This window comes from Populus nigra, chromosome 7 (genome assembly GCF_951802175.1).
Source record: "Populus nigra chromosome 7, ddPopNigr1.1, whole genome shotgun sequence".
Taxonomy (NCBI): domain Eukaryota; kingdom Viridiplantae; phylum Streptophyta; class Magnoliopsida; order Malpighiales; family Salicaceae; genus Populus; species Populus nigra.
The window spans coordinates 12,090,025-12,151,694 of NC_084858.1; the positions used below are offsets into that span (position 1 = coordinate 12,090,025).

Genomic DNA, 61,670 nt, shown 5'->3' on the forward strand with positions numbered 1-61,670 from the left:
ATTGAATTTTTTTGTAGTACATGTATTTTGTTTGAGTGTTTACTTATTTTATAGCCTTTTCTCATAGAAATTTGTTATATGAATATATGATTTGTATATAATAGGATTTGTTTGAGATTTCATAAAATTTTATTTGTTTGTAAATTGATGAAATTAAATTTGAATTTTTTAACTTAGGTGTTTTGTGATAAAATAAATAATAACTTATTTAATGGGTCCGTTTTATATTTTATCAATTTTATTATTGAGTTGAAAGTTGAATAGAAATTTGAATTTATATAAATAATTGATAATGAATTAGTTGAACTATTAAAATAGTTTGAATATGTTTAAGTTAAACCCATGTTTTGTTATTTATTTAGTTTACATAATTAATTAATACATGTTGTCATCAATATTCTATATAAGTTTGATATAAATAATGAATGATCGTTTATAAATATATTGATATCCACTCGAAAGGTTGCCTAGGATTGATTAAGTAATGTATGAGGTTCAAGATTTTATTAATTATACACTATCTAATCCGAGAAATATTAGTGTACGCGATATTAGATATCCATGTAAGAGGTGTAAAAATAAAAAAAGTTTCTCGATCTAGATGTTGGATTATAGAGAGATACTTGTGTTGGTTTGCATACGACAAACTATATGTTCCTCACGAGACCATGATAGAAATGATGGTTGGGTCAAATTTTAACTCTAACAATATGTATGAAGTTGTAGATGACAATAGTAATCTTTATAGGAATATGGTTATGGATGCAATAAGAATGAATTAGGGTTATGCTGATCAATGTCCAATAATAAATACAAAACCTAATATAGACACGTCAAGGTTTTTTGATCTTTTAAAAGATTCTAACGAGTCGTTATAGGATGAGTGCACAAGTCATAGTAAATTATCGATCGTTGCACAGGTGTTGACTATTAAGTCAGATCATAGGTTGAGTGAGGTCGGTTATGATAAAATTATCGAATGGGCAAAAAACATTTTACTTTAAGGGAATAGGTTGAAAAAGAACTTTTATGTTGTTAAATCCATGATGAAACCCCTCGACCTATGATACTAGAAAATTAACATGTGTCCAAACTTCTGCATATTGTACTACCTTGAAAATGCATAGTTAATTGAGTGCAGAACATGTGAGTATGCTCGTTAAAAACTCAAAACTGGTAAAGGAAGGACTCTTATCGTACATAGAAAACTTAGATACTTTTCAATTACACCTAGACTGCAAATGTTATTTATGTCACCAAAGATTACTAAGCATATGACATGACATGACATCATTCACATGATGCAGTAGATGAAGTGATGGTGCACCCTTCTAATGGTAAAGCCTTGAAACATTTTAATAAGGTATATTCTTAATTTTTATTGGAATCAAGGAACGTGTGTCTTGGGTTATGTACAGACAGATTCAATCCATTCGGATCATTTACTACTCCTTATTCTTGTTGGCCGGAGATACTCACGGTGTACAACTTGCCACTAAAGATATGTATTAGATTGGAGTTCATATTTTTATCTATGGTCATACTCGGTCCTAATAGTTCGAGTTGGAATATAAATGATTGTCTTCATCCATTGATTGATAAGTTGAAGCAGTTGTAGTCATCCCAGGGCTTTGACATATGATGTATCAAGGAAACATAATTTTCAGATGAAGGTAGCTTTGATGGATAATCAGTGATTTTATTGCGTATGAAATGATTTCTAGTTGGAACACGTATGGAAAATTAGCATGTCCATGCTAACAAGGCTTTCACGTTAACAAATGACGGTAAATAGTCTTTTTTAGATTTCTACAGAGTGTTTTTACTAACAGATCATAAGTACAGAAAGAATAGAAAGGATTTCTTTATTGACAGAGTTGAAAGAGATGTTGCACTACAACTACCATTGGATGAAGAATTGTATGATATGATGTTAGAGTACGGTGATATTGTGTTTGGTTTTCAATCTAGAAAATAGAAGTTTCTTGGTTTTGGTTGGACCTAGAATTGGGTAAACGAAGTATTTTCTAGGAGCTTCCTTATTAGAAAACCAATATCCCCCCGCCACAACCTTGATGTTATAAATATATAAAAAAAACATGTTTGAAAATATTTTCCATACGGTTATAGACATGAAAGGGAAGACAAATAAAAACATTAAGGCTAGAATAAATATATCTTTGTTTTGTCACTATAAAAAAAATAAAGTTGGTTTATGATAGGTCATGGGTCGTAAAACCCAAAGCTAGTTTTAACTTAGATAAGAATACACAACTACTTGTCTACCAATGGCTTAAGAGTCTGTGTTTTCCTAATGGACATGCTTTGAACATATCAAGGTTGGTGAATTTGGAGGATTGTAGATTGTATGGAATGAAGAGTCATGGCTGCCACGTGTTTATACAAACACTCATTCCACTAACTTACAGAGATTTAATGTCAAAAGAGATATGAGATGCACTCATGGAGATCAATCACTTCTTTAGAGATATATGCTCTAAGAAGTTGCAAAAACAACACATGGAGCATCTACCCATACATCTACTGTTTGAGGCAAAATTTTAAGGCCCAGTCCAATATAGATAGATGTATCCATTCGAGATGTTAAGGATTATTACACATGTATTATAATTAAAACTCTATTGTCTTTTTTTTTAATTCAAAGCATTTATTTAATTTCATGCAGGTACTTGTTCAAACTTAAGAGAAAAGTAAAAAAACAAGGCACATGTTGAGGCTTTGATATACAAGGCCTATATTGTTGAAGAGATCTCAACATTTATCTCGTACTATTTCAATCCTCACTTGAGAACAAGAATCAAACGCGTTATTCTAAGGCATGATGATGGTGGGGAAGTGTCTTCGAGTGAGAACTTATCAATATTTTTCCATCCTAGACGACTCATACAAAAAAAAAAAATACTGTGAGGAGAAGATATTTGATAAAAATAGAATTCAGATAAACACATAGTTATGTGCTATTTAACTGCGATGAACTGAGATCTTTTATTTAATAAGTATAATACTCCACATGTTATTTTTTAACAATTTATCTCTCATACTATTATAAACTGAAAGATTGATGAATTCCTCGTAGGCAACATCATCAATTTTTATTATCCAAAAACTCACTGCCGATTGAATCCCAAATCTTTCGATTACATGATGAACAATTTTTCACGTGGTTCAGAATACATGTAAGGACTATTTAATTATTCTTATTGTTGGAAATTATAGTGTTTTGATGTAAATAGGAAAGCTATATTTTGAGATAAGTAGGAAAGATACGTAAGAATATTTTGTATCAATCTGCATTACATTAGCTGTCATTCCTTATCAGTCTCTGATGTATAAGGGAACCCTAATGTATCTTGTATATATATTAAACTTAATCAATACAGAAAAGCATTCCACTTGAATAGTTTTTTACTTATATGGTATCAGAGCAGGCTACGACCTAAACCTATTTTTTCTTCTTCTTCAACGCATCTGTTTATTGCGTCTCTGCCTTGCCTCTGTTTTCTTCTTTTTTAAAATCATGGCTGCTAATGATATTGACTTTTTGAGTTCTGGCGATTCATCCTCTGCTCCCAGCATCCTTGGTTCTCCATTATTCCTCCACCACTCAAATCACCCTGGTTTGCTTCTTGTTTCAAAACGATTGAATGGTGACAACTATAATTCTTGGCACCGTGCTATGAAAATTTCTCTAAGTGCCAAGAATAAGACAGGTTTTATTACTGACAAAATCAAAGAACCCCATGAGGCTTCAAATCCTGAAGAACATGCCCTTTGGCAGCGCTGCAACGACATGGTGCTTTCATGGATCCTAAATTCTCTTGAGCCAGAGTTAGCCGATTCTGTTCTTTCATGCAATACTCCTCATGCCATCTGGGAAGATCTTCGTGAAAGATTTTCTTTAGGGAACGCTCCCCGCATTTTTCAGGTTCAGCGAGACATCTATAGGATTGAGCAAGGTCAGATGTCAGTTGCAGCATATTACACAAAATTGAAGGGTTTATGGGACGAACTTGTATCCTTTAATTCAGAAACATGTACTTGTGGTGTGCAGAATGATCGAACCAAACTTATACAGTTTCTCATGGGACTCAACGAGTCATATTCAGGTGCAAGAGGTCAGATTTTACTGATGAACCCTTTACCATCAATTCGTCAAGCTTATGCCTCTGTTGTGCAGGAAGAAAAACAACGAGAGTTGGGGGCTGCTGTCACCATACCATCAAATACAGCAGCCATGGCTGTGCGTGGCAATTACAACATGTCTAAGGGTCGGCAAAATAATAAAGTTCATGGGAATCAATCAAACAATTCACGTAATAAAAAGCCTTTTCAGTGCACTTACTATGGTGATATGTATCACAGGAAAGCAACTTGTTACAAATTAATTGGCTACCCTCCTGGTCATCCAAAAAGTAAAGAAAAGGCATCATACCAGCGCCAAGACTATGACAGGCATAACTCACACTCTGCATCTGGTAACCCCTCTGCAAATTAAGTGGATTTTAATCCCACTTTTCAGGAACTCCAGGTCTCTCTGCCCAACTTAACTGAGGATCAATATGTTCAGATACTCAGTGCCTTAACCACCAAGCCTGTCACTCCACAGGCTAATGTTGTTGCTGACTCAACCTTCAAACATACATCAGGTTTATTACCGGTTGCTCACAATCACTGGATACTTGACAGTGGTGCAACCCATCATATTACTTCTTCTCCTACATTATTAAAGCATGTCGACAAGAATCAATCTTTGGCACCTGTTTCCTTACCTAGTGGAGACGTGGCTAAAATTACTGTGACTGGCTCAATTCAACTTAACAATTCTCTTCAATTGAATAATGTCCTCTGTGTGCCAAGCTTTAAAGTTGATCTTATGTTTGTTGGCAAGACAACCGATGACTTACATTGCTCAGTGACTTTTTTTCCATCTTGGTGTATTTTACAGGACTTGGCTACGAGGACAATGATTGGTGTGGGTAAGCGACGTGATGACTTGTATTACCTTGTGGTGTTGGCTTCAACTCCTCCTTCTACCCGTTTTGCTTGCAATTTGATTATCTCATCTAATCTTTGGCATCGTCGATTGGGACACCTTTCTTCTAACCGTTTACAATTTTTAGCTGATAATTCGCTTAAATTTAATTTTGATTCCAGTCATAAATGTGACGTTTGTCCATTGGCAAAACAAACTCGTCAACCTTTTCCTTCTAGTTCAATTTCAACTTCGAAGTGTTTTTCTCTTATTCATTGTGATATTTGGGGTCGTTATAAAACCCCTTCTATTTCTGGTGCCTTTTATTTCTTGACTATTGTGGATGATTTTTCTCGTTTTACATGGGTTTTTTTAATGCGTAACAAGAGTGAGACACAAACTCTACTTCGTCAGTTTTTTCATTACGTTCACACTCAATTCAATACAAAGGTTCAAAAACTCCGTTATGATAATGGGGCTGAATTTCTTTCATTAAAATTTTTTTTTCTTGAGGAAGGCGTTCTTTTCCAACACTCTTGTGTATATACACCTCAGCAAAATGGTGTCGTTGAGCGCAAACATAGACACATCCTTGAAACTGCTCGCGCTCTACGTTTTCAATCTCATTTACCCATTACTTTCTGGGGAGAATGTATTCTTACTGCCGTTCATATTATTAATCGTCTTCCTACTCTGTTGCTTCACAAAAAAACACCATTTGAGATTCTTTACAACAAACTTCCTGATTATTCTCGCATGCGAGTTTTCGGATGTGTTGCTTTTGCCACCATAGCCAATCCATCCTCAAAATTTTCTCCCCGTGCCACAAAATGCATTTTTCTTGGTTACCCTATGGGACAAAAGGCTTACAAACTTTATGATATTGCAACTCAGAAAATTTTCACCAATCGGGATGTGGTATTTCTTGAGGACACCTTTTATCATCCACCACAAGTCAATTCTCCAGCACACAATCCACCAGCCTTGCCTATTCCTTTTCCTATTATGTCTGACTCTTATTCCCATCTTCCTCCCTCATCAGTCATCATCGACCCCTTTGATCCCCCCATCTCCTCTTCACCTGCACCAACCGACTCCACACCTTCTCTTCCTGAGCCACCTTCCTCTACTCCATTAACTCCACCAGCTGCACAACAAACCCCTGTTCAGCCAGATGATCCTGTCCTTCCTGAACCTACTCTAGTTATTCCTGATCAGCCAATTCATCGTTCTCAACGCCCTCGAGAAGCCAACGTCCGCCTCAAGGATTATGTTTGCTCGTAGGTGATTCTGCCTCCACACCAATTGTTCTCAGCCTTGTCTGCATCTATACCAGGTACGAAGTATCCTCTCTGTCATTTTATTTCTTATCATCGGTATTCTCCATCACATCTCTGTTATATTGCTAATGTTAGTCGTGATGAGGAACCTCCTTCATATGAACTTGCTATGACTGATCCTAAGTGGCAGGAAGCTATGAATTCTGAGCTTCAAGCTCTCATTGACAATCAGACATGGAGCCTTGTTCCTTTGCCCCCTGGCAAACGCCCGATCAGTTGTAAATGGGTGTATCGCATCAAACGCAAGGCTGACGGGTCTGTTGAGCGCTATAAAGCTCGCCTTGTCGCTCGGGGTTTCACACAAACTGCTGGAATTGATTATCATGATACTTTTTCCCCCACTGCAAAAATGGTCACTGTCCGCTGCCTCCTTGCTATTGCTGCCATTCTGAACTGGCCTTTACATCAGCTAGACGTCAACAATGCTTTCTTAAATGGTGATTTATTGGAAGAAATATATATGTCTCCTCCTCCTGGTCTTCGGCGACAGGGGGAGAACATTGTGTGTTGCCTCCACAAATCACTATACGGCCTTAAGCAAGCGTCTCGACAGTGGTTCTCTAAGTTCACAGAAGCTGTTCTTGCTGCTGGTTTTTTTCAGTCAAAAGCCGACTATTCCTTGTTATCAAAAGAGACGGCACATGTCTTACTATCCTATTGATCTATATGGATGACATTTTGATAACCGGGAACAACATTGAATCCATCAAAGGTTTAAAGCAGTTCCTTCATACTCGTTTCCGCATCAAAGACCTTGGTGATTTGAAATTCTTCTTAGGCATTGAAATAGCCCGTTCCAAGAAAGGCATTTATATTTCCCAGCGCAAATATGCTTTGGAAATTATCAAAGACAGTGGATACTTGGGTGACAAACCAGTTGAGTTTCCTATGGAAGAATGCAGACTTTCAAATACAGGAGAATTGCTCAAAGATCCTTGTATATACCAACGTCTGGTTGGTCGATTAATTTACTTAACCATCACTAGACCTGATATCACATATTCAGTTCATATTCTCAGCCGATTCATGCATGAACCACGTCAACCTCACATGGCAGCTGCTCTTCGAGTTGTTCGTTATTTAAAATCAGCTCCCGGTCAAGGTTTGCTTCTTCATTCAAATAACTCATTACACTTAACGGCATTTTGTGACTCTGATTGGGTGGGTTGTCCTATCACTCGTCGCTCCACCACTGGGTATTGTGTATTCCTTGGAAAATCTTTAATTTCATGGAGAACAAAAAGGCAAAAGACAGTTTCTTTATCAAGTGCGGAAGCTGAATATAGAGCGATGGCAGGTACATGTTATGAGCTTACTTGGTTAAGACATTTATTAACAGATTTAGATATGCCAGTTTCAGATCCTGTCACTCTTCGTTGTGATAATCAAGCTGCTTTACACATTGCAAAAAATCTTGTGTTTCATGAGAGAACTCGGCATATTGAAATGGATTGCCACTTTATTCGGGACAAAATTTTATGAGGTGAAATTGCTACTCAATACGTGATTTCTTCACAACAATTAGCAGATGTGTTTACAAAAGCTTTGGGAGAGAAGTTCAAACAGCTCATGTGCAAGTTGGGAGTTATTGATATTCACTCTCCAACTTGAGGGGGAGTGTTGGAAATTATAGTGTTTTGATGTAAATAGGAAAGCTATATTTTGAGATAAGTAGGAAAGATACGTAAGAATATTTTGTATCAATCTGCATTACATTAGCTGTCATTCCTTATCAGTCTCTGATGTATAAGGGAACCCTAATGTATCTTGTATATATATTAAACTTAATCAATACAGAAAAGCATTCCGCTTGAATAGTTTTTTACTTATACTTATATCCCAGGATACTTAATTTCATCAAGGCGCATGTTGAGGCTTTGATATATGAGGCCTATATTGTTGAAGAGATCTCAACATTTATCTTGTACTATTTCAAGCCTCACTTGAGAACAAGAATCAAACTAGTTATTCTAAGGCATGATGATGGTGGGGAAGTGTCTTCGAGTGAGAACTTATCAATATTTTTCCATCCTGGACGACTCATACAAAAAAAAAAAAATACTGTGAGGAGAAGATATTTGATAAAAATAGAATTCAGATAAACACATAGTTATGTGCTATTTAACTGCGATGAACTGATATCTTTTATTTAATAAATATAATACTCCACATGTTGTTATTTTTTAACAATTTATCTCTTATACTATTATAAACTGATAGATTGATGAATTCCTAGTAGGCAACATCATCAATTTTTATTATCCAAAAATTCACTGCCGATTGAATCCCAAATCTTTCGATTACATGATGAACAATTTTTCACGTGGTTCAGAATACATGTAAGGACTATTTAATTATTCTTATATCCCAAGATACTTAAGTTCATTACACATTTCTTGTTAACTATGATAGAGATGTAATTCATGTACAGGTTATAAATTGGAAAGGAATACTATTGTTACTTTGAATTTACTAAGTTTGGGTCCTAAAAGATAGGAAGTGCTATAACAAGTATTTCATCAATGAACATATATTTCATACTAAAGAGTATGATGATGGTACAAAGATATATAACAATGAGGTTTATGTTAATAGATCAACTTCTAATTAATTTGAAGCTGACTACTATAGAAAATTAGAAGAAATTATTGAATTGCAATATTATAATAAAAAAATATAGTTTTTTTATTTAAATATTAATATTAGTATGATATCACTAATAGAAGAATCATAATAAATTCCCATCATGTATGATGTTGTGTAAAGTAGCAAAGTAAAAATGTTTTTTTGAAAAATAACGTAGTTGAAAACTTATATTAAAAATAGCACATTTTAAATAGTTGTAGTTGACACCTACAACAATAAAGAAAACTTAATTCAACCCTTTTATTTTATATCCTTTTAAGTAAAAAAATATCAATAAATGTAAAATAAAAAAAAAAGTATGAAGTTGATTACCTTATCACACAACATTTTTTTTTACTGTGATATTAAGATATTATGACTCTTGAAATTGTACAATTTTCTCTAATAAATTTTGGATTGTGATATTTTCAAAAAATAAAATAAAATTGGTATTATACTATTTTGGAAACAAACTCTCAAATGAGTTGAAGGCTAGTTCTTCAGATATTATATATATATATATATCTTTCATTGAACATCTTGCCAATTAAGTGTTTTTAAATAAACCAATTATGCTCGCTTGTTTTTCAAAATGATATCATGAAGGAAAAATAATAATAAAATAAAAATCACCCCATCTTAGTCAGCAGTAGTGGGTAAGAGTTACTGCTTCTGGTTGACGAAGGCAGTACTGGAGGCAAAGTCGAGTTCACGCGTGCTTGACTGGTTGCCGGTCTATATATATATATATATATATATATATATATATATATATATATATATATATATATATATAAATGTTTCATGTGCAGTGTAGACTAGAAAAGCTTTATTATTTTACCTTGTTCATTCGTATAAAGTGCATCAGCATCAGCTAATTTATTGGAAGCTTTTACCAGATTTTGCTAGAAATATTCAACTAATTGTCAAACTTGAATCCCTGTATTCAATCAAAGACAAACTGGGCAATGAGAAAAGACCATCAAGATGGATGGAGCGCCTCCTAATTGTGGGGTTTCAAGTTCAAAATCTTATTTCATGTCGACAAGGCATGCAGATTGTTTGCAACTAACATATATAAAAACCAGTAAGGTTTCACTTAGCTAACTAAAAATAATAATGGGTCGAGTATCTCTCGTGTAATGGATAATGCCAGTATATATATATATATATATATATATATATATATATATATATATACACACCTTGCCGGTCCATACCTAAACTCAAATTAAATGAAGATAGACAAAAGTCAAAACACAAAAAAGTCGAAGCCCACTGCCTCTATAGTTCCCCACAAACCAATATAAAGCTTATAGCGTAACAAATCTCACAAACCTCTAAACTAGAGCACGTCAGAAAAGCCTTATCTGGAAGAAAACAGCCTCAGCAGCTTCCACGAATTAACCAAAAAGAATGCTTCTTAGCCTGAATTAATCAAAGCTTCGAGCTACAACTATTGCATGCAACACTAGAAAACAAACCTAAGAGGGAGTTAACTAGATTAAGTCCAATAGATGTAGGACTCCATGGGAAGATGTTAATGCTAATTTGGAGAGACCCAATTGACTAGAGATATTAGGTTACAGTTTTGAGTACAATTCCATCCATTTATTCTTCGTAATTGTGTCTTCCTCTTATCCATGTGTGCTTGAATGGACAAGACTGTATGTGTGTGATGTGGTCTTGTGTAGTAAATATTGTTGAAATACTTTAGATCATCCATTTCAAAATCGACCCTCCGTTTCCTGTAAGAAGTCACACATTTAGGCAGTCTTGAACACATCAAGTTAGCTGGTAATCTATAAAAAATGTTGTATCCATTAGCTTGTCGACGTCTTCAAAAAGCAAACATATATTACAATCAAATCCAACATTCATTGAGATCTCTTCCAATTTGAGGTTACAATCGTGCAATTTATGGAATCTTGTCTAATCTTTAGTTGTAACTAATGACTCAAGTGATCCCATTTCTGAAAGAAATGAACAGTTTCTTTTAATAACCTTTATAAACTTGGCTCATGTTTTCAAAGATATGCATTGTGTGTGTTCGAAATTTGACCGAAATATTAAATTTAAAAAGAAAATTCAAATCATAATATAAATTAATATTGACAAAGAAACTGAAACAGGACGGTCTTTTTCTGTGGCCATCTTCTTCATCCTCTCATAGTTTTCAATTCATAAGCATTGTGCCTCCGATAAATTTCCTTCTTATTCCTTTAAGTTTTTTTTCTTATTGATCTTCAAGCCACAATTCCTTTTGATTTAGTCATCAAAACAAAAATAAAACGGTTTTTTAATGACATGCTGATTTTACATATGAAAATTTAAAATTATTAAAACAGATAAAATTAAAAAAATATAGATCAAATATGATATTGATAATAATTTGTAATCTTTTTTTTTTTTTTTTTTCATTTCAACCCTTGAATCTTGAGAAATGAGAAAGAAAGTCACAAAATAATTTGAGAAGATTGCTATTGGGGGACTGGATTTTAACCACAAAATACTTTGATATTTGTACTTATGCATTCGTATTTAAGAAAGAAACTTGATGGAGGTTGTTTCTATCTTGATTGATGCTATAAAAAAAAAAAAAGTAGATCTAGTTCAAGGTTCATGAGGTTTTAATCATGTTGTTTTGGTGAAAAAATGTAGGAATGTGGGTTTTTAGTGTAGAAATACTTGGAACCTGATTTTTGGTGTCCAACAGATGATAAACAAACTACACATAATCTGCTAATTAAGACGTGCGATATCATTTGCCAAAATAAAAAATAACACTTGGGCACGTCATCCCCCATTTAAGAAAAGAAGAAAAAGGGCGTGAACCTTGGTTTGCATGTGGGGGCAAACATGCATATTTGGACCATGCACACCTAATTCTTTAATTTGTTTTAGCATTTTATGATTGAATTCTTTTTAAATAAAATTATTTAAATAATTATACAATTATGCTATTATTTTTAAATAATATATATCAACGTCTTTCTTCGTAATATTAACAATTGTTTTCCAAATAATTATATATGAACCCAATAGCTATAGTTTTATAAATGCTGATAAAAATTACTATATTTTAAATTTGTGTTGTAAATTTCTTATATAATCATTCTCAATTTATTATAGATATATTTACAATACATTCACGTTAAAATCATCAATTTATTATTTTATTTTTATTTTTATTAAAACTTGCTTTTAAGATTATGATAAGTTTTTATTTAAAAAATAAAAACTCTAATAAAAAATTATCAGAAAGAAAAACGTATTAACAAGGGAAAGAGGTTTGGATCAAAGAGATAACATTTTTATTTTCATATAATTAAATATAGGAAAATTTTAAGAGCACTCCACTCCTTCATGACATCAAATATCTTTATTTTGGCAATTGCAGAGCTGGCTGTCACTGATCACATTGCATTGCATGAATTTCCAGCATGGTGTTTATTATTAGTTTAATTATTTGAATATAAGATAGACATTAGACATTAATTATATATATAACGAGGAAGTGAAAAGAAGAAAGATTGACATTATTATTTTATTTTATTTTTCAAGTTAAAGATTATGATCAACTTGAACACAAGACTTTGCCCCAGGTGAGTGCTTCCAGCAAACATTTTGCAAAAGATTCACCTTTGAGCTGGCTCCACTTTCACAAACTCAAAGCCGCCCCCCATGTGTTAAGGTCCCCATGACATTTTGTTTTGATGATCAAGTGCTTGTCTTTGCTGTTGTTTCTTTCGTTCTTTGTTTGCAAGATTTATATAAAAATTCTCCCTCCCTCGCTCTTCTTCCACTTAGCCCACATTAGGTGACCTAATGTTACGAAAAGGGGTGTACCCATGTGATCTGGTGCCATCTTGGCCACCTGAAAGATCAAATTTTAGCTCTTGTGGGGCATCAATGGGGCTGCCCTACTGCAAGAAACAACAACGGAAATTTGAGGAATGATGCCCCGATTGCACGTTGCCCCCTCGTGGGCATATCGTAATCTTCCTTGGTACGATTTGGGCTCGAATTGACAAGCACCAGACAGTTAGTGAGCCACAAACTCCATGAATTTTTGTGGGTATCAGAAGAGGGAAAAAACATACGCCCTTTGTTTACTTTGAGCTTCTTCTGGTTGCTTTGTCGAGTGGAAAAATTGGCGCACACAAGTATACATGAATGCAATTTCCTTGAGCACTGTTAGATTTGGTTCTCTACTTTCCCATTTTGGGGTGAAGTAGAGTGATCCAATTTGTTGGTTCCTTCCTCTAGTAACTTAGAAGGAAAAACAAGATACTGTTGTTAATTTTCTATATGAAATGCGAAGGTCTGCAGTACTCACTTCGACAAGTTGAGGAGATAAAGTAGTCTTAATTTCGAATCCTGCTCGTATCACATTGATTATAAAAAAAAGTAAGCAAATATGCAATTAATATCGAATCCCTTATGTTTATTTTTTTTATTGTGGCTGTTGATATTCTCTATCCAATATTTGCACACCTTTAGTTAAGTCAAAAGCATGCTGTTATCCACAAATTAGCAAGCATTTTGAGATATGAACCCTAATGGTTAAAAAAGAAATATACCCTAAAACCATCTGGGTCAACATTATCAGCTTTGTAATTCCTTATCTAAATGCATAAAGCTTTATGATTGTCTTGTGGCTAAAACCTTAGATAATCTCCGCAGGCTTTTCTCTTCATCAACATGGTTTACTTGGATGAAACATGAGAAAACTCTTACTGTATTCTTCTGTCTAAAAATCGAAAAACACCCTAGATCTAGTAAAGAAGCTTCTTTTTCAAAGACAATTTAAAATATAAGCTAGCTAACAATTTTCCCATCTAAGCTGTAGTTCAGCATGCTTCCACTCAAATGCTAGTAAATTATACATCTAGTTGCCTACAAACATTCTTCATCTGGTCAACGCCAGACTGCACACAGAGTATGTCGGTCAACTTAAATTAAAAAATACGAGGAAGATAATTTATAAATGAACAATAATTAAACAGAGTTAAGGATGTTTTTTTTTTTTGCCCATATTTTTTTAATGCATTATATATAGGCCGTAACATGAACCCCATTAATGAAATGATCACACGAATTAAGCAACAGCGAAGTCTATTCCGAGTAATGTTGTACTATTATTGAGTTTAATTATCATGCAGATCTGATATCGCAGAATACCATTCTTAATAATAATACTAATTAAATATTAATATCAGTATATCTTAAGTTCACTAGCATGTGTTAGATGCATCCTAGCTTACCTACTACTCACATGCTTCACAACAAGAGAATCAGGGCTAATAATAAGCTACCAAAAACACTCCAAATTTTGATTATGTAATTTCAAACCCAGGATTCTATGTTTGACTACTTGCAAGTTTCCAGTTCAATTTTCTCTGAAATCGGCAAAGACGGTGATATATTTAAATCATAGTTTTGTCATAATTTTTGGGGATTGTGTTACCAATTGAGCTATTGTGGTCAAATTGGCATGACCAAGGCATCTCTTTATTTGCTATAGCTAGGGCAGACCATTCTTTAGTAGCACTAATGTGGAAAATCTGTCTAGTGAAAGTGATACCCACTTCCATCGCTTGATCATATTGAATCTACACTACTTAGACAAATATGCATATAGAAATTCTGTCTAGAAATTGAAATTTTAAAAAATAAAAACTTTTGCTACATATGGATAGTTATATATCAAGGTTCAAGATCAAAACAACTCAATTATTGAAATTATGGACAAACCCACTTGGTAGTCTGTACACATGCCCTACGATTTTGGGTCAATGTGTTGGATTATCAGGCAGGTGGCTGCATTGCCCATTGCAAGACACTGTTCAGTGAAAGGGTAGTTCATATATTGTTAATCACTGCTTACTAATCCCCGTTTCATCGCGAAGTAGGTTGTTTTTTCATAATTTAAAAAAAATAATTTTTAAAAACTACTACTAACATGCAACATGCAACATGCAAGTGAGCTAATAGCTCAATTAATAATAATCAAGTAGTAAAAAGTTAACTAGATAAAATTGACATTATTAGTTCGAATCTTACCCCTTGCATTTTTCAACTCATATATAAGTGTACGATCAACTAGGAACCTTGAGTTGACAAGTTCTTCCTCATAGTTTAGTTCTTGGAAATGGTCATGTATAGGAGAATGTACATGATAAAAAAAAAAAAAAAAACATTACTAACATGTTTTAAAGAAGAAAAAAAATCTTGCGACTCGAGATATTGACATTAGTCAGTCCAATAAGATGGTTTAATTTAATTATATGGTAAAAAATAAATTATAGTAAATGTACGGAATATAAAGACGAAAAGTTATAATGATGACCTATAGAAAAAGAACAATTGCAAAGGATGAAATAAAAAACTTCGAGTCAATCCTAGTTAATATGACAAACTTATGACTTAGGCCATGAGACAAGGCCATTTTCATAGAAAGCAAATAAAAATTAATAAAAAAAACTCAATCTCTAATAAACACAATGCTGAAGATTGAACTCAAAAAATGGAATTAGTGTAAAAAAGATAAAAAAAAAGATCGATGTCACTTTGGGTTAACATCTCATATTCGTGATTTAGGTCATGAGACTAGGATCACCACATCGAAAAAACTTATAAAGCTCAATTCTTAATATTCTAATGTTGATGGATGAAATTTAAAAAAACAAAATGAATTTTAAAAAAACAATTAAAAATTTAGGACCAAATTTTGACATAAAAATAAAATGAAACAAAATTATGTAAAATCCCTGAGTCAATTTGAGTTAGTATGGCAAATCCGTAACACGGGTTGTGAGGTCAGATCATCCTAATAGAAAGCAAAATAAAAATAAATAAATAAATAAATAAAGAAGCTCCATCTCCAATAAACAAGGTTTTGAAGGATAAAATATTTGAAAAAAAATCAATGTAAAAAAAGATTAAAAAGAAAAGATTGATGGCAACTCAGGTTAACATTTCTTACTCGTGACTTGGATTATAAGACCGAGATCATTACATTGAAAAAATTCATAATGCTCAATTCTCAACCAATTTAATTTTGAATGTTGAAATTAAAAAATAAAATCAATTTAAAAAGAAAGGACCCGTAGAAAAAAAAAGCAATTAAAAAAATGAGAACCACATTCGACATAAAAATAAAATAATATTAAATAATGTAAAAGCCCTAAGTGAATCCTAGATTGGATGGAAAATTTATGACCTGGATCATAATACCAGGTTATCCTCATAGAAAGCAAACTGAGAAAAATAAGTAAGTTTAATTTTTAATAAACCAATATAGAAAGATAAAATTGAAAAAGGAAATTTTTTTATATTAATTTTTTAATTAATTTTTTTTCAAATTCATCCCTCATCATTTTATTTATTTTTATTTTCAGTTAGATTTAATCCTTATTCTTTTAATTACTCTTTTTTTTTTCTTTGGTTCCTTTTTGTAAACTAGTTTTCCTTTTTTTTTTTTATCATTCAACATTGGATTGATTTAGAATTGTGCTTCGGAATTTATTTTCAATGTGGTGATCCTAGTCTCATGGCAAAAATAAATAAGTTTAATTTTTAATAAGCCAATATAGAAAGATAAAATTGAAAAAGGAAATTAGTGTAAAATAATATTTTAAAAAAGAAGAAACAATGTCAATTTGGGTAAACATTTCATAACCATAACCTATGCCATGAGACTAGGATCACCACATTGAAAACAAATTCTGAAGCACAATTCTCAATCAATCCAATGTTGAATGATAAAAAAAAGAAAGGAAAACCAGTTTACAAAAAGGAACCAAAGCAAAAAAAAAGAGCAATTAAAAAAATAAGGACTAAATCTAACTGAAAATAAAAATAAATAAAATGATGAGGGATGAAATTGAAAAAAAATTAATATAAAAAAACTTTAATCAAAAGAATGAGGATCAAATTTGATATAAAAGTCAAATAAGATGAAATAATAAAGGATAAATTGAAAAACATTTGACTAAAAAAAGAATAAAAAACAAATAAAGAGCAATCAAAATAATAAAGATTACAAATAAAAAAAAACAAAATGGGAGGATAACTTTTAATTTTGGCTTGGCCAACGTGATTTTTGAGGAGAAAAGAGAGAAAATATAAGTGAAGAAAATTCAACCATTGACGAACCATCGTGCCACCCTATACGATGAGTCGTCACTCAATGCTTCAGACGACATAGTGATTGGTAGTTTTTTTTTCTCTCTCTAAGAGGTACCACACACATTGCCCTAAAAGTGTGGGTGTGTGTCATGCATGTACCGTCAATTTTTTTTAATAATATTTTATATTTTTTAAAATATCAAATTACCACTAAGTCTACTAGTTAATTGCTAGAAAAATTAGGATGAAATGAAAAAAAAATCTCTTGGACTAATTTATTTTAAAGGTAATTTAGTCATTTTATTTTTTAAATTTAAATGAAATTCTTAAAAAGTTAAATGAATTTTGCTTTTAAAGACTATTTAGTAACCTTTTCTTTTAAAGGCAAGTTAAATGAAAATGTAAGATGACTAAGATGCATTCAGTCAATTTATCAATGATTAATTTGTCTCATGGACTACATTAGCCATCAAATTAGGTTATTTGTTTTTTTAGAAGGGTAAAATGATTATTTCATTATATGAATCCATAGTAAAATATGAATGTATACACCATAACAGATCGAGCTGTTTTAATTTTTTCTTTCTTAATTCTTATGATTTCTTTCCATTTTCTAACTAACCCACTTTCATAATTCAAGCACCTTTTCTTTTATAGCTCATTGAACACACAAAGCAATTAGTAGCCACATTAATATGCCACTTAATTTTATTTTTTTTAAGATATCAATTAGTAGTTCACAATGGTTTTTATAGTTTTTTTAATTATGTACTTCATTTCATGTCTTATTGCAGTGAACCTTCATCTCACATGCTCATTCCAATATTAAAAGTGCACATAAGAAAATTAACCTAAACTATTAAATATTAAAGCATTTTTTAATAACATAAAAGCCTAGATTTCTTGCTTTTTGATTAATTTCCATTATGTAGTACTAATAAATTGTATGTACTTTGTTTAGAAATTAAAAAACAAAAGAGATCAGTGTTTCATTGTGTGTAATATCCCTAATTTCAGGACTATCTCATAAATCATAAAAAAAGAAAAAACATGGTAAATTGTTTTCGACCAAATTCATATAAGGTTTACTGAAATTTCTACAAAAGTTTCAGCAAAGTCTCTCATTTACTGGAAGGTCCCAAGTTATTGACAAATAACTTGTAAACATCTATTATTCATTGCTTAATCACATCCCAATCATTCTAAGTCTCAAACATCATATTGTTCAAGAGTACAAACACAATATTCCAAATATTTATATTTTAAAGTCAGACATAAATTAAATCTTAGGTAAACGAAACAAACATACATTAAGATTACAAGTACATAATAATACAGTTTCGTTCAAACATTTGATTTAAAGGATGCTATGAGAAAAACTAAAGGATCTAAAAATTACCTCTGTAGTAAATATGATGGACCTGCAACAACATAATATATGGAAATAATTATATTAAAAGCAATAATATCGTGTGTGTATATATATATGCTATGCACTATCATAGATCCTTATAATTCCCCTTTCAATCTCCTTCTAATATTTCTAAATTTATTCTTCTAGGAATCACTAAACATTTTCATTTCATTAATACTATCAATTATACTCCACTGAGAATAGCAATTATACCACTTCCCAAAACCTAGGGAGGGTAATGCTGACATTAATGAATTTTATTGGTATCATTAGTCGCCCTTGCCGGGACCGACTAATCAATTTTATAGTAATGCCAACATCAATGCAGCCGAATGATGTTATTAACTATTTCCAACCCAAAATAGTTAATCAATTTTTCATAATACCTTGTAATATTTTTGGGAATGCTGATGTCAAGGATTCTTGACATCATTAGCTTTCACACCAGAAATAGTTAATCAAGTTTCCTGGGTTTGCTGATATCGATGTCATCCGTCAATATCATTAACTATTCTTAACCCGAATAATTATTCAGGTTAAGTATTCCACATTCGCTAAAATGGTCATGTCGATGTTAGCAAATCTTACTAACATCATCAGGCTCCCATATTTAGGACTAACTAATAAAATCCAAGAAACGGTTATTCGTGAAATTCATTACTATAGTTCATCATTCTTAATCGAATCCATAAATCAAATCTGATTTCATTCCTCATTCATTTCATCTTATCTTTTCTCCTTTTGGCTTCATACACAAGTATGAAATCCAAGAACTAAACATATTACTAAAATTACCATTATTTAAAGAAGGTATAAGTATAGAATACCTACATGTTGTACAAGCTCGGCTCGTGCTCCTCTCCTTTACTGCTATTGTGCCCGTCTTGCGGTTTCTCCTGAATCCACAAGCATACTACATTATTCCTTATTCAAGTCATATTTCACAAAGTAACAATAATAATAACAACAATGTTTATTCCCCCCCTTTACAATTGTTTCCTTACATTTGCGTTTCCATTACATCTCTTAAGATTATGGTTCAATATCAAATCATAACTAATATCACAATTCAATTTCGAATATGGTATGGTTGACGCTACACATCGAAGGGAATGAAACCTGATTCTATCCCTAACATGACTAAATTTTCCTTTTTTGGTAATTTGCTGAATCTGCCAGCAGATGTGGCAGCTCCACCTCTCCTTAGATATTTATCTATATCTGGAGTTCTAAAGCTCCAATTTAAGCGAGGTAAGACTCGTTGGAAAGCTAACATCCCTGACTATAAAATCTATGAGAAACCTTCCCCGGATTTTATCATTATTTGGCTCAAATCCTCTTTCGAACCAAGGTAATGAATCTGCTCAGTTTCATTGATGGTTTTTAGATGAACTTTGAATTATCCCCATTTCCCTTTCTTCTCTCAAGACAACTATTTCTACATTTTGCAACTCCTCCTAAGATATGTCCTAGGCTATATATAAGGTTAATACCCTCATTTTCTCCTCACTTAACACACATATTTGACTCATGAAGTTCCTTATTATCAAGTTATCGTGCTTTCCCTCATTAGTAAACATCTTACCACACCTAATTCATGCATCATTAACATGTGACATCCGAAAACTCTTCCTCCGTCTTCTCAATTTGGTCTTGGCCGAAACTTGGCCTAAGGGGACCAAGGTTCCTTTTTTTCTTTCCATGCAATTGTTGGTCTCCTTTACTCATTGTTCCAACATCTCACAAAGATTTATCAAGCAAAAAATCAGAATTTCTTTTTCTCTCATTCAACCCTCACATGGCCGGCCACTCATGTCCCTTGGTCATTAATTTCTCTTTGGTATTTTTGCATAATTTCATGTTCAAGGAAACTTATAATACTTGAATTAACCTAATTCCAACAAATTCTGCAATTCCCTTAAATTTCACTCAAGAACCCTAATTTTGAAATTGATTCATAATTCCTAATCAAATTTTAAAATGGTTTTCATAATTAGATTTAGGGCCCTTACTTGGAGGAAATTTGGATTTCAACTCAAATTTGGTTGAAGATTTTTGGCTCCTCCCTCCTTGCATGCAGCTGGTCCTCTCCTTCTCTTTCCCTCATAATTTTTTCACTTGTTTCCTTGTTATTTCTTATGTCAAAGGATGTTCTCTCTACTTAGTAATCTAGAGTTTGTATAGCCCTAACAATTTTGGTGTTTTTCTTTGAATTTTGATGGAGAAAAATCTAAAATCTCCTTCTGCTTCTTGTCTTGGTGCAGCCAGCCACATGGAGGAGAAAATAGGGTATGTATAGTCCCATTATTTCTTAACTACACTTTGGCCCATTATTCCCTCTTCCTTATAATTTGAGTTACTTCTTTTCATCTTCTAAAATCCCCCCCTAGCAATTGAATTTATTTGATTTTCTAGACACATTTAACTCCCACTTTTTATTATTATTTTTTTTAAAAAAAAGTTTATTCTTGGGATTTACATTGTAGAGATAAACTTAAAATATCATAGGCTAGAACAATTTTTTGACGTCTTTCTCCTTCTTAGCAAAATTGGTAAAGGTTGCACTTAGGGGTATTTTTGTATTTTCCATGAGATTCACTAGGCATTGCCGAGTTAATTAGGGGCAGATTGGTCTCCATACTTTTTTATAGTATAATAACTTTTGTAACCTTGTAAGAAAAATGACATGTCTCTCACTTGGGGGTACTTTTTGGCATTTCAAATTTAATTGTAAAAGTGAATTATCGAACATACCCTAGAAGCTAAAAAAGAAATGGGTGTGCAAGGGCATTTGTGTATTTTTCTTTTGATTTTTCAGTAATAATCAAATTAAAAGAGGGGCTAATGTGTCTTTTACCATATATATAATATGATTTAAATAATTAATAGGGAGGCGTGTGGGAGCCCAAACAAATTTATGGTAACGTGTGTGGAGCATTTACATGGCCCAATGATGGCTTCAAAGGAGACAACAGAACCCTCTTGCCAATACCTACCTAACTAGATAATGCATGTTGCTTCTTCGCATCCGGTCCACCGTCAACGCCAAATTTCTTTTTTCTCATTTTCTCTCTTATCCTAGGGAAGCGCAATGACCCTAAAAAAATCAATGCAATTCTTCAATTAGTTTTTTTTTTCAAATTTAGTCTCTGGTCTTTTGATTAGTATTTATTTTATTTGAAATAATTTATAAAATTAGAATTTGTTTTCAATTTCATCCCCCATGAATTTTTTTCATCTATCAAATTTGGGGTCCCCATTCTTTTAATTTCTATTTATTTTATTTAAAATGGTTTATCAAATTATTATTTTTTTCAATTTCTTTCACCTTAAGTTTTTTTTCCTATCGAATTTGATTCTTAATTTTTATTGCTATTTTTCACCTTTAAAATGTTTTAAATTTGATTTGTATTTTGTGTTTCATCTTTGAATATTAAATTTATTGGGGTTTGAGCTTCTTGATTAAGCTCAAGTCTAGTGCTTAAAAGGTTGCGAGTTTAAGAGTTTAAGATATTAAACAAAGATTAGAAGGTTCGTTCAGGTTTTCTTGGTGTTTTTTTAAAAAAAAAAATCATTTTTTTCATCCTCCAGTATCTTTTTTTTTTGCTTTCAATAGGATGTTTTAAATGTTTTGAGAGTAATGAGTTTCCTCAAGATTATTTTTTTATACTTTACTAGATCTAACTTTTTTAAAAGGGATTTTTTTAATTATATTAAATTAATTTATTTCATCATTCAACACTAAATTGATATGGTATTGCCTCATTTATTTTTTCTTTGTTAGATCCTGCTTTTTAAAAGAAATTTTGTTTTTATTAAATTAATTTATCCCATCCTTCAACATTAAATTTTTTGAGTATTGAGCTTCTTGGTTGAGCCCGACTATTGAATTTAATGGGTTGTGGGTTTCAGAAATTAACTTGGATTTAGAAGGTTCACTCGAATTTACCTTCTTTTTTTTTTGCTTTTTTGAGTTCATTTTTTTTCGGTTTCATCCTCAAATATTTTCTTTCTTTTTTTCGCTTCCTATGAGACTTTCCATTCATTTTGAAAAAAACATAAGTTACCTACAGCTTTTTTTTCATCTTTTTTAATTTAAATTTTTTTATATGGATTTTTTTTTCATTGAAGTTAAATTAAATTGATGGATTAAATATAAGCATCAGATGCTCGTGTTATTTTTATTTTTTTATTTGCTTTTTTAGTTGTTTTTCTCACAACATGAACAATCATAATGTCTTTTAATTAACCGAATTATAGATTTTTATTGTTTTATACAACATGAATATATGCTTGTGTTATTATTATTTTTTTATTTGCTTTCCGAGTCGCTTTTCTCATGACATGAACAATCATGGTGTCTTTTAATTATCTGAATCATAGATTTTTCTTATTTTATACAACATGAATATATTTTTTTACGTTGTTAAAAATAACACAGCATTGCCTAGTAGCTAGTATTTTAATTTAGGGGATACGGTATCAGTTACTTTTCAAAGTGCATCAAAATAATATTTTTGTATTTTTTAAAATTATTTTTGATATCAGTATATTAAAACGATCCAAAAAACATAAAAAAAATAATTTTAAAAAATTAAAATTTACCTAACCTTTATTTGGAACTCAATACCAAACGGGGGCTTAGTCTTTCTTGCCCACCCAACAATTTGAATCCTTATTGGATTTGAAAAATGAGGCCCATATGCTAATATTATAATGAATTCTCTACTTGTTGGTCTAGATTAGTACTTGAGTCCGGGGCAGTGAATTTCTTAGACTTGCACTACGATTTTTTGATATGGTTAAGGTAGATGTTCTTAATCTCCATCATTGTAGCTATTCAATGTTTTAGCATTTTCACAATAATATTTGATTGATTTTATTACAAAATACAATTATTCTGAATGCTTAACCTATGCTATTCATATTGGAATGTGGATGTCTTGTCATTTCTATTAGGGAGTACAAGCTCCTAATGTTGATATAGACTACATGTAATATTCCTATTTTCAGGATCAAACAAAACAAATATACTACCGAATTTGTGGGTAAATTTTTTCCATTATTTAAGAATTACCAAAATTTTCACCAAAATTTCAGCAGAATCTCCCCTATATCGGAAGGTTCCAAGTTATCGACTATTGTCCTGTACACATCTTATACTCATATCTCAATCATATCGCAACCACAACAAGTCCAACTCAACAATATATTTAAAAACGTAGATATGACATTTTATCTACCCAATTTCTTTCACATTTAACATACATAATTTAACAAATAAGAGAAGCATACAAACATTTGAATTCTGAAAACAAAATAATACAATCAAGTATTCCAAATACAAAATTACAAGGATGACACAATTATGTTCTGAGTTACATGGTCACTTAAGAACAAAATACATGGGAAATTTTTACATTCCTAATTCATACAAAAGAAAACTAGGGGACCTAAATACTACTCCTTACATGAGTGGGAAGGACCTGCAATTTATAATTTTTAGAATAAATAAAATACGCATACAATAAAATAGAAAAGGGAAATTTACACAATACATACATATATATTTAATCATATACTAATCAATGCACAGCAATGGCTCTTGAATTATTAATTTGCTTTTTATGATTATGTCTCTATTTATTCTTCTGAGGATCACCCATTATTTTTCATTTCATAAACATCTCAAATTTCATCAGGAGCACATTATTGTGCCACCTTTTCCCAATCCGGGAAGATGATTGCCGATATTAATGACTTACATTAGTATCTTTAGTCGCCCATTCTAGAATCAACTAATCAAGTTCGTGGAAATGCTGACACCAACGTAACCTGTTCATGTCATTAACTATTTTAGAACCAAAATAGTTAATCAATGTTCGATATTACCTTGGAATATCCTCGGGTATGCCGATGTCAAGAATTCTGGACATTATTAGCTTTCACCTCAAGAAAGCTAATAATCAAGTTCCATAAGTTTGTCGATATTGACGTCAATCGACGATAACATTAACTATTTTTAACCCGAATAGTTAATCAAGTCCAATGTTTCTCCTTCATATTGGTCATGCCGATGTTAGCCAACCTAGCTAACATTATTAGCCTCCCATATTTGGGACCGGCTAATCAAATCCAAGGGGCGATTATCCATGAAAACTCATTATTTTCATCCATTCTCTCCGAAGGAACTCACAAATCAAATCTGGTTTTCTAGTTCTCATTCATGTCATTTCATCTTTTCTCTTTTCGGTCTCATTCAGAGGCACAAGATTTATAATCCAAACAAATAACTAGAATCGTATTAACTAAAGAAGATATAAGTGTAGAATACATACATGCTATAGAAGTTCGGCTTGCGTTCTCTTATTGTTATTGTACTACTCTTGCGATTCCTCTTGAATTCACAAGTACCCATCATTATTTCATTCTCAATCACATTTCGCAACATAGTAATAGAAATGGTGACAATGTTCATTTCTCTTTTACCATTGTTTTTACATTTACCCTCCCATTATTATCCTTCAGGATTTCGGTTCATTAGCAGTCATAACAAACATCACTAATTCAATTTCAAATATGGTTTATTTCTTTTTTTGGATGTCAGGACATGATGTTACACATTTTACAAGAGGGGGGGGGACAAATTCTATTTTTAACATGGCTAAATTTCATCATTTTGTTAACTTGGCTGAATCTGCCAACAGGGATGATAGCTCAACCTTTCTTCAGATGTTTACCTATATCTGGAGCTCTAAAGCTCCGAATTAAGCGAAGTTAAACTTGATGGAAAGCTAACATCTCAGAATACAAATTCTATAAAGGGCGATACTCTAGATTATGCCTCTATCTGTGTCAATTTCTGGGAGCAGGTTAATTAACATAATAGCCCAGATTTTCTCCCGGTTTGGGTGTTCAACACACAAACCATTATTTTTCATGCATTTATTTTCCTTTCTTCATTCATTATTACCCACATAATTTCATCCTTTTCTCATGTTAACAATCACACATTAGGATATAGTTAATTTAGGGATTAGGCTTCACAAGAATATGCGAAACAAGGTTGTTTATATGTTTTCAAATATTAGCATATCATAATTTTATGAAATTCAACACTGTCTTTCAATAGGCATGTTTATGTAGTATCAACATATTTCTCCTCCCTCTTTGTTCATATTTGGCCAAAGGTTTGCATACCTTTAGTTGGGTCAATAATATAACTTAGCCTTTCTCTACCTCTCCTCACACTCATCCTCACCTTAACTTACCCGAAGATTTTCTCAAAAATTTAACCTAGGGTTGTTGTATTCTTGCATGCAACTTAACTATAATGTTTGAAATTGCTTTAGGAAGGTCTTAGGTTTGTCCTAGTTGTGTTTTCTGCTCCTTGGAACCCCTTCTCCCTCAAATATTTAAGTTTTTCTTTTTTTTTTTTGATCAAATGTAAGAATATTATAGATCAAAAAGGCGCTGGAGTCCAGCAATACAGGGAAAAAGGAACAAAGTCCTTTGACCAAATCGTAAGCAAGACAAGCTTGCTGAACGCAAAATAAAGGGAACAGACTCCCTTGTACAAATATAGGAACAAACTCCCTGGATCAACCTAAAAACTAGCATACAAAGAACGGCTAGGAGACCCAAAACCCAACAGCAAGACTACTTGCAACCCAGCAGACGACATGCTTTCCAACAGCACAAGCGGACAAGCCAAGCAGACCCACCTGCCGACAGCTCACAAGACAAATGGTGGGACCACACAGCAGGAATGCATTGCCTGCCCAAACAAGAGACAAGTGTCTGAAGAACAGCCAAATAAAGAACCTGCCAAAGCCAAGAATCAGCCACAACTACTCTTCAAGCCAAGCAGGACAAACAATCCAGGGGACAAGCAGCCATGCTGACGCAGCTCAGCCATGCATAAAAGCCAGCCATGCATGCAAATACAGCGAAACAGCTGTTCTCCCTTACAGGACCATGCACGATCACCACATAGCACAAAACCTTGCAGAACCAAGGAACCACCCTCCCAGTCAAAGTGCCAGCCAGCTTCACACAACAAAGCATCCAACCCAGCAGATGGGCAACAAGCCAATTTGATCCGTTTCAACCCAAGAAACGAATTAACCAGCAGCTCAACACAAAAAACCTGCAAGCCAACTGCAGGCAGCGCAAGCCAACTAGCAGGCCACATCAAACAGAACAGCAAGCAAAACAGCCGGCAGAAAGAACAGCAATCCAGCAAGGACCAAAGGCCATCAGACCAACAACTGGAAGAAAACATATTAGCTACAGGCAGAAAAACTGCAACACACAAGAGCCAAGCTAACAAAGTCAGCAACAGAAAGACAAAGCCATCAAAATTAAAGCAAGCAGAGACCCAAACAGGCACAAGGAACAGAGTCCTTGGTCAAAACCAGGGAGACATCATGTAGAGGATGAAGAATCAGAGGCTATATTGCCCAAAGACACAGCCGAAGAGGAATTGTTGGAAGAACGATTCTTCCATAAGGCCTTCCCTGATCGGCCAGAAGTGGCAGCAGCTTTACTCCTTGTCAAATATTGCCTCCTGGGCGGTAGTTCAGCATTGGTCTCGTCTTCCACAGTCACAACCGGAGGAGAGGCAGGAGGATGATCACCTAGAGGACCAGAAGGTGTAGCCAATTTGGCCCGCTTGCAAGCAGAAATATCTGGTCTCTCCTCCCCAGCCACAGCAGCCTCAGCAAACATTGGATCACACTCCGGCTCACCTTGAGGTTCCTCCCGAAGAGGTTGTTTTTCAACAGCTTCAGTCTCTGCTGAAGGATTAGAGCATCCAGAAGGAGTAGGGGTTGGCTGACCCTGTTTTCTGCGCTTGTGGCTGGAATTGGTGGCACAAGAAGAGGTGCTGTGCCCCAAAGTCCTGCACTGTTTGCAGAATCGTGGCAACGATTCATATAACACAGTCTGGGTCATGTTTACACCATTGGGCAAGGAAATGTTGATCATTGCAGGCAAATCAGCTAACAAATCAGTCTCAACTAGTACCCTGGCATATGATAACCGAGACATAGAGGAAGTTGGGGTGTCCAAGTGAATCGGTTTCCCTATCACACTTGCAAGTTTAGAGAGGCAAATCGGGGACCAGCACTGAAGAGGGAGATTAGGAAATCTAATCCATACTGGCATCCGAAGCATTTCAGAGGTATCAAAGTCAAAAAACTCTGGCATAATTTTCAAAATCAAAAGCCGGCCATGTACAGAGTAAGGCCCTCCATTAAGCACTTCTAACATGTCCATTTCAGAATCAAAGTTGAAAATTAACCAACCAGAATCATGCATGGAGAAATTAACATTGCGTTTCCAGGAAGAATTGATAAAAGAAGAGAGTGAAGTGTAACCTGGAAACTTGCCAGCAATGAACCCAATTAGGCAGAACCTCCGCCGGCCAAGTTTTTCTTCTCTTTTCTTGTTGCCGCCGACTCCTTCTTGGCTTTCTTCTTCTCTTTGTTTGTCTTTTGATGTCTAAATCTTCCCTTACCCTTCTAGTTTCCTCTCATATGGTGGATTGCATGTGGTTCTCCTTGTTTGTTCTTAAGAGAAAATAAAGAGGCAATGAGTGACTCTTCTTCTCCTTTTTTCTTTCTTTTCTATCATTAGCTCTCCTCCTTTAAGGGATGACAATTTTCTTCTCCCCCTTTTTTTTTTGTTTCTATCCCTCATTTATTCATATGTGTGTGTGTGTGTGTTTCTCTTGGTTTTACATTCTCCTTTCCTAACAAAAATTTCATCCTCGAAATTTAAACAACGTACCTGTTTCGGAGAATAGATAAGGCTATTTTTCTTTAATCTCCGATTCTCTCTCCCACGTCTCTTCTTCTATTTGGGAGTTCCTCCACAATACTTTTACTAATGGCTCTTTTTTATTTATTAACACTTTTTCTCTTTGATCCACGATCTTAATTGGTTTCACATGAGCTTAGGAGGTCTTCAAGTGCCAGGTTTACCTTAGTCCTTAAAGCTCGTTGCAAGCTTGGCCATAACCTCGACATGAACCTTGGGTCTTGGTCTAACACGATTGATATAGGCACTCCATGAAGCCTAATCACTTCCCTCACATATAACTTGGCTACTTATCCACGAGATCTGCCATTTTTTTTTATGTAAGAACAAGGTTGAATTCGTTAATCGATCAACAACCACCCATATAGCATCATTACCCTTTTTGCTCCTTGGCAATCCGATTATAAAGTCCATGGTTATGTTCTGCCATTTCCATTCCGGAATTGGCAGCAATTGTAACTCACATGCTGACCTCCGATGCTCTATCTTCACTTGCTAGCATATCCCACATCTTGACACATATTTTGCTATCTCCCTTTTTATGTTCAGCCACCAGTAATATTCCTTTAAATCCTGATACATCTTGGTGCTCCCGGGGTGAGTTGTAAATCGAGATTCATAAGCTTCATTCAACATTTCTTCCTTTAGTAACTTATTCTTAGGCAAGTAGATTCGTTTGCCCATTGCCACCAATCCTTCTAACAAAATTTGAAAAGGTATCTCTATGCCCTGATTTATCTGTTTCTTGATTTTTCCTACTCTCTTATCCGCCATCTAAGCTTCCAAGACTTTATCTCGAAGCATCGATCAAATTTTTACTTGAGCTAGTATTGACCCTTTTGGACCTACACTTAGCCGCAAACCCATCTTTTTCAACTCTATTAAACTCTCATGTTCTTTATTCCCCGAATCATCAACCACCACTTTCCCCTTCCTGCTCAAAGCATTTGCTACCACATTGGCCTTGCCCAGATGATAATCAATTATACAATCATAATCCTTTATCAATTCCACCCATATATTTTGCCGAATATTTAATTTTTTTTGTGATATTAAATATTTCAAACTCTTATAATAAGTAAAAATCTGAACTTGCGTCCCATGTAGGTACTGTCTCCATACTCGTAGGGCAAATACTAATGCCGCAAGTTCAAAGTCATGGACTAGGTAGTTCACTTCATTTGGCTTCAACTATCTAGAGGCATAGGCGATCACTTTCCCATGCTATATTAACACACATCCTAGACCCCTCTTTGAAGCATTATTGTATACCACAAACCCCTCTGTTCCCGAAGGAAGGGCCAACACCGGGGCGGAGGTGAGTCTCTCTTTCAACTCCTGAAAACTCTCCTCACATTCTTTTAACCAAATAAACTTTACTTCCTTATGGGTTAACTTGGTCAAAGGTGATGCTATTGTTGAAAAACCTTCGATAAATCTCTTATAATACCCCACGAGCCCCAAGAAACTCAAAATCTTCATCACATTTATAGGTCTTTTCCATTTCAAACCAACCTTTACTTTTCCTGGATCCATAAATATTCCTCCCGCGGAGATAACATGCCACAAAAATATTACTTCTTTGAGCCAAAAGTCATATTTATCTCACTTTGCATATAGTATATTCTCCCTCAATGTTTTCAACACATTCCTCAAGTGTTGCTCGTGTTCTAAATAAGAACTAGAAAACACCCATATATCATAAATAAACACCACCACACATTTATCTAGATAAAGCCAAAACACCTGATTCATCAAGTCTGTAATATTGCTGGCGCGTTTGTCAACCCAAAAGGCATCACTAAAAATTCATAATGCCCGTATCAAGTTCTAAAAGCAGTTTTAAGTATGTCTTGTTCTTTGATTCTTAACTAATGGTACCCCGACCTCAAATCTATCTTAGAAAACACCCTCGCACCCTTCAATTGATCAAACAAGTCGTCTATTTGTTGTAATGGGTACTTGTTCTTTATCGTCACTTTATTCAACTGACGATAGTCTATACACAGCTAAAATGTGCCAACCTTTTTTTTCACAAATAATACCAGAGCTCCCCAAGGTAAGTTGTTTGGCTGTATGAATCATTTGTCCAACAATTCCTGAAGTTGGATCTTCAGTTCAGCTAGTTCAATCTCCTAGAAGGGTTTGACCCCTAGAAGGGTTTTAATGAAAACTTCAATCTCCCTAAGTAGGGGTAGCCCATGTAACTCCTCTGAAAACACATATGGAAAATCTCTTATAATAGGAATATCCGTTAATTCTATGCTTCCATTTTTTAATTCTCTTACATGAGACAACTATATAAGACACCTTTTCCTAATCAATTTCCCGGCCGTCATGATCGAAATTATAGAAATTAGTACTACCCTTCTCTCTCCTCTAAATACTACTTTTTTTTCACTGTCCCCCTGGATAACCACAGTTTTAGTAAAGCAATCCACTTATGCTTTATGTCTACTCTGTCAATCCATACCTAGAATCAAATCAAAGTCATATAATTCTAATGGCATAAGGTTCACCCTCAATTTCGCCCTCTCGATGTATAATACCACACCTTCATATACATAGTCAATGTCTATGTTTTCTATTAAGGGCGAACTAATTGTCATTCCTACACTTAGTCTACTTAGTGGCACATTTAAATTATTTATAATTCAATACGCCTAAAAAAAATGACTAGCTTTAAGATCAATTAAAGTATCAACTTGTATTGAGCCTAGTTGCAATGTACCTGCTACAACATTTGGCATCACCCCTATATCTTTCTGAGTCATGTGAAATATGCTGCCTTGGAGTCCTCTCTTCTTAGAACCAGGGTCGACCTCTATTAGCACTTGCTCGACTGAGTTGGTTGTACAGGTCGATTCAATGTCACTGATTGTTGTTGGCTTTGTGTGGTATCCCCCTGTCTTTGTACCACTTTAGTGGCCCTGCTTGGACATTCTCTCTTTCTATAACTTGTGTCCCCGTAGTGGAAGCAACCTCTCCCTAAGTATTAGCAATCCCTCCATCGGTGCCCTCACCTCTACAAATATAACATCTTCTCAGTGTTGCAGAACAATCCCCAAGATGTTTCTGATTATACCTCGTACACAATGAGTTGGTGGGTTCCCTTTGTTTCACGGGTCCTCCCGTAGTATTGGCTCCTTGCTGATTCTGACCCCCGATATATCCCCCAGTATCGGCCCTTCTCGCTCCCCCTAAACTCCCTCTATAAACAAAACTTCCCCCTCCCTTCTGAAGTTGCCTGAAAGACTGACTACTTTTACCCTTCTTCGAATATGAAGCTCTCCCTGCTGGAAGCATAAAGTCCTTGCTCTTAAACCATGTCATTTAACTCTATTCACTAACCAGCCTCAGAGTATCATTCATCACCCTCTCCATACCCTGCGCAGCCCGTACTAGATCCCAAACAGACTGAACTGCGTAGCTACTAATATTATCTTTAGCTCTTGCCTAAGCCAATTCCGGAACCATTCTACTCGATAATGCTCGATAGAAAGGTAGGGAGGTAGGTAGTGGCAAAGATAGATAAGTCTTGGAACCTCCTCTCATATTCCAGAACTTTCATCTTCCCCTACTTCAAGTCGAGGAACTCCTACTCTTTTTCCTTTCTGTGCTGCTAAGAGTAATAACCCTCTTTAAATTCCTCTTGAAAATCTCTCTAGCTCAACCCTTTTTTTGCTCTCCTTTCTCTGATAGTTTCCTACCAAAAGTGGGCTTTCTCTATCAACAACTAGGTCACACAATCCACCCAGGTTTCCTCTGGCACTTGCATCTGATCTGTAACCCTTTCTACCTTTCTCAACCAATGTCCTGCTACTTTAGTGTCTTCTTCCCCCGAATAGGTTGTACAACCCATTTCTCGTATACCCTTCACCTATTGAACTAGGGTAACCACTCTCTCTACTCGAGGGGCGGGATTGGATGTGCTTGTAGCCATCCTTGTTGCTACTGCCTTTGACCAATTGCACAAAAAATACAGGGTCTGAATATGGATTTGGTGTGGTCGTCGGTACAATTGGTGGAGACCTATCTTCTGGTCCCTGACCACCCGTTCCTCTAGGTAGCAACGCTTCTACCTAACAGGGTACAGGGTCATCCTAATGCCCCCGTGATTCTCCCTTCTCAGAATGGGCTGATGTTGCAGGTAGATGAGAGGTAGTGCCCATTAGTGTTTCCCCTTTAGCTTTGTTACCGTCCAATGACTCATACTATCTCCTCCTTACGGGAGATGAGTCCATCACTGCTCCTTGTTATATACAAACCATCCTGCAATATATTTTCCAAAATCACATCATTACTTCAGTCTCTAAAATTTCAACCAGAAGTGTTGATACCAAATTGTAACATTCCCATTTCCGGGATCAAACAACACAAATATACTACCGAATTTGTGGGTATTTTTTTTCCATTATTTAAGGATTACCAAAATTATCACCAAAATTTCAGCAGAGTCTCCCCTATACCAGGAGGTTCCATGTTATCGACTATCATCCTATACACATCTTATACTCATATCTCAATCATATCGCAAACACAACAAGTCTAACTCAACAATATATTCAAGAACATAGATATAGCATTTTATCTACCCAATTTCTTTTACATTTAACATACATAATTTAACAAATAAGAGAAGCATATAAACATTTAAATTCCAAATACAAAATAATACAATCTAGTATTTCAAACCCAAAATTACAAGGATGACATTATTATGTCCCGAGTTACATGGTCACTTAAGAACAAAATACACAGGTAATTCTTACATTCCTAATTCATGCAAAAGAAAACTAGGGGACCTAAATACTACTCCTTACATGAGTGGGAAGGACCTGCAATTTATAATTTTCAGAATAAATAAAATACGCATACAATAAAATAGAAAAGGAAAATTTACACAATACATACATATATATTTAATCATATACTAATCCGCACAACAATGGCTCTTGAATTATTAATTTGCCTTTTATGATTATGTCCCTATTTATTCTTTTGAGGATCACCCATTATTTTTCATTTCATAAACATCTCAAGTTTCATCAGGAGCACATCATCGTGCCACCTTTTTCCTAATTTGGGAAGATCATTGCCAGTACGAATAACTCGCATTAGTATCTGTAGTCGCCCATTCTGAAATTGACTAATCAAGTTCATGGGAATGCTGACACCAATATAACCCATTCATAGTTAATTAGTGTTCCATATTCCCTTGGAATATCCTCAAGTATGCCAATGTCAAGAATTCTTGGCATCATTAGCTTTCACCTCAGGAAATCTAATCAAGTTCCATAAGTTTGTTGATACCGACGTTAACTGACGATATCATTACCTATTCTTAACCCGAATAGTTATCAAGTCCAATGTTTCTCCTCCTCTGTATTAGTCATGTCGATGTTAGCCAACCTAGCTAACATTATTAGCCTCCCATATTTAGGACCGGCTAATCACATCCAAGGGGTGATTATCCATGAAAACTCTTTATTTTCTTCCATTCACTCTAAAGGAACTTATAAATCAAATTTGGTTTTTTGGTTCTCATTCATGTCATTTCATCTTTTCTCTTTTTGTTCTCATTCATAGGCACAAGATTTATAATCCAAACAAATAATTAGAATCGTATTAACTAAGAAAGATATAAGTGTAGAATACCTACCTGCTGCAGAAGCTCGACTTGCGCTCCCTTATTGTTGTTGTACTCCTCCTGCGATTCCTCCTGAATCCACAAGTACCCATCATTATTCCATTCGCAATCACATTTACAACATAGTAATAGAAATGGTGACAACATTCATTTCTCTTTTACCATTATTTTTACATTTAGCCTCCCATTATTATCCTTTAGAATTTTGGTTCAATAGTAGTCATAACAAACATCACTAATTCAATTTAAAATAAGGTTTATTTTTTTTAAGTCAGGACATGATGCTACACATTTTACAAGGGAGGAATAAATTATATTCTTAACGTGACTAAATTTCACCATTTTGTTAAATTGGTCGAATCTTCCAGCAGGGGTGACAGCTCGACCTCCCCTCAGATGTTTGCCTATATCTAGAGCTCCAAATTAAGCTAGGTTGAACTTATTGGATAGCTAACATCTCAGACTACAACTTCTATGGGTCGATACTTCAGATTATACCTTTATCTATTTCGATTCTTGGGTGTAAGTTAATTAACATAGCAACCTAGATTTTCTTTCGATTTAAGTGTTCAACACATAAACCATCATTTTTTAGGCATTTCTTTTCCTTCCTTCGTCCACTATTACCCACAGAATTTCATCCTTTTCTCATGTTAACAATCACACATAAGGACATAGTTCATTTAGGGATTAGGCTTCACAAGAATATGCGTAACAAGGTTGTTCATATGTTTTCAAATATCAGCATATCATAATTTTATGAAATTCAACAGTGTCTCTCAACATGCATTCTTAATTAGTATCAACATATTTCTCCTCCCTCTTTGTTCATATTTGGCTGAAGATCTACAAACCTTCCTCTAGTTTCGTTGTCCTCTAGTTGGGTTAAGAATATCGCATAGCCTTTGTTTACCTCTCCTTCACACTCATCCTTACCTTAACTTACCCGGAGATTTTCTCAAAAATTTAACCTAGGGTTGTATTCTTGCATGCAACTTAACTATAATGTTTGAAATTGCTTTAGGAAGGTCTTAGGTTTGTCCTAGTTGTGTTTTCTGCCCCTTGGAACCCCTTCTCCCTCAAATGTTTTGATTGTTCTTCTTCTCTTCCCTTTTTTATCGTTAGCTCCTTCTTGGCTTTCTTCTTCTCTTGTCTTGTCTTTTGATGTCTAAATCTTCCCTCACCCTTCTAGTTTCCTCTTATATGGTGGATTGCATGTGGTTCTCCTTATTTGTTCTTAAGAGAAAATAAAGAGGCAGTGAGTGACTTTTCTTCTCCATTTTTCTTTCTTTTTATATTGTTAGCTCTCCTCTTTTAAGGGATGACAGTTTTCTTCCCCCCCTCCCTCTTTTTTTTTTTTTGTTTCTATCCCTCATTTATTCATACCTTTTAAGTCTGGTCCTCCCCTCTTTGTTTCTTCCCTTTTAGGTTTCCAAATCTCTTTTTTCTTTTTGTGTGGGTTGTCGACTCTCTTCTTGTTTTTTATTTAATTCCACTATTATTATTATACTCACCATAATGATATATATATATATATATATATATATATATATAAGTGTGTTTCATGGGGTTTTACACTTCAAGTAGAAGAAATGCATAATATTGTTAGTGAAATTTTCACGAATTAGGATCATATTATTGTGCAGAAACTCAATATGAGTAGGAGATTTGATGCGTTAATTTGACTATGCCCCATTTTCCATAAGACACGGAACAATAAAAATAAGTTGATGTAATTACAGGAATATAAAATCAACAAAAAAAAATTGTATTTGATTAGTAATGGCAAACATAACATTATTTTGATACGGTGAATGTGAATAAACTTAATCCCAATTATAACTTACCACACATGCATGGATATCATCACATCCACATAATAGCTTCCCATTTAGCAGGTCCACGGCTTGAAATGATCCTCCTCCTTCACTTCTCTGTAACAAAAAAAAAACATGCCACTTTTTTTTATTACTCTAAATTTCTTCTATTTTATTACTAATGATCTAATCAACAGAAATATTGAATGAACATAATTGTAAGGGATTTTTATATATATATTATTCCCCTTGTTACTAAAAAGAGGTTGGATCTTGAGACTTCTAGGTAAATGATAGGAAATGTAATTGTAGGAGAATTTGAAGATAATTTGCAAGTGATATATATACCTTGTAATAATCTACAGCAACAAAATTTGCCCATCTGTTGGTAGCAGCACCATTACAAGTATGAAGCATATTTATGAGATTCCTTGAGTTATCTTCACAAGAGAGTTTCTTCATAGGAATACATCTAAAGTAATTTACCAACACCAATGATCTACTCGTGTCATTAAGAGGAGGTGACTCCTTTCTATTAGTGCAACTTCCTGCTTTCATGCCAATATTCCCATCTGCCAAAAACAATTGTATGCATATTGTATAACAAATTCTACAAGGTTATAAAAAAGTAAAAAGTTGAAAGAATTATTAACATTTTTTTATATTTCTTACATTGATTTTCAACCATGTAATTCCATTGGTAAGCAATGCCTTCACTTGCTTCCTTGGATTGAATTGAAGTGAAAACAAGTAGCCTTTGGTTGTTCTGGACCATGTCATTAACTAATGGCCAATCTTGACCATTTTTGGGCATGTTTGTCACAGGAAACCAATATTTCATCAAGCCAGCATCAGTGAAGACCTTGGTCAATCCATTTGGGGCTCGAACATAATCTTCTAAGATTATTGTAACAATTTCTGCTGGATATGTAGATAAGAAAGCTTCAATTTCCCTTAGAGTGTCAATAGCTGGACCCTACTAGTGGCAAACACAAACATTTTCACACTATATAGAAAATTAAGGGAAAAAAATCTCACAGAACTTAATTAGTAGGGAATAAAATGTCCATACAAATGCAGTATAGTCATGACATTTTCCTTTAAATGAATGGCATAACCATACATCTCCACGAAAATCATAGGTATCAAGCATCAAGGCTCGAGCTCCATTCTGTAGTCAAATAATTAATGGCACTTGTTAATTGACAAAAAAAGATGTTCTAACATGGAAAAAGGACATTTAAACAGGAAAGAAACATTTACATTTAGCTGATCCATGACGCTGTCTTCTTGATTGGTAAATGTGATTCGAGGAACTTTAGTGTGAGATGGGTATCCATCAATAGCATAGGCATTGTGAGTCGCCAAAAATGCATATTTGTTGAAAGGCAAAGAATTGTTCTATTAATAAGAAAGAGGGAAAAGAATCACCAATTATTTTGTGTATTACTCGTTAGGAAACAAAATTGTTGCTTTATTATATATATATATAATCGTCATTCAGCCTCAGTTCATAACCTAGCACAAATGACGTCCAAGGTTATTGACTATCTTTAAACTAATTTAGTAACAACTAGTTCGTGTACCTGCATTATATTGCAAGTAAAATTCTAAATTAGTTTTTCATATTAAAAACAATGTTGACCTTGTGGATAAGTTTTCTCATGTCATGAAGTTTTTTAATTAAAAAATAAAAAATAATTGCTTAATTAAATTACTTAAAAAAATATAAACTGCTAAATTATATATAAAGAAAAAATTATGATAGCTAATTAAAAATTAAAGTGAAAAGTAAATATTCCTTGCAAAAAGTAAAAGATAGAGACACATGCAAATATTTAACCTCGGTTATCCATTTCATTATATATATATATATATATATATATATATATATATATATATATATGATTTTTGTTATTATAAATGTGACATTACATATAGTGTAGATAAAAACTAAGGTTTTTAAACCCTAAAGTTACAACCCTAAATTATAAAGAAATAGCTAGAAGAAACTATAATATTTTCTAAAAAGTTTACAAATCAATAACATGAGAAAAAAAAACACACTAACTATTTATATAGACGTTGAAACCAAACTAACAAAAACAAATCTAAATCAAAGTAAAAAATAGTAATTAACACCCAAAATTAACTAGAAAAATAATTAAAACAACATCTTTTTAGCCAAATTTGAAGACTTTCCAAGCCTCGACTAGTTATAGTTAATTAACTTCCTTGGAACTGGGCTCGTAGAATCTTCTGCCATAATTTGAACCTGATCTAATAGTCAAATCTAAAGTTATAGTTATTTTTGTCACATTATGCGTTTGAAATGTTTAGGTTTCTTCACAAGACTCTTTACAAGCTTTGCCTTATCTATCTAATCTATAAATGTATTTACAACACCAAATTTTAGATATAATATCTTCTCATCATAATAAAGATAAATATAAGAAATATTAAAGGTCCTGGAAATACCCATATCATCTGGTAGATCACTAATATAAGCATTGCCATTAAATTTTTTTATTACAGTGTAATGATCATATTTCTTCTCCTGCAACTTACTGTAGAACCTCATCAATAATCTCTCTTTGCATGGAAACACCATCACCTTATCTCATTCTTGAATATTTTAGCATAACGATATTTATTGGCAATCACCTTATATTTTGAATTAGTTTTCAACATTTTTTGCCTCACATTGAGCATAGCTTGCACATCCATAGCCATCTTCCTAGTAGCAAGTTATATCCAAAACCCTTCTGAAGTGATACAAGATCAAGTAAATCTCAAGGACATTACAAATACACAATCTTGATTGGTGATTTATTAGTGGCACTATATATATATGTTAAAATTTAGAATTTTGGTGTGTCATCAAAGACGTTCTGAATCAAGTTGCTAATTATTTGATTCAACGACTTTGTTTACCCATTTATTTATGGATATGTTGTATTACTAAATTATAGTGTTGAAACATACATCCTCCACAACGTACATAAAAAATGACTAAAGAACTTGTTGTCTAAATCAAAAGTGATGGTCTTCGACATCCTATGTAAATGAACCACCTCTTGGAATTAAAGTTGAGCAATTATAAAAGCATCATTTATCTTTTTGTAGGGGATAAAACACATTATTTTAGAGAACATGTCAACTACATCAAATATAAAATCATATCCTCTTTGTGTACGGGGTAAACTAAGTACAAAATTTATATACAATTCCTTCCATATATTTTCAAGAATAGACAATGATATGTTTGCCTTTTGGTAGTTTGACAAAGATAATATCTTTGCATAAACTTGTCAATATTTTAGTTTAAGTGAGGCCAATAATACCTCTCAATGATATCATTAGTAGTCTTCTTTCTCTATAAATGACCAGATAATTCTTCACTATGCAAATCCTAAATCACCTTTTCTCGCAATAAAGAATGAAAAATGCTAAGACAACTGCCTCTCATTGAGAACCCATAATGAAAGTGAAAGTCATTAATAGACAGATTCTAACTTTAACACTTCCCTCGTAACTCACCAAAATTTTCATCATACTCAAACAGTTTTTTCAAATAATTGAACCTAGTGATCTCTCCTTTTAAAGTAACCAACAAGGCTACCTTTGACTCAAAGAATCAACAACTATATTTTAAACTATAACCTTATACACAATTCTGATTTGGAATTGCTACAAGTAAATTACTCATCTCGCGTGTATGTCATTAGTGATTCTCTTATGAGTATTTAAAAATCCAACATCTTAAAATTAGAATACAAAACAAATTTCTCATCTATTAGGTAGTGCTCCTACTTTTTCAGAGTTTGAAAACAACATAGAACTCCTTATCATATATGGACCTTTTAAATCTAGCATTTCTCAACTTCTTACTAAAGAATGTCATGAGTCTCTTCTCGTAAGAGAGTACACCCCCAGTTCCAACAACATAAACATCATAGTCGACCTTAAATATTTTATCAAAATTCAAAAGTGCCAAAATCAAAGTAATGATTATTTTTTCTTTAATCAAATCATAGCTCTTTTTCCACTTCTCCCTAATTGAACTCTTATTTCTTTATGCATTCAATAATTAGTGCAATTATATTATTGAAGTTTTCTATGAGTTGTCAATAAAAGGTAGCCAATCTATCGTAATTGTGCACCTTACTAATTGTTTTAGGGACTGGCCAATTTCTAAAAGTCCTAACATTCTCCTCATCAACTTATATGTCATCTATACTGACAAAAGAACCTAAAAATAGTAATTTATCGGTCATAAAACTATACCTTTTCAAGTTCATATATAGTTTATTTTCCAACAAATCCTCCAACACTTTTCTTAGATGTCCCACTTGGTTAATTTCAGATCATCTATAAATCAAGATGTTATCAAAATAAACAACCATAAATTAACTTATAAATGGACATAAAATCTTATTCATCATTCTTAGAAAAAATGCTAGATATATTAATCTGAAAGGTATAACCAACCACTCATGCAATGCATTTTTTGTATTAAAAGTTGACTTCCACTCATCTCTTGATCAAATTCAGATCTGATGGCATCATTCCTCCAATCAATCTTTGTAAAAACTAATGCTCCATATAACTAGTTAAACATTTCATCTAACTAGGGAGTCAAAAACTTGTGACCTATAATTATATTGTTAATGACATAATTTTTAATATTCTTACGCCAGCTACTATGCTTCTCCAGGGTTAACAAGGCTAAAACTGCGTGAAGACCAAAGGTTTCTTGAATCTATCATTTTATGAATTGCTCTTCAATTTTATCCTTTAATATCTCATCCTTTTTATTACTCATTTGATAGTATAGTAGATTTGAAAGGTTAGCTCCTAACACCAAATCAATATGATATTGAATATCTCTCATCAAGAGCACTTTATCCAATAACTAATCAAGTAAAATCTTCCCAAATTTAGAAAGAAAAGGTTTAACTATATTTTCCTTTGCTACTCTTTCATTTATAATTAATGCATAAACATGTCTAGTCTTCTTTACATCTAATTGCATCTCATGTTTTAAATTAACTGTGGTAAGGAAAGGCTTTCATTCTATTTTATAAAGTTCGGGTTTAGGTTTTGCTTTCAAAGAAAATGTTAAAATTCACATCATATTTATTAATCTTATATAAATTATCTCTACCCAAGGGTTTAACATTTGCATCATACTACAAAGACCTACCGAATATTAAACTAAATGCATTCTTTTATACCATGTGATAATAAGTCTCATCCCTATACTTTTATTGGAAAAAAGGTACTTTACAACTTTGAGTTACTCTTATTTTCCTTACTGCCTTAATCCATCCAATTTTATATAGTTCAGGGTGTGGTTCTAATGGCTATTTTAATTTATCAGCAATATATGTGTCAATAATATTTTCATAAGAACTACTATCAATAATCAAATCAAACAAGTTATTATTTACGGTGTATTGAGTACAAAATAACTTGTCTCGCTATGAATCTTCTATAACATTTGGTGTTAGCAATATCTTCCTAACTAGATAGGTTTATCCCTCACCATCATCGTTTTCATCATCATTATTATACTTATACAAATCTTCTTCCTCATCTCTATCGGGTTTATATAACTTACCATTATATTTAAAAGGTTCTTGCTCACATCACTTTCAATCACGTTGATTGATTTCTGCCTTCTATAATTACAGGAACAATGCCATGCCTCCTTACATTTAAAGCAGTTTTAAATTATTGGCTTGGCGTGAAGTTTTTTTGATTTGTTAGTATCAACTTGCCTTTTTATAGCCTTATCATGTTTAACATCTTATCTCGTTGAAGGTTGGTTTGATATTTTTACTACCTTTTCCTTATTAGTGATATTGAATTTTCTTGCCTCATTGGATAGCCTTCTAGAATGATTGAATTTACTAATGCTTCTAGCCTCTCTTTTTTTTATCAGCATCTCATCTTTTCATGCTAAGTTTCTTGCTTCAGCTAGTATAATCAACATTTATACTCTAATGTTATCTCATATTGCTAACTTTAGCCCCCTTAAGAATCTCATGAAATATTGAGAATCCATCTTCTGAAGTTGATTTCATTTTATTAGCTTTTAAAACTCCATGATATATTCATTGACAAATTTCTTTATTCATGAATAGTCTTGATATCATTGAAACAAGTATCGGTTATAATAATAATAAAAAAGAACTTTTCATGGATCATCAACCTCATATATATCTATGACGTAGAAAAATGTCTTCCCACTCTCAATCATGTATCTATATAACACTTCCATCATTCAAGTTTTACTTGACAAGTTTCATCACTTTTTTTATGATACACATGTTTTCCCTAACTCTATCACATTTAATGATCCAATCAAGGAACTATTCTATATCAAGATCTCTATTGAAGATATAAATTTTTATTTTTATTTGGAACTCATTTGCTTATTGTCTTTCAGGCTATAATGGTCTATCTTGGTTCGTCAAGGCCCTACAACCCTTATCAAATCCTTCTTCACCAATACCCTTCATATTGGTAAATGTTTGTCTAGATTGATCTTCAGCAATAGGTCTATGTTTAGTCTTGCCCCGAGATAAGTTTCTAGACACATTCCTCTCCACTTCATGATTCCTATTTGCGTATCTCATTAGTCAAACTAGATGTTTTAAACTATTTGATATTAAAGTTATTATTTGCTCCAAACAATCTAGTTTCTATGTTTGGACTCTTTGCTTTAACTTTTAAACTCTTACAATGTTCTTGATGGCCTCCACTCCTGTATCATGAGGTAGGTTATTACCATCTATATCCATTAAACAGGCCAACTTTCTTTCATACCTATTTGCATAACATATAATATGGAAAAAAAACTAAGATTCTCAAGCCCTAAGGTTGTAGTCCTAAACTATAGAAAAATACATAGAGAAAAATTTAATATTTTTTTAAAAGTATGTAACTCAATAATTTAATAATAACAATAACACTTATTTATAGATTAAAACCAACCTAGAAAAAAATTCCAAATCAAAGAAAAAAAATTAGAATCCAAAATTAACTAGGAAAACAATTAAACTAGAAAACAAAAGCATATTATTGGTCTATTTAGGAGACTTTTTAGACCTCTACTGGTTATAGCAACCCCACCCCCATTAAAATTGGGCTATAGAATCATAAAAAAAAACTTGATCTCAGTCCTATAATCAAATCTAAAGTTATGGTTATTTTTGTTAGGTTATGTGTTTGATGCATCCAAGCTTCTTTATGAGCTTTATCTTATCTATCCAAACTATACATGTATTTGCAATACATTCCACATCAAAATGGATAATGAAAATACAACTCGTCTATCAAAAAAATTAATAGAAAAAAAAGAAGATAAATTATGTTAATGAAATTATAGAAACAATACTAGAGATTAATCACTTTTTAAAATAATTAAACTTAAAAGTTTTAAAAATAAAAGAGAGGATAATAATTAAAATTAAAATAATAAAATAAAATAAATAAAAATAAAAAGAGGTTAGGCATTATTGAGTTTGACAAGCTAGGCCCATGAGTATAGTCATTTATTAGGATTTTTTTTGTTACTTCTAGTGATAAAAAAAAAATCAAGATCCGGGTTTTTAGATCTCAAAACTCATAATTTTAATTTTTTTTCATCTAACATTGCCTTAAAAATATCATAAACACCTCAATAAACATGTTCTAATTCTAAAACACGTTCTAATTAGTTTAAAATATGATAATCAAATAAAAACAATTCACAAGACTAGATCTTTTTTTTTTTTTCTTTTTTGCATCATTGAAGAGCAAAATCACCTTTATTGAACTTTCCTTTAAAATACAAACTAATTGACAACAAGATTGGCCTTTTTATAGTTGATTAAACCTTTTCTCTCTCTTTTTTTTCGATACGTTTTTCTCTCCTTCTCAATATGCAAAGACTAAAACATGACAAAAATAAAATTCAGGACCGAAAAATAAAAACCTAAAACAATAACAAACATATAGGCATAAATTGAAACTCTATATAGCCCATGTTATGTCATGAGCTAGACCAAGAAACAAATCCAGCATAAAAAAAGGATTTTTAGGTGGTGATAAAGTGTTTTAATAAAGTAAGAGAAATCCATGACTAATTAATGTCATAGACCTAACTGGTTAAATAAGTTGGTTTCATTTAATTACATGATAAAAAATAATAATAATAAATTGACTGAATTTAAAAAAAAAAAAAGTGATCATGATGACTTGAAAAAAAAAAACTTACCAAAAGAGAAAAAAATTACAAACCCGAGTAAAACCAAAAACAATATTTGATTTGAAAAAAAATAACCCTAAAAATGACCTAGGTTAACCTATGTTAACCTATCAAACTAGCAACTTAGATTATGAGAACAAGATAATCTCATACAAAGAAAAAATAATAATAAAGAAGCCCAACTTCCAATAAACCCATTCTTAAATGATTAAATTGAAATGGAAAATCCATGTAAAAATAAAAGACCTAAAAAACCTGATGTCAACTAGGTTAATCTTTCAAACTCATGATCCAAGTTATCAGAGGAGGACCACCCCATCAAAATAAATCATGAAAATCAACTTCTAACAAACACATTGTTGAAAGATGGATCACTCATTCAAATCGTCTCAGGAGCCTCATCCTTATATTTAATTAATTCAATTTAAATAAAATACAATTCTTTTAAAAAGCTAAATTTAACAAAAAACAACAAATAAAAAGACCTCATATAACCAAGTAATTTAGAAATTAAGGAAAATTATATATAAAGAAAATAAAAAAAAAAGAATATCAAAGCCCAATTTCTAATTAAATAAATGTTGTGAGATGAAACCAAAAAAATATGAGATTAAAAAATAAAAATAAAAAATCTTGGCAAATCTCTTAAACTTGGATTAATCCCTCAAACTTGTAATCTATAAAATCTTAGATCCGGACTCATTCAAAAAACTCAATTTCCAACTAGTTTAATAGTAAAGGATATAATAAAAAAAGATCAATTTAAACAATTTGTCAAAGTAAAAAAAATATAAAAATCAAAAGAATAAAGATCAAATTTAATAGGAAAAAAAATACAAAGAGAAAGAAATCATGAAAAAAAATTCAATTTAAAAATTATTTCAAATAAAACAAAGAACAATAAAAAGAACAATGACTATATCTAATAAATGAAGAAAATAAAGGGACGATGAAATTGAAAAGAAATTTTAATTATATAAATTATTTCAAATTAAATAAATAATAATTAAATAAATATGGATCAAAGCTGAAGGAAAAATAAATTGAAGGGTAGTTATGAAAATTTAGAAAGCCATCGTGGAATTTGAGGATCTGAGAGAAAAGAAAGGGAAAACAATACCATCAACACCAAACTAGAGGTCTAATGAACACACGTGTAACCCTACAATAGAAAGGTCGTCGAGACAATTCGAACACTACACTAGAAACCATTGTTTAGCAGTCAAACAACCTCTCATACATTGCCCGGAGAGCAAAGACACTCCCTACTCTTGATTGCGTGTAATGCACATGTAAGCTATTTTTTAAAAAATATTTTATGTTTATTAAAATATCAAATTGTCTTTTAGTCAATAAAAAACCATAATGAAAATATAAAAAAACCCTAGAACACCAATTAAAGAAAATTTGATTCTAATGATAATTTAATTATTTATCTATATTTAAAAAGTTGTGAAGTTCAGAAAAGTTTTATATGTCAATTTAATGATTTATTTTTTCAAGAGTAATTTAATTACACTGAAAATAATAAAAAGACTATATTAACCTGATAGTCAGCTAAAAACCTTTTATTAAGAAGTACAATTAATAATTTCATTCTTCAAACCACTTTGTAATTAAATAATTCTAGAGCTACGATATCTATTGCTAGATAAAAACATCTACCTTCTAGTTTCTCTTAATTTAATGTGTTTTAGTTTATCAGTAAAAGTTGAAGTAGGAATGGATGCTGCAAACAAGTGGTTCAATTTGAACCGGATTGTACAATATCGGGTTTGAACACAAAAAATACATGAATTTGATGTAATAACATTTGCCCAATGCAAAGTCAACAACCTTTTGTTTTAAATCAAGACGTTTAAATGGGCCAGGGCCTAGTCAGGCCCTCCCATTCCCATTCCTAATTCGTACAAATTACAGGGTTGCAGTGTGAAATCGTTTTAATCCTTGATTATTTATTTTTTAAAATTAATTTTTTTATATTTTTAATGTATTAATATAAAAATTAATTTTTAAAAATAAAAAAATATTATTTCAATTTATTTTCAAATAAAAATTACTTTAAAAAATAACAATTTATATTCACCATTTAGTTGCCAAAGAGACCTTCCTAGAAATTGGATGAAAAGAAACTCTTTCTTGGCAGACAACATTTTCCACTCTAATATGCACTTGATCGAAAAGAAGTCTGTCCTATGTATATCTTTTGCCTTTTATTCTTTTATCATCATGATGATATCATGCACTAAATGGCAGGGGGGGCGAAATGCAAAACAAACCAACAATTCTGATGAGCCAAGGCGTGTTAGAGCTGAACAAACACATGAACAAGATGCCTCCTTGCAAAAGAAAAATTAAGCAAGAGAGTTAGAGAATCACCAGAAGCTTGAATTGGTCTGTGATGGTTGATCTAACACATCTTGTGCCTGGAAACCCTAGCGGGCAAGCAAGGCAATAGAGTCCAGCTTCACAATCTTGATTCGATGAACATTCATCATGTAGCTGAACGTTAAAACAAAAGTTAAATTAAAAACCGAGAAAAAAAAAACCGAGAAAAAAGATCAAGCTGTAGCAAACCCTGCATTCTCCATTTGAGCAAGCTGCAGCAACACCAACAAGCGCCGCCATGGAAGCTGTGATGATCAAAAGCAAGTTTTGAGAAAAAACCATGTTGGGAAACGAAATGATAATCATTGGGAGAATAAAGGAACGTAAAGAGGCAAGATATATATATATATATATATATATATATATATATATATATATATATATATATATATATAGGACTATAAATGCGTCTGGCTTTTGTTTCTCTGTTTTTCTTGGAAAAGTAGTGGTGAGCTTTCCTTGTTTTTTTTTGGCCGAGAAAGCAAAGGAAGCTTCACAAAACTCTGCTCGGAGCTAGACAGTGGTACTCTCGGAAAGCAACACATGAGGAGGAGTTGGCCATCTATTCAATGACAATGATGTTGAAATATGGCCACAAGCTAGGTGCCTACCACGGTAACTTGAAAGTCACCTTAGTTATTTGCGTCTAAATAAAATCGAGATTATTGTATTTTTAGTGTTCGAAACTTTTTTTTTTATTTAAGCATATAAATTTTCCTCCTTTTTTTAATTTTATTTAAATGGTTTTGTTAATTCTTTTATTAGTTGGCACTTGGTACCATACGATAGCTCATACAAAAAATCAGAAAAAAAATAAAACACAAAAAATAAAAATAAATAAATGTTTTAGAATAGAAAAGGGAAGAGTCCCAGGCGGTTGCTTGTAAATAAATTTTTATCCTCTCCAACAAACATTGCTTCTAGTCCCCTCTCGCTCCATAAAATCAAATAGAAAAAAAAAACCCAAAATCTTTGATGGAAGATCATTGTCAAGATTCCTAATTCCACTTTCTTGTGATTCCAATTTATTTTAGGGTTCAATATTGATCAAAACAACAACAACAAATCAAATTCCTAAGAAAAAACAAACACCTTCATGGCTTGAAATCCGATTGTTAAGTAGGAATAAGTACCCCTTGTGTCATCAAAAGCACACCCTCCATCATCTCCGCTCGAAATCAAAGACTCAAAAATCCCCTCCGCTGATTCTGCCCCTCCATCATGAACGCCTCAGCAGGAAGGTCATGTATATAAGGCGTTGAGCACGGGTCAGACAGTGTGCATGCTAAATTTGAAGGATCAGGGGCCATTATCAAACATTTTACAAAGAGTACTAGAGATCCAAGACGGCATATGTCTCCATCATCTCGTATGAGCAAATTTTCTACACTCTCACAATTAATTCGAAGAATAAAAAAGAAAAAAAAAGAAGATAACTTAAACAACATCGATTGAAGATGAATGTTAGTTTTAGAGAATAATATAAATAATACCATATAATTTCATCTAACAATTTAAATTTTTAGGTTGAGATGGTTCTTTGACATGACATCAGAGTTTTGATGACTAAGCGATCACGAGTTCGAATCTTACTATTCTTATTTATTTGATAAAAATTAAACATAAGGTAATGAGTGTCTGTGCAAATTTCAAGCATAAAAGGCTTTTACTTGAGGGTGTGTGTTAGAGAATAATATAAATCATATCATGAAACTTTACCTAACAGCTTAACCTTTTAGGTTGAGATGGTTCTTTGATAATTAGCATTAACTATTGAAATAAATACATTTTTTATCCTAAAAATATTATCGAAATAATTTTTACAAGCTTAATGTTTTTGATATATATGGTCTCGAATAGCATATACATACAAAAGTAGATATATTATGCCAATCTTTAGGCCATATTTGTATGTAATAAACAAAATTTCACAAAATTGCATAAGCAAAATCAGTGATAACTCTTGGGTTAGTTATGCCCTCCAAAGATATTGTTTAATATGCCCTCTCGAGATATTGTTAGCCAGTTGAGTTTTTCTATTTAGTTTTCTTGTAAAATAGGAATTGATGTTAAACCAACTATTTTTTATTTAGAATTTTTTTAATATAGCTAGATAACTACTATGTTGTAACACTATAAAAGTCCTTCTTGAGGCAAGAAATAAACACAACAATAATAAGATTTAATCCCTATATTAAGCTGCATGTTTCTATATTATTTTATATTCTTAATTTTTCTTTTTGGTTATTATTATTTTTTATTCTCAATATTTAAATTCAACATGATATCAGAGTAGGATTGATATTCTGTTTTTACTCTTAGTTTTTAAACTTTTAGAAAACTAGCATATAACAATAGAAACAGCGACAAAAAAAATATTTTGTTAGTAATTTTTTATGTAAATAGTAATGGAATATGTTCCATTGGTAATGTCATATGGAATTTACAAAGAAATAGAAAAAATAAAAAATAAATAAAAATTTCACTGGCAATTTCATCAAAAATTTGACGAGTCAGTATTTTCCAACTAAATTATCGATAGACATTCCGTTGGTAGATTTAAATGAATAAAACTCCAATAGCTCTCTCTTCCCCCTTCTTCTTCTTTCTAAAAAAAAAAGGCATTACTTTTTGGATAATTTTAATTACCTTACTAATTTTTATTTGCATCATTATTATAAATCTTGGTTTTTTACATGTTTTTGTAGGATATATAAATAACACCAGCATGGTTGCAAAATATAGAGAAAATAGTTACACTCATCCTCCCTTAGTTATGGATGGAGGTTGAAGCAACTAATAGACCTCATAGAAATCAAGTTTATGGTATACATATGGCATCAGTCCAAGATATAAAGGCAGGTCATAATGTTTATATGTTAGGCATATAACATTCTAGCCCAAGCCATACATCACCTATTGTTGTTACCCATTTTTGGGTTTTCAAAAAAAAAATAATGAGAAAATACAAATATATATATATATATATATATATATCTGGAAGAAATCTAAAAAATAATAGGAGCGAGAAAAGGATGCTGGAATGCTGAAAAAAGGCTAAATTGGTTGAAGAGGTTCAAAAATGTAAAAGGTTGAAATTTGACAGTATATTTTTTACTAATGAGAGCCTTGTTGACAAGAAAAATTCAATTTGAGGAAGAAAAGTCCAAAATCAAATGTTTATGGACTCAGTTAAATCTTATCTAAGGTTTAATTGAATTTATGGAGTGTTTGATTGCAAGAAAAATTGATTTTTAAGTCAATTTCAGTTTTTATTAGATGAAATTTTGGGGTCCAATTATAATTTTAAAAAGTTAATTTGGTCAAATCAGGGGTTTAATTGCATAATTATTTAAGTTTGATGGCCAATTAGGGACTAAATTGAAACAATCTGAAACCAAGGATCAAACCGGAAAAAACACTAGAATCAAGGGACCCAATTATAATTTATCAGGGAGTTTGATTATAAGATTGCAAAAATATCCAAGGACCAAATCAGAAATATCATTTAAAAATGAAAAACAGTGTCGTTTCACTGAACACTGTTCACTGCTTTCTTCATCAACAACGGTTTCATGCAGCTGGCTGTTCACTGCCTTCTTCATTAGTAACTGTTCCATGCAGCTGGCTGTGAGACATTACAGCAGCAACGACGCCAATTTGTTTTAATTACGGGGCATATGTCAAGGCTGTCATCCCTCTGCAAAAGTTATCAAGCTGGCCGTTACCAGTACAAGGTCTCTAGCCTATAAAAGCAGGAGAAAAGAGGGGGGGGGGAAGAGGGAGGAGAGGTAAGGAAAGAGACAGGAAACAGAGGGAAATACAAGAGAAAAGAGTTTGAAAAAAATGAAGCAAGGCCGAACAAGGAGACCACAACAGAAGAGCAAAGGAAGAGAAACAGAACGGTGAAGCAAAGAACACAGACAGCAGAGGAGGTCAACATCACCACCGGTTTCCTTTCTCCCGAACCAGGTATGCTCATTTCCTTTCTTCGTAAAAAATAGATGCAAGTGGGTCTAGAGAAACAAAAGGAAACAGAAGACGATTGAAAGCTTAAAGACCGTCACTTTTCTTGCACTCTGTAACCAAGGGGTCTTCATTTTCGCCATCTGCAAAAACGAAGAATGAACGGTGCGAAGGTAATTTAATTACCTTCGCACTGTTCCATGCACGCGTAAAATTAGCTGGTTGGGTCACTGGCTCGGGCCAGTGACCAGGTGGCTGGGTGCAGCCCAGCCACATGAGCCGGGTTAGGCCTAGCCCGAAAATAAAAAAAAAATCAAAAATTATTTCAAAAAAACTGTGATTTTTCACAAATATTTTACTACATTTTGATTAATATTGGTTTGTATTTTTATACTGTAAAGATACAAATCCGGTATTAAAATATTTGGTTTTTGTCAAAACATAAAAAAAATGTTTTGTTTTCATGCATACGACCAAGTCTCTTAAAAAAAATTCATATTGTATTTTCAAACAATAAAATTTCAAGAAAAAAAGTTTTAGCATGCGTTTTGGCTTTAATAACCAGTTTATTAAAGTCACGAGAACTGGCCAATATTTCAAAAATTCTAAAAAAATTATTTTGTTTTCTTTTAATATCTGGGGTTACGACCTTATATGTAAGATATATTCCAGATATTAAATTTTTTTATTGATGTTAGAACGGTTAGGTTTTACCTAATAAGATAAGGATCTCTTTACTGAAGAGAACTTTTCTTAACTCATAGATGGACCAACAAATAGAAAACACCACAAGACTTTAAATTTTTATCAGACAATAAAACAATGCAGCTTACCTTAGGTAGGGCGCATTTGGGGTGCTAATACCTTCCCTTTACGCAACTAGTTCCCGTACCCAATCTCTAAGACCAGTTAGGGTTCCTAGTGACCAAAATACTAGGTGGCGACTCGCACTCTATTTTTCCACTAATAAAAGACAACAATTCCTTGTCTCCACACATTTGCCACATAAGATAGATTTTGAGGGTGGATGTTTTCGCCAGCTACGCCGCACACGTGCGACAGAATGACGACTTCGCTGGGGACCTTGTGGACTAAGCTTTGTTTTTGTCTGATAATTGTGTTTTGTTTTGTTTGCATGTTTTTTTGTTAATAAGTTTATTTTATTTATTTATTTTTACACTTTTGAATTTTTGTACATTTATGTTCATGCATTGTATAGAATTGCCTTATACATTACACAATTTAATTTTTGGGAAGCACACACAATCTTATTAATTTAGGAGGGGAATTAGCGATCTGCCCAATGACTATTAGTCAGGGTTCAGATTCGTGAAACATCCAACTCATATCTGAGTGCCTGCTTGGTAATGGTGGGCATACGTGCCTTAACTGTTCCTTGCAACGCCCCCACACTGTCTTTACAAAGATCGTCACTGGATAGATATGAGACCCTTTTGAGACTAGATAGTCAACCAACCTTTTGTCTCACTTAATGAATCTAACATGTTCTTAGGTTGTGTGTTTTAGTTTTTGTTTTGCATCAAAGTAAACATTTCTTGAAGTATCTTGAACTTAAGACTTGTGATTGACACAATGGTCGTTACTTAGAAAATTTCCGTTATGGCGCAAAAATCAAAATTCTTAGGGTTACGACCATGTGTCAACTCTGGAAGGGCGAGCTCATCATATAAGAAACATACTGGTACATTTATCATACATAACGTCAGGTTGAAACATAGGTCCCCCATCCAAGATTTGCTACACCTAAAAGATGGATAATGAAGAAAGAGCTCAATTGGAGGCCCATTATCAAAATGAAATTGAGAGCATCAAAGGTGAAGTAGCTAGACTTACAGATCTGCTTGAACAAGTGCTGGGCTCCAAAAATGAAAAGGGGATTTTTGCACAACCTCCTGTGAAAACACCATCAATCCACATCCCAAGGACATCTTAAAACTTGGGGGCAAATTCAACAGCAGAACAACATTTTATGCCTATAGTCCCTATCCCATCTAGTCAAGCTCCCATCCCCGTGGATTTAACAGCAAATGGACCCCCTGGCAATAGATCCACTGATTTTGTGAACTACGACAAGTTGTCTGCTTTGGAAGAAAGATTAAGAGCAGTTGAGGGTAATGATTGGTTTGATCCTATGCGAGCAGCTGAAGTGTGTTTGGTACCAAACATCATAGTACCAAAGAACTTTAGGATACCATAGTTTATCAAATACACTGGATTGGAATGTCCAAACACTCACCTTTGATCTTACTGCAATAAAATGGCTGAGGTGATTTATGATGATAAGCTGTTGATCTATTTTTTCCAAGATAGTATGACAGGATCTGCCCTAAGCTGGTATATGAGGTTGGGCAATGCTAAAGTTAAGAAATGAAAAGATTTGGTGGAGGCTTTTCTTAAGCAATACAACTTCAATCTTGAAATTGCTCCTGACAGAACCATCTTAATGTCTATGGAGAAGGAAAACCAACAGTCTGTGAGGGCATACGCGCAAAGATGGCGAGATAAGGCAACATATGTTGAACCTTCACTAATGGTTTTTTCTTTTTCCTTTTTTCCTTTTTCTTTTTTATTTGGCCAAAACTAATCATACTCAAATTCAACATCAAATTCCATCACATAACCACTTTTCCTCAAAATTTCCAACATAAACCCATATAAGCATCACACATATGTTCTACTAGTCTTTAGCTAGAGAATAGGAAACAAAATGAAAATTTAAGGCTCATAAAATATAAATAAAAGAAAAGATAAATAAGTTCAAAAGGGTTTAGTAATGGATAACATGCTAAAAAGTTGGCTTTTTAGGTTCAAAATGGTTAAATTCCTACAAGCCCTTGTCATCTTCATGCATACATGTTATGGTAACCCAATTTTGGCCCATTGGCTTTTAATTTAATTTTTACAGGGTTTAATATGACAAATTAAAATATCAAAGATTTATTTCGATGAAAAGTGTAATTTGTCAACTTGCGTGAAAATTAAGGACTACAATGTGCTTTTGTCATTCTATCTTTATCTTCAAGATAATCCTTATCTTCAAGATAATGATAGTTATCCGCTTTTAAATTTGATTCTTAATCAAATTCAAACTGCAAAGAGGAGAATGAGTTTGATTGAAACTTGGTTTTTCACATGCGAAGGGATTCTGACACTATAAATACAGATCTTAGGATATGAAAAAAAAAAGGACGGAGAAAACCTCAGGAAAAGGTCATTACCAAAAATCCTATAAAAAATAATAAAAAAAACATTTAAAAAAAAAGGGGTACAGCCAAATCTTAGACTAGCCGCCGCTGCCCCTCCCCTTAGCTTTTTCCTCTCTTCTTCCCCTAGCAGCCCCCAGTTAATATTCATTCCAACAGCACAGTTGCAACGACATTTGGTCTTCTCAGTCGTGAACTGCGAAGAAAACAGGATTAATTCCTCTGGCAACAGCGACAAGCTTCCTCCTTCTGCACCAGCAACGACCGCACTAGTAAATCAGCGGTGCAACTTCTTCTTCTCCAACACATCATCTCCCTTTATGCCATATTGTGAGCCATCCAGCATGCGCTCCTACAACAATAGCAGGTTTTCAAAGCATGAACAGTAGCTTTGTCTTCAACCGTGGAAGTCTTTTAGTTCAAACCCAACACCTGGAGTTTTTTTTTCTCTTCTCCATTGAAGCAGTGACAGCGGGTGCTCCTTAGCCACCATTTCCTCCTCTGCAGCAGCTCAGTCCAGCAATAGCATCGACTACTGTCTTTCTTTACAGCATCATACGTGACCTAGTTGTAACATTCAACGACAGTCCATTGACCCAGCTTCTCAGCAACAGCAGTGCAGCAGACTGAGAGAGAGGAGGCAGAACAGAAACGAAAGGGGAAGAGAGAACGGTGGGAACAAACACAACAAGGAAGAGAACAAAAAGCAAATAAACCCAGAAAAACGAACAAGACAGAAGGGGACGAGTAGGAGGAGGACGAGCGGAAGAAGTAGGAGGAAGAGACGAAGAAACAGAACCGGAAGAAAAGAATAGAATGAAGAAGAACAAACACAGACGCTGAGAGACAAATACAGAGAGAGAACAGGCGACCCAAGAAAGTGAAAGACGAGAAGAAGCAGAGGAGGGAGGAAAACCAAGGGATCCAAAGCAAGCCACCACCTTCGACTTCGCCTCCTGCACAGGTCAGTTCTTCATTTCCCTTTGCTTTGCAATTATAATTGCATGGGTACAGTACATAGGCCAATTTAATTCACTACTTATTGGTTTGTGCATGCACGTGTGAAGCTTAGTCCTAGGAAAAAATAAAAAACATAAAACATAAATATATATATATATATAGTTTTCTTTTTTTAGAAAAAATTCAAATCTTTGCGAATTTATTCACTAGCGCCAGATTCAGGAATACCGTATTTTTTTGGGTTACACAATATTTACCAACACCAAAGTTGGAAATATTCATAGGCGAATATTCATCGATACCAGAGTCAGGAATATTATAGGTTGACCAATAAAAATGGGACACAAACAAACCTTTAGCAATTTAAGACAAAACCAGCAATGTAGTCTGTCTCAGGCATTACGTTTAAGGGGTGATAATACCTTTCTTTTTACGTAACCAGTCCCGCACCGTAAAATCTCCGTTAACTAATTAGGGTTCCTAGTGACCATAATACTAGGTGGCGACTCCTTGAACAAGACCTTTTCCCCTAAAAAAATAAAATGTCAGACATCTGTTCTTTTTCCATATCCAGATGATTTTTTAACGGGTCGCCACGATGTCCGGGTGTGACACATGTAATGTAAATGTAGTCTCGATAAGATATTAAGCAAGTTCTCAAAATACATAACATTTGAATGAACAAAATTCATCACATAATCATGTTAAAGGCTCAAAAGCTCAGAAAATGTAAAATCATATACTAAGTCAACATGATATACTTTCAAAGTCCATTCCTAAACTAATTAAGCATCAAATATTATAAGTAAGTTCATTCATTAAGTTTATACCTTTATCAAATTAACAAGTTCGAACTTATAATACATATATTCTCATCAACAATGAGACCAAAAGATAAAATTAACATTTAGGGTTTGAAATAAAAATCCAATAGAACTTTTTATTATTATTATTAAAAACAAGTACTTATACCCAAAATAAAGTAAATCACACATACAAATCAAAAACAGCCAAGCATGGTTTTTGTATATTGGGTTGCATCCTAATAAGCGTCTTTGTTTATTGTCTTTGGCTCAACTTCATGCCCATTTCTAAGGAGTGATCAAATTAACTTTCATCACAATACCTTTCTTAAAACCTTTATAAAAAGGTTTCAAGCCTTATCCATTCACTTTGATCATTTTGTTTGTTTTTAAAATTTGAGTTTGTGTTGTACCATGATTAAAGATATTAGTAATAAAAAACATCTAATCTAATGAAAGTGCAACTTACTAGGAAAGAGCTTCAAATATTAACGAAAGAGAAGAAATTTTCTACCCAAACATGAAATTTCCATCCTTTTCCAACAATTTGCATAGGGGTAATGTTATTTTTTAAAAGTCCTTGATAAATATTGGATAGAAACTTACATGTTCAAAAAAAGAACAAATTTCCCACACACTTGCAGGATAAGACATGTAAAACCCTGGTTAAAATATTACAATGTTAGTGAAGTGTTGGAAATTTAACCTGATTATAAAAGTAAATGATAAAAAAAAAAAGTTGTGTGTGTGTGTGTGTACGAAATGATTAGAAATGAAGTTTGATAGAATAAAACTTTAAGGTATAGTAAGTTTTAAAAATAGGTGGAGATAGGATACCTAGTTAAATAAATAAATAACAATACTAAAGAACAATGGCAATGTCATAAATATAAACTATGAGGGATATATAAATAGAAAATTTGGCTTTCTAAGTAAACCAAGTTGGCCAGCTAAACCATAAAGAAAAAGAGAGGAGATTTGAGCATGATCTTTGGAAAAGCTTTGCTAAAAACACCAAAGAGAGTTAGATTAAAGGATCAAAGAGAGTTGGGAAGAGATCTAAATAAGAAAAAATGAAGGATTTAAAGGGTTTATTTAGCTAGAGAGGGTGATTTTGAAGAAAAAGAAGAAATGAAATAGAAGTGATTAAAACTTATTTTTCCTTGTTTTTATTATCTTAATTTATTGTACCTAAATGGTAAGAAACCATAATTTGAGCTTGTTTGAATTATTAATGAGAGTTGATATGTTTTGCATATGGAAGTGTTATATAAGTTTTGTGTTTGAATGAATGAAAGTTTAGATGGATTTTTTATGTTATATTGAGGTTAGCAAGCATAAAAAATCATTGAGTAATGTGTTAATTGAAAGAATTGAAAAGAAAACTATAATGAAGATTAAAGGGGTTGAGATTGTTTGATTTATTTGTTATGTTAATCATATAGAATATCAATTGTAGCTCATTATGAATTATAGATAACTAAGATAGGAGTACCACTTCATATGTATGCATTATGTCATTACAGTCGAATGACGCAAATGAAGCGTTTATAAAGGTGTGGTCTGAACAACGTGACATCCTCCTCAATATATGAGTTGTCGATATAAATAATAATAAACTAGGTATAAAATGAAGGGAAAAACTGAAAAGTCCAAATGAACCAAGTCTAAAAGAAGTAAACTAAGGTGAAGGTGGGCTCGGTAGAGTTGGCTCAAGTTAGGCTTGGTCCTATCCAAAAAGAGTTAAGTAGAGCCTAAAATGGGCTCAGCTTCACCAAGGTCAAATCAAACCTAATGTTTGGTCAAACTGAGTTCAAATGGATCAAATTGAATCAAAAGAAATCAAATCAAGCCTGAATGGGTTAAACCGCGCCCAAAATAGACTCGATTGGGTTCAGTTTGACCAGGTCAAACCGAGCTCTATGGTGAACTTGGTTTGACAAACCCAAAAGGGTCAACCCAAGTTCATAGACTTAACACAAACTTTTACTACACTTTTTCTTCTTCTTTTGAACCCTATCATCGTATATCCATAATAAAAACTCAAGATTCAAGGTATTATTAGATAGATGTTTCGAATTCTGATAACATTGGCCTCGTCAAAGGAAGAATTCTTGAATAAAAAATGTTGTTTAAATTTCATTATTGAAAACTCTAGCAAATGAAACAAATTCCAAAACCACTATGTATCATAACATTTATAACAACCACAAATTCAATTTCACACGCTGTATAAAATAATAAAAAAAAAAAAGTAAGTTGCGAGCTATGATTATCATATAACCAACAATCCAAGCTAGCTTCAGGGGGATTAAGATTTAAGCTGATCTTGATTCATTTATTTTCAGTAAAGAAGTGGTTGATGGTAGGCATGATTTCAGGTGGGCGAGTTCTCAAGAATCTGCGCAGGCCATGCTCAGCATATCTCTCTCCTTCCTCATTGTTTCCTAGCACTCCCGTGCTACGTTTTGCTTTGTTGATTCTGTTAATCAATTCCAGCAAAGGAAAAACGATCAACAAAGTGAAAAATAGAATCTTTCTGTGAGTGTAAGAATTTAGTGTACCTGACATCAGGGTTCAGGAAGACGTTCCTTGTAAGCTGAAAGATGCACAAACTTGTTACACAGGTCATTGCAGCCAATAGCGGGTAGACCTGGTAGCACAAAACACATAAGCCCATGAGATGCAAGAAGATCAAATATCAGGCATAGAGAAACTAGCCCAGATGGTACTGCTGCTTTAGCCCATGATCTTTATAGAATTATATAATAGTTGAAGCCCCTTGAAAATGGTGGTGATGATGCTTGCTTACCTCTGGCTTCATCCAACGCCCCATTGGAAGGCTTTTGCTCCTATATGCAAAGCTGCTGATGTTTTAATGTTCTCCTTGGACTTCAAGAAATAAGCCAACTGCTGTATTGAATCATTATACTCCCAGGCAGAGGTGCTATTATTCTGTTTATATATATAGTGCCATGTCATAACTTTAGCCAGCTCCAGCTGAGGAGAATGACTTGACCAGCAATGTAAGGTATATTCTGGACTGCAGATTTCAGTGGGCTGAGAATTAACGATGGCTTTTACACGATGAAACCAGGGGCAGTAGCCTCTTGTTTTGCTAAATTTGGAACTTTCCATGACCCGATGGATCTGTTGACGAGTTTGAGCATCTTTTTCTTTTTAATCTGTGTTCCCATTTCGGAAATTATTTATGGATTGGAAATATTCTTGCCTAAAATTTACATTTTGGATTTTATTTCTTCTAATCTAAATGCTATTATTGCCTGTTTCATGATTAACTTGTTTTCTCCAAAGAAGTAAAGGAATCCAGGCACAACAACATGCAATTTTTTTTTTTTTTTACAAGAATTATATAAATTGTATCTTAAATTTTTAATTATTTAAGTAAATTAATTTTATAATATAATATCAAAATTTTAATACCTAAGCTATCATAAATTTGAATACCATGTATCTATTTTATTTAATAGAATTAAGTATAAATTAGTGGAGTTTCAAAGTTTTTTTATTAAATTATTTCTTTTTCTAGTCAATTCTGGATCGTTGAATTTTTTTCTCTTTAGTAACGAGGAATTTGAGGCTGCACTTTCTCGATACAGGTTCAATAAAGTACAAACATACTCCCAATCAATTCGACACAGCTGTCAATTAAGATTGGAATCCATCCATATGCTCGGAAGAAGGGAGTGAATCTTGGTCTTATTGGACACAACTACACCATGATTATCCAACTCGGTGGATTAGCTTGTTTATTCAGTGACCGGAAGCTTTCCAAGTTTGATTTTATTTTGAACCATTTTTTACATTGATTTAATTGAATTTAAAATAAATTGTCTTATAACATATTAATTTTGTAAAACCTGTGTATATTAAACCTAATAATTAAAAAAATTTAAAACAACATCATTTTAAATAAAAATAATATATTTGAGTTGACTACATGATTTGATTAAATAACCTAATAATCCGGGTCTAAATTATGACATACTCGATCTCGGGTCTTGTCACAAGAACAAGTGGGGGCTGCAATCCCCAAAATTTTATTTTGTTCCCTATTGTATTATATATATTTTTCAATTATGCCCCATGAAGTTATAAATTAGCATCTTATAAATACTTATGAATTAAAATGTTTTTAACTATAATAAATGGTTTCTTATTTGATTTAGATTATGGAATTAGATTTACCTACTTATCCATTTAATGTACATTAAAATCGTTTATATTAGAAAACTAATGTATAGCAAAATGGTTTTTCTTTTTTACTTAAATAAGATGCACAAAATTTTAAAACAAGAAATTTAAGCTAATAATTAACAAAACTTAATTGCCATGGCAATATAAATTTACTATGGATTGAAATAGTGAAATTACAATTTTATCCTTAACCAATGAACTGATTTTGGAGAGTAAATGAGTTTTTTCACGGGATTCATTAGTTATTCATGAATTAATTTGGGGCAGCGTGGTCTTTGTTATATTTTTGTGTATAGTAAAATAACTTAAATACTCCTAAAAGAAAAAAAACACCCAACTGCCTTATAAGGGCTTTTTTGGAATTCTAACTTTTAAAACATAATAAAATTATCATATTATCCTTAGATTTAAGATTTTGAAAACAAGACTCAATGGAATTGAAAAATAAATATCTTATTAGATTTAAGATTTAAGATTTTTTAGTAGCGATGTCAACCACTAAACAACCTCTCTCCATCAAAACTTCTCTCATTGATTTCTCTTTCTTCAACCTCTATTTCTAATAAGACCATCATTATTTTCTCCCTTTAATGAGTACTACACAATCATATAAGTCATGTAACCCTTATATGAGTAGATTTGACTGAAAAAGAAACAATAAAGAGAGAAACACAAAAACCAAAACTTCATCGTCTCTGATCTCCCTCCACATATGATAGTGGTTGACATCACTGATACCAATCAATAGAGGATGGAGTGGCATATCTTGCAAGCCAATACAATAGCAACGTTGACTACCAAACGACCTTATTCCATGTATGGATATCACGCGTCGTCATTGTTGCCATTATCTTAACCCCTATCTTAGCCATCTTAGTCCATTTTTTACCACCTTATAAGGTTCATTTTGAACCCTAAACATTTTTTTGAATAATTATTTTAGTTTATTATTTACTTTGATGTGTTTTACGATGAGATTTTTAGTATTAAATAATTTTTTATTATTGGATTGGTATTTGTGCTTAGATGATGTCGGATGAACCTCTTAAATTTGAATCTTACTTTCTTGTGTTTGCATCCATTGTCATCTTTAGCATTACAATGTCTTCTTCTCCATGTATGAGTATTTACGCATTTAATACCAAGAGCATATGTTAGCACTATCTTTTGGTTTAAATTACGTAGAAACAATACCTCCATTCATGCATGTATGTTTACAATGGGCTTGTACGTATTTTGGTTATAAATGAAAGAAGAAGGGAAAATTAACAAGATTGAAAAAAAATAAGGACTAAATCAAAGATATTTTAAAAATTGAGAGACTAAATTGAAAGAATAAAAAAAAAGTGTTGGCGCATATTTCACACGTGTTGCGGTGTGAGGAAGGCTCACCCCTTTTGAGCAGTGCGTGGGACTTCTTATGTTCTTCATTTAGTTTCTTCTTGGATCATTGAGGTGCCTTCTTCCTTATAAGGCAGCACGTGTGGCAGTAGACGGTTCAATGTGACTCTAACAACCTATTTTTCTTTCCTCTCTCTCTCCTTGTCTCGGTTTTCATTTTTGGCTTATTCATTTCTCTGCTTAGGTCTCAATTTTTTTCTTTTCTTCAATTCTAGTCTTTGACTATCAATCTTTAGAAAAATAATGAATCCAAACAATATCTCATAAAATTAAATACAAATTCTAAGTCAAGATATGTTTTAGATACCACGGTAACCATATAAGAGGTAGATTAAAATGAATTGCCAACTCTAAATTTCATTAAACACATAATGTAATAACTAAATTAAAATAAATAAACCATTAACATAAGAAAACAAACAAAACCAAAACACAAAAAAAATCACAAAATTCTATAGATTACTTTTGTAATTATAATCTCAAATTCTTTAGTTTTTGTTATTATAAAATATAAAAATTATAACATCACTGTGGTTCATGACAAGGAAAGAAAATTTTACTCGTTAGCTTTACAAAATCGCAGTCTTTAACTAACTCATTTGTATAGGAAATTTCCCTTCATGTGGCAGCCTTCAAATTCATAATATGTGGTGGTTGTG

The 61,670-nt window shown here is 32.9% G+C and overlaps 3 protein-coding genes across 7 annotated transcripts; 1 reads left to right on the forward strand and 2 right to left on the reverse strand.

The window, feature by feature from the left end:
- The first annotated feature begins 6,999 nt into the window (after positions 1 to 6,999).
- Positions 7,000 to 7,944, forward strand: LOC133700052 (uncharacterized mitochondrial protein AtMg00810-like). The gene is made up of 2 exons (XM_062123617.1): positions 7,000 to 7,630; positions 7,817 to 7,944. Exons 1-2 carry the CDS (start codon positions 7,000 to 7,002, stop codon positions 7,942 to 7,944), a joined length of 759 nt encoding a protein of 252 aa, XP_061979601.1.
- A 23,071-nt stretch (positions 7,945 to 31,015) lies between these two features.
- On the reverse strand, positions 31,016 to 46,787 carry LOC133699157 (PI-PLC X domain-containing protein At5g67130-like). 5 transcript variants are annotated; one of them, XM_062122310.1, is made up of 9 exons: positions 46,629 to 46,787; positions 46,431 to 46,553; positions 37,058 to 37,195; positions 36,867 to 36,965; positions 36,467 to 36,770; positions 36,143 to 36,366; positions 35,825 to 35,911; positions 33,990 to 34,049; positions 31,016 to 32,599 (listed from the first exon to the last, which is right to left on the reverse strand). In XM_062122310.1, exons 1-9 carry the CDS (start codon positions 46,743 to 46,745, stop codon positions 32,537 to 32,539), a joined length of 1,215 nt encoding a protein of 404 aa, XP_061978294.1. In that variant the 5' UTR covers positions 46,746 to 46,787; the 3' UTR covers positions 31,016 to 32,536. The 5 variants fall into 5 exon arrangements, with proteins under 5 accessions (XP_061978294.1, XP_061978295.1, XP_061978298.1 ...); XM_062122311.1 differs by having other exon boundaries at positions 36,467 to 36,715; positions 36,833 to 36,965; XM_062122313.1 differs by lacking the exon at positions 31,016 to 32,599 and adding an exon at positions 32,952 to 33,165.
- Positions 46,788 to 57,503: 10,716 nt separating this feature from the next.
- Positions 57,504 to 58,340, reverse strand: LOC133698384 (uncharacterized). Its single transcript, XM_062121284.1, has 3 exons — positions 58,205 to 58,340; positions 57,957 to 58,045; positions 57,504 to 57,874 (listed from the first exon to the last, which is right to left on the reverse strand). Exons 1-3 carry the CDS (start codon positions 58,226 to 58,228, stop codon positions 57,727 to 57,729), a joined length of 261 nt encoding a protein of 86 aa, XP_061977268.1. The 5' UTR covers positions 58,229 to 58,340; the 3' UTR covers positions 57,504 to 57,726.
- Between the last annotated feature and the right edge of the window lie 3,330 nt (positions 58,341 to 61,670).

What these genes read in the sequence shown, in the direction of transcription:
- LOC133700052 (XM_062123617.1), top strand. Translation starts at nt 7,000, where the DNA reads ATGGATGACATTTTGATAACCGGGAACAACATTGAATCCATCAAAGGT. An exon ending in TGAATATAGAGCGATGGCAG is followed by an intron (nt 7,631 to 7,816) that starts GTACATGTTATG and finishes AAATTTTATGAG; the next exon opens with GTGAAATTGCTACTCAATAC.
- LOC133698384 (XM_062121284.1), bottom strand. Translation starts at nt 58,228, where the DNA reads ATGGGGCGTTGGATGAAGCCAGAG. An exon ending in GGCGTTGGATGAAGCCAGAG is followed by an intron (nt 58,046 to 58,204) that starts GTAAGCAAGCAT and finishes TTGTGCTACCAG; the next exon opens with GTCTACCCGCTATTGGCTGC. An exon ending in TTCCTGAACCCTGATGTCAG is followed by an intron (nt 57,875 to 57,956) that starts GTACACTAAATT and finishes ATTGATTAACAG; the next exon opens with AATCAACAAAGCAAAACGTA.
- LOC133699157 (XM_062122310.1), bottom strand. Translation starts at nt 46,745, where the DNA reads ATGATTATCATTTCGTTTCCCAACATGGTTTTTTCTCAAAACTTGCTT. An exon ending in TTGCTGTAGATTATTACAAG is followed by an intron (nt 35,912 to 36,142) that starts GTATATATATCA and finishes TTTTTGTTACAG; the next exon opens with AGAAGTGAAGGAGGAGGATC. An exon ending in AAGTCGAGCTTCTGCAGCAG is followed by an intron (nt 32,600 to 33,989) that starts GTAGGTATTCTA and finishes AATATATTGCAG; the next exon opens with GATGGTTTGTATATAACAAG.